At 43.0% G+C, this 72,089-nt stretch overlaps 1 pseudogene; it reads left to right on the plus strand.

The window, feature by feature from the left end:
- The first annotated feature begins 32,404 nt into the window (after positions 1 to 32,404).
- Positions 32,405 to 32,523, plus strand: LOC134939028 (5S ribosomal RNA; annotated as a pseudogene).
- Positions 32,524 to 72,089: the final 39,566 nt, after the last annotated feature.

Raw genomic sequence — 72,089 nt, forward strand, 5'->3', positions numbered from 1 at the left:
TGTGCAGGACAATGGAGGTCATTCCGAGTCGTTCGCTCGGAAAATTTCTTCGCATCGCAGCGTTTTTCCGCTTAGTGCGCATGCGCAATGTCCGCACTGCGACTGCGCCAAGTAAATTTGCTATGAAGTTTGGATTTTTACTCACAGCTTTTTCTTTGCTCAGGCGATCGTAGTGTGATTGACAGGAAATGGGTGTTACTGGGCGGAAACAGGCCGTTTTATGGGCATGTGGGAAAAAACGCTGCCGTTTCGGGAAATAACGCGGGAGTGGCTGAAGAAACGGAGGAGTGTCTGGGCGAACGCTGGGTGTGTTTGTGACGTCAAACCAGGAACGACAAGCACTGAACTGATCGCAGATGCCGAGTAAGTCTGAAGCTACTCTGAAACTGCTAAGAAGTTTGTAATCGCAATATTGCGAATACGTCGTTCGCAATTTTAAGAAGCTAAGATTCACTCCCAGTAGGCGGCGGCTTAGCGTGAGCAACTCTGCTAAAATCGCCTTGCGAGCGAACAACTCGGAATGACCTCCAATGTGCTTGCACCTCTTTCACCAACTGCCTCTCTCTGTAAACCACTGCATCTCCCTGTCACCCACTGCCTCCTCCTGCCTTCCACTGTCACCCTTTGTTTCTCTTTGTTTTCCTATGTCACCCTCTGCTTCTCTATGTGAACCTCTGTCTCCACCTACCTTATGCTGTCACTCTCTGCGTCTCCCCCATCACCCACTGATAGGTAGCATATTGTGAACTTGGGCTGGGGTGGAGAAGGAGTGGCCCAAATAATATTCTTAAACCTGGGCCCATCACTGAAAAGTTCTACATCTGTATATATTAAGACTTTTTTATATTTTTACATTACTGTGGCGCATAATGAGATCTCTTATTTTATATATTATTGTTTTAATAAATGTTTGTTGTTATACCTTGAACTGTCCATCATATACTGTTTATCTTCCAAAATAAATTCCATGGTAGGCATCTGTCTGTTTCTTTATGCCAAGTATTGAGTATCTGTATTTGTTGAAGAAGGATTAGGGGGGGGGTGATTCAGACCTGATCGCTGCTGCGCATTTTCGCACAGCAGGCGATCAAGTCATAACGGTGTATGCATATGCACCGCAATGCGCATGCATGTCGGACAACAACAACGGACATCGCTGGTCAGTGATAAGATGGTGCAAAAATTCCGATTGCACGGGCGTTCGCAAGGTGATTGACAGGAAGAGGCCATTTGGAGGTGGTAACTGACCATTTACTGGGAGTATCAGGAAAAATGCAGGTGTGCCCAAGCGTTTTCAGGGAGGGTGTTTGACGTCAGCTATGGCCCTGAATGGCCTCTTCTGTTCACACTGTAGGAGTAAGTCCTTGGCTGCGCAGAGACTGCGCATAGTTGATTTTTGCAGCTCAGCGTATACATGGGTTTGCACACTTGCACAGTGAATTTACACTCCCCCTGGGGGGCGGCAACTATCTGAATGTAGGACAGCAAAGTTAGCAGCCCAGCGATCAGGTCTGAATCCCCCCTAGGGGTATTAAACTTTAATTGATAACTAAAGGTAGCCAAGCAGTGATAATTTTAATAGGAGTAAATTTGCTGATGGCAAAGTGAAAAACACATTGTAACTACAAGAGGTCAGTATTACAGTCTACTGACAAAAGCACATTGCTAAATAACATACAAAATAAATCCATGTTACTAGAAATGCCACCAACAAAATGAGACTAAATTACGATCTCTTCATCTGTACATAGTATAAAATTCAGGGGTCCATTTGCTGCTTATTTTGGGGGTTAACCACAAATACACAGTTGAATTACATTATTATGACCACCAGCTACTAGCCGGAGTAATCGCTTAAAGTCCTCATAAGCAGCAGGTTTCCCTGAACTGTCATTTTAGACACATACACACAAAAAAAATCAGTGGGCACTAGTGTACTGGCTATGAGACAATTATTCTACAATACTTATCACTGACTGCAGCTTCACAATTTGAGGCACTGAACCTCAAAAAAAAACATAAATAGTAAAAAACACAGAGAAGCACTGTCATAAAAAGTATTAATACGATTTATTAAAACCAATTAATTTAAAAAAGATGTATAATCAGCATAATTATAAATCAACCAAATATCCTGATACTTTAAGAAGTGACTGATGTTATAATCTCTTTGATAGAAACAATTGTAGCTTAAATTTATATTTGCAACAAATAAATGACACCCTAGGACATTCCTTTAAACATTGTATCCAGCTTTGTTTTATATTGTAAGGCTCTTGGATTTAAGAGGAACTCAATGAAGCAGGCTCCACATGTGGGTTATTTTGACATGTGGACTTAATTGAACGTTTAAAAGTTTTGTAGTCCATCCATATCAAGGATATAATAAAAAGTTCAGCATTGAAATAACCACTGCAATAGCTTTATGTATGTATGGCATTTGCACCCTTTTAAAGCTCCCAAATCATCCAGTATTTAAGAGGCTTTGCTAGGGTCACGTTTAAAGCACAGTTCAAAGCACTAAACAATGCGTGACAGTGTAACACTGTGAAGCAGTCTTAAAAAGCACAGTGCTTACCCCAGCCTCTATTAGTGTACAGGTGATCGATGATTCTCTGGTAATCGCGGGCGCCGGCTGCCCGCTCGGTTAGCTGTAATGACGGAGAAGCTGTCCGGAGCTGTGTGGGTGACGGATGGCGGGGCTCAAGTTGTGCAGTAGTCAGAAAGGCATGCGCCTGAGCAGGGCCGGTGCTAGGGTGTTCGGCGCCCTCCTGCAAACTATACATTTTGCGCCCTACTACTGCCGCTTGATAGTCATTGGCCCAAATTTAGTAGGCCTTAAAAGGTGGTAATGTGAAGATGGATAAATTACCAGCCAATCAGCTCCTAACTGACATGTTACAGGATGTGTTTGAAAAATGACAGTTACAGTAGGAGCTGGTTGGCTGGTACTTTATCCCTATTTATCCGTCTCCACTTAATCACTTTTAAGGCTTACTACAGGGAGGGGTGGGGAGGTGGCAATGAGAGGTAGAGAGTGACCAGCAGAGGGTGAAAAGAGGATGACAGGGAGAGGGTAAGATCATATTAACATGTAAGACAAAGTTTTGACTATATAAAGTATATGAAAAATACAAATAAGATTAAGATATATCTTTTTGTACTATTCTAATAATTTTTATAGTCAAAACTCTGAAGTAAAAAGTGTGTGAAAGTTACGAAAGTGCCGCCCCTGACTATCTTTTCCGCACATCTCTGATCAAAACTCACCAGATTTCCAGCAGTATATACTGCTGCACCTGTGTATAATGCCCACATAAACTCTAGGGCTCATATATTGTGTAAATCTGGCTCTGGTACTAGATAGTGCCACCTGAGCCATTTACCTCACCGCATGTCCACCTGCAGGTGGCAGATTTTACAGGCCGTACTGCAACCCCTAGTTAAATCCGTCTACTTGCCTGGGACAAAACGCCAGAGCTTCGCATTCCCCATCCACTACAAAGAGCCAAATTTGGAGCAGGAGTAGGGGAGCAGCAGATCCTACAAATCCCTCGCCAGGTAAATTTTGTGAAATGTAGCCCACAGGCTACAATAACTATTGCTATCTAAAGGTGGCGTCAGCTACTGGGGCCATATAACTCCTGAAAACATTGGTCAATTGCTACAAATACTTCCATATCCTTTACTATTATCATCATTTACTTGCATGGCACAACAAAGGGTTTGCACTACCTTACAAAGTTAATAAACAGGAACAGCATAAACAGAACAAGAAAAAAGTGACTTACAGTACAAATCATAAGCAGTCATCATAACTAAATAAGCAGTGGGACGGCAGAACCATTGAAAGCAGTAGGGAGAAGATGATGGTGTAATAGGCCCTACACACTGGGCGATATAAGTAAAAGATATGAGCGATCTCGTTCATTAATGAAAGAGATACCGTTCATATCTTTCAGTGTGGAGGCACCAGCGATGAACGATGCGTGGCCCCGCGCTCGTTCATTGCTGGTGCCCCGTCGCTTGTACATGCAGGCCAATATGGACGATCTCGTCCATATTTGCCTGCTGTGCCATGGAGCCGGGTGACGGAGGAAGTGAAGAAACCTCACTCCCCTCGTCACTGCCCCCCCCGCCGCCGTGACGCCCGTCGGCCGTATCCGCCGTCGGGCAGCTCGGCGGCGGATCGTTAATTGTGTAGGGCCCTTAAGTGTGTATGGTGTGTAAAGTATACACAGTAACTATTGGGAGAGTTCTACGATGTCCAAACTCTATATGTTTCATGTCTAACTGATTTGGGACATCCCATACAATCAGGAATGCCTTCAAGCCAGTTTTTCATAAAAATCTATATCTTAAGGAAAAATGGTCGGAATTGTTATGAACTGCTGTGGTAACCCTCCCAATGACTAATTAAGCAATTGGAATTTTCTAATTAGCTTATTTAGTCTTTAAATACTCACCTTCCGCAGCACTGCCTCTCCTGCAGTTCTCTTCTTCTTCAGCGTCATAGAGCAATTTTCCAGGGACATATCGGGCACAGGACAGGTACATACTATACCTCCTCCTCCACCACGCACAATACACTGCATCCAATACCCTGAACCTCCCTCCCCACACACTACACTACCGCTGCTACCCTGCACCCCTCTCCATACACACACTACATTACACTACCGCTGCTACCCAGCACCCCTCTCCACACACACACACTACCGCTGCTACCCTGCACACCTCTCCCCACACACACTACATTACACTACCGCTGCTACCCTGCACACCTCTCCACACACACACACTACACTACACTACCGCTGCTACCCAGCACCCCTCTCCACACACACATTACATTACACTACCGCTGCTACCCTGCACACCTCTCCACAAACACACTACATTACACTACCGCTGCTACCCTGCACACCTCTCCACACACACACACTACACTAAACTACCGCTGCTACCCAGCACCCCTCTCCACACACACATTACATTACACTACCGCTGCTACCCTGCACCCCTCTCCATACACACACTACATTACACTACCGCAGCTACCCTGCACCCCTCTCCACACACACACACTACCGCAGCTACCCTGCACCCCTCTCCATACACACACTACATTACACTTCCGCTGCTACCCAGCACCCCTCTCCACACACACACTACATTACATTACACTACCGCTGCTACCCTGCACCCCTCTCCCCACACACTACACTACCGCTGCTACCCTGCACCCCTCTCCCCACACACTACACTACCGATGCTACCCTGCACCCCTCTCCCCACACACTACACTACCGCTGCTACCCTGCACCCCTCACCCCACACACTACACTACCGCTGCTACCCTGCACCCCCTCTCCCCGCACACAGTACATTACACTATTGCTGCTACCCTGCACCCCTCTCCACACACACACATTACACTACCGCTGCTGCCCTGCACCCCCTCTCCACGCACACAGTACATTACACTATTTCTGCTACCCTGCACCCCTCTCCACACACACATTACACTACCGCTGCTACCCTGCACCCCCTCTCCCCGCACACAGTACATTACACTATTGCTGCTACCCTGCACCCCTCTCCTCACACACTACACTACCGCTGCTACCCTGCACCCCTCTCCCCACACACTACACTACCGCTGCTACCCTGCACCCCTCTCCCCACACACACTACATTACACTACCGCTGCTACCCTGCACCCCTCTCCACACACACACACACATTGTACTACCGCTGCTACCCTGCACCCCTCTCCCCACACACTACACTACCGCTGCTACCCTGCACCCCTTCTCCCCGCACACAGTACATTACACTATTGCTGCTACCCTGCACCCCTCTCCCCACACACTACACTACCGCTGCTACCCTGCACCCCTCTCCCCACACACACTACATTACACTACCACTGCTACCCTGCACCCCCTCTCCCCGCACACAGTACATTACACTACCGCTACTACCCTGCACCCCCTCTCCCCGCACACAGTACATTACACTACCGCTGCTACCCTGCACCCCCTCTCCCCGCACACAGTACATTACACTACCGCTGCTACCCTGCACCCCTCACCCCACACACACTACATTACACTACCGCTGCTACCCTGCACCCCCTCTCCCGCACACAGTACATTACACTATTGCTGCTACCCTGCACCCCTCTCCACTCACACTACACTACCGCCGCTACCCTGCACCCCGTCTCCCCACACACTACACTACCACCACTCCCAGCACACCTCTCCCCACACACACTACCACCGCTACCCTGCACCCCCTCTCCAGGCACACACACTACCGCCGCTACCCTGCACCCCCCTTCCTGCACACACATTACTGCCGCTACCCTGCACCCCCTCTCCACGCACACAAACTACCACTGCTACCCTGCACCCCACACATGACACTGCCACTACCCTGCACCCTCTTTGTCCGCACACACTACACATGCTGGAGCTGGCCCAACGGTCAGAGAGCGCAGCAGCGGGGAACAGATGACAGCAGAGCGCCAATGCAGACTAACATTTCCCTTTTTCTTACCTCGCACCGCTGAGTTTTCAAAGCAGAAAACCCAGCCCACAACATACTGTAAATATGCCACTTCTGCCCCCTCCCCCACCCGCAGCACACACACTTTATTTGCCACACCCCAGCACAAATTAATATGACACCCCACTTCCCCAGCACACATGAATTTGATACTACCCCCCCTCCCTGGCACACACGAATAGGATACTGTCCCCCTTCCCTGGCACATGCATACATGAATATAATACTACCCCCCTCCCCAGACACATGAATAGGATGCAACTACCCCCCCCCTCCCCAGACTCATGAATAGGATGCAACTACCCCTCCTCCCCAGACACATGAATAGGATGCAACTACCCCCCCCTCCCAGACACATGTATAGGATGCAACTACCCCTCCTCCCCAGACACATAAATAGGATGCAACTACCCACCCTCCCCAGACACATGAAGAGGATGCAACTACCCCCCCTCCCCAGACACATGAAGAGGATGCAACAACCCCCCCCCCCCCTCCCCAGACACATGAAGAAGATGCAACTACCCCCCCTCCCCAGACACATGAAGAGGATGCAACTAACCCCCCCCCCCCCTCCCCAGACACATGAATAGGATGCACAGGTGCTGCGGCAGCCAGAAGCAACACGGCGCATCAGCAAAGCAGCAGAGCGGGGAGAGCGCCTCTCCATCCTGGCGCCTCCCTGCTTTGCGGACCTTGCTGAGCGGGTTGCGCCGGCTCTGCGCCTGAGCCGTGGTCCACTCGTTCCCGTAAATGCAGTGGAAGCCGCCAATTGGATCCTGATGAGTGTCAGTGGTAACTCTCTAATGAGTATCAGTAACACTGAGCGGGGTACTTGACGCGTTTCTCAGCCTCAGGTCCGGGGCTATTTCCTTAAATACTGGATGATCTGGGTACTTTAAAAGGGTGCAAAGTCCATACATACATAAAGCTATTGCAGTGGTTATTTCAATGCTGAACTTTTTATTATATCCTTGATATGGATGAACTACAAAACTTTTAAACGTTCAATTAAGTCCACATGTCAAAATAACCCACACGTGGAGCCTGCTTCATTGAGTTCCTCTTAAATCCAAGAGCCTTACAATATAAAACAAAGCTGGATACAATGTTTAAAGGAATGTCCTAGGGTATCATTTATTTGTTGCAAATATAAATTTAAGCTACAATTATTTCTATCATAGAGATTATAACATCAGTCTCTTCTTAAAGTATCAGGATATTTGGTTGATTTATAATTATGCTGATTATACATCTCGGTTTTTACTATTTTAGACACATGTCTGCCCCAGGTTCATTTTGACAGTGAGCTGCTACACTGTAGAGTGTTGGTCGGCCCTCACTCACATTCATAGCTGACGTTAACCTCTCAAATCAATGGCACATGGTGCACCGCAAGTTTCCACGACAATTATTCGCAATGGTGCCATTTGTCCAGTCACATTACACCTTCACCACAGCAGCACGTAAACAGTTCACAAACTGCGCTGTTCCAGAAATACTGCCACCATTGGCCCGAAAGCCAATAATCATCCCTTTTTGCAACTCAGAAAAATCTCCCCTTTTACCCATGACAGCAATGAGTGATATGTGTGGAGACGGCCTATTGCACACTTTATATACCCACCAAGACAGCACACAACACTTGACATACTTTATGGACTACACGCTGCCAATGTTAATTGTAGAAGATGGTCATAATAATTTGACCATGTATGAAGTATTCCCTGAATGTAAGACAGTGGGACAACAGTAGATATCTTCGATACCTGCTGTGATCCCTCCATTCCCGCCAGCAACCTCAGCCCCATAAGTTTCTATGGGGATGAGATGCTTCCAGATTTACCAATTTCCAAAATGCAAAGCATTCTGGAGATTGGCCCTCGCAGCTACCACCATGTGAAGATGGTGGTAGCACACTGTAGCCTATAGGCTACACACCACTTTCTTTACTGGCAGACTGCCCCCACAGAACCTTTACCTGTCTTCAAGTAAGCTGTATCCTTTGTAAGAAGCTATTACAGTGGCTATGCCTGTCAGCCAGAAATAAAGCTTACTTGTTTGCAATACCTCTGCCTCCATTGGTTGTCTTGAACTTACCTGCTACACTTACACACAACAATTTTTGTTATAATGAGAAAGTCTACATCCAAAAGAGGATGATGGTGGCGGGATTTACATTTGCACCATCCTTTGCAAATTTATTCTTATTGGAGTGGGTGAATTTAAACATATGGAACAATAACCATTCCCTACTAAACCTTGTACTGTAAGGTGAGCCCAACATATCAATGACGTCATCATCATCATCATCATATGGGATGGAAAGAAGACGGCATTGGAAAAAGTCATACAACATATAAATAATAACAAAGAGAACCTACAGTTCACAAGTGACATCACTGATGTGCGTAAACTATCTGGACCTAACCATCTTTATAAAGGACAGTAGAATTGAGACAAAAACTTTTATTAAATCTGTGGACTATAACAGTTACCTGGATGCAAGAAGTAGCTATCATCAACAATGTCTCTCAAATATACAAAGGAGAGTTGAGAAAAATAAGATGAAACTGCTCCTGGAAAGAGGAACCAATCTGAGACCCTCATGTTCCAGTTCAGTGATAAGAATTATAGGACAAGTGAGATGATTAAAGATAAACAAGCAGTACAATATCTAGTGAGAGAATCACTACTCCACTACAACCAGAAAAAAAGAAAATAAACAACTATATGTATTATTCCTCACAAACTATTCTGGACAAAGTAAACTACTGGAAAACAGCCTTAATAAACACAACTCTGGCATATCCTGATTCATGATGAAGAAATAAAATCCATTTTGCCAAAAAAGCCCAAGATAATTTTTAGAAGACCTCTGACTTTAAGGAACAGATTACTGAAGAGCCATTTGAAAATAGCAAAGGAAAATACAAATACTTAGTTGGACCATACAACACTAAGGGGCACATGTACTAAGCAGTGATAAAAGTGGGGAATTGAGGCAGTGGATAAGTTGCCCATGGCAACTACTCAGAAGTGACATAACATTTATAATTTGCATATTATAAAAGTATACAGAGCAGCTGATTGGTTGCTTTGGGCACTTCTCCACCTGCTCACTTCTCCATTTTTATCACTGCTTAGTACATGTCCCCCTAAGCTTGTATAAGTGTGGAAACTGTACGGCATATAAGAAAACAAAGAATGGCACTATGAAACCAATTAAAAGCATTATCTTGAACACCATCAAAAAAGAACACAAAATCAAATATAAAATAATTTGCCACTCAAAAGGAGTTATATATCTGCTTTATCGTCCATGTGGCCTTCAATATGTAAGCAAAACCATTCGGAACCTACATACAAGAATAAGCAAACATCTGAACAACATCAAGAATGGTAAATATATCCACAGTATACTGAAGCACTTCAAAGAAATTCATAGGAATGATACAACAGTACTTGGCTATGTAGGTGTAAAACAGATCAAAACTCCACAGAGTGGAGATGTACAATGAGGGGTAAATTTACTATGGTGGGAGTTCTATTTAAGATGGGATGTTCCCTGTAGCAACCAATCAGATTCCAGGTATTATATTCTAGAAGGTGCTAGATAAATAATAAGTAGAATCTTATTGGTTGCTATGGGCAACATCCCATCTTAAATAGAACTTCCGTCTTAGTAAATGTATCCATGAGAGTCTGAATATTGACTTTGAGTTGCACCTCATCCTCAATGGGCAATCTATAAATGATCTGCCCTTCTTAAATCTATCCACTAAGACACATTCTATATATTTTAGCAGATCTGTACACAATCTGAACAGAAAGGAGCTCTCTGCTACAATTAGTAGAAACAGAATACTTCTAAGAAGAGAAAGAGAAGAGAAAAAGGGATAGTAAATATAGGGTGGTATTCAGAGTCCTTAGCAGTTTTTGCAAATCGCATGCTGGGGCCACCCAGCACAGGGCAAGGCCACCCAGCATGCATGGCGCTGCCCCATGATGTGATTGCAATTCAATTGAGATCGCATCGTAGAACCCTGAAATAGAGGTAGACATCCTGCATACGCAGCAAGGTTTACCATCACAGCAAACGCAGGCGACATCATTGGACTGCCCAGCAAAAAGCCATGACAAGCTCCACTTCCCCCCAACGCCATGTCACCGATCCCAAATGTCCACCACCTGTCAATCATAATGTGATTGCATTCTTATGGTACGCAATTAGATTATAAGAGTTTGTGCACGCGCACACCAAAAAATGGTCCGTTTGCGATTTTCGGCTATCTGCATCCATCTCTGTATAGCCCCAAAGACCAGTCTACAATTTCCCAAGATTAAAATAATAGAAAAGGTTTATATATACTGTAAACTGGTTCCGGTATGAATGGTCGACCATGTTATGGTCGACAGTCATTAGGTCGACCACTATTGGTCGACATTGACATGGTCGACATGGACACATGGTCGACACATGAAAATGGTCGACACGTGAAAGGTCGACATATGAAAAGGTCGACATGAGTTTTTTAACTTTTTTTGGTGTCGTTTTTTGCGTAAAGTGACTGGGAACCCCAATTAGTGCACCGCGTCCCCTTGCATGGCTCGCTTCGCTCGCCATGCTTTGGACATGGTGCCTTCGCCCTGCTACCGCTTCTATCGGCACACTTTACCATTCCAATCGTAGTCCATGTGGATCGTAAAGTATGGAAAAGTTCCCCAAAATAAATAAAAAAAAAACCCTCATGTCGACCTTTTCATGTGTCGACCATTTTCATGTGTCGACCATGTGTCCATGTCGACCATGTCAATGTCGACTAATAGTGGTCGACCTAATGACTGTCGACCATAACATGGTCGACCATGTGAACGGATACCCTGTAAACTACGTGCCCTCAGTAAACTAAGTGCCCTCCTTTCATCGTATGTATATATATATATATATATATATATATATATATATATATATATTGGAAAAGCAGGCACTCACCAATAAATTCCAACAGGTATTTTTAATGATAACTCACAACAGCAAATTGATGGTGTGTCGACGTTTTGTTCATAACATGACCTTCTTCAGGACATCATACAAGAACAACAGAAGGACAACTGTCCAGTGCAACACCATATGGCCCTTGGGCCTTTGTGGAGCACCGCATCGCTGTTCTTATCTAAGCTTGGAGTGTGGACTTAACCAAATGTTTATATATATATATATATATATATATATATATATGTTAATCACTCATAATTCAAATATACAGTGAAATGTAGCTTAGTATTGGTTTTTATGGGTGTGGATTATTAGATCTGCACTAAAAAGGTCTACAGTCAATAGGTCTACCACTAATGGCAGACATGTATTCGGTTGACGGAGTTAAAAGGTTGACCTAGATTAGGCAGACAGTAAGAAAGGTCGACAGGGTCAAAAGGTTGAGAGGGTAAAAAGGTTGACATGGAATTGGTAGACAGAACAAAGGTAGACACATTTTTTTTTTTGGGGGGGGGGGGGGGTGTTTTCTTATTATTCGGCCACAAACAAGCCCCATTAGTGTACTGCATCCCCTCACTTCACTCGCCATGCTTCGGGCAACCTGCCATGACCACTATGCTTGGTACAGGTTACTATTCCCAATTGTAGTCCACGTGGATGGAAACATATGAAAAAGTTGAAAAAAAAGTAAAAAAAATCTGGGGGAAAATTTACTAAAATGGGAGTTCTATTTAAGATGAGATGTTGCCCATAGCAACCAATCAGATTATACTTCTCATTTATCTAGCACCTTCTAGAAGATAATAACTGGAATCTGATTGGTTGCTATGGGCAACATACCATCTTAAATAGATCTCCCATCTTAGTAAATGTACCCCCTTGTGTCTACCATATTGTCAACATGTTGAACTGTCTACCTTTTACATGTCAACCTTTTGACCCTTTTGACCTAATGCATGTCTACTATGAGTGGTAGACCTATTGCCTGTAGTCCTTTTTAGTGTAGATCTATAGTCTAGATACCTGTTGTTATATAAGGAATTTTCAAGGAAGGAAGAGGGGTCGCACAGACATTTATTTTAATTAAATTGTGTTCATGTATTATTTTACGTCCTTTCCCTTTATTCAATAATACAGGTATGTACCTTTTATATTGGGAGGTGCTCCAGGGATATCATAACTATAGAAGGTCAAAAAAAGAAGAAAAAAGGATTCCCTATATTGGGCACACTCGGACTATATTATTGTCATAAAGTCAAATATCTATCATGATAGATGACCACAAATCTAAAATATAACTTTTATTGGGATCTTTAAAACATAAGCGAAATATAGTGCTGCTATAGTGCTGCTGCTCTCTATTCATGTATAGAGAGCAGCAGCACAAGGAATTCTCTTAGGAGCAGCAAATTCCTAATAACAGGAGGCACTTAAAGAATGGTCTACCACCCAAGTATGATTAGTCAGTGATGCGCACACTGCAAATATGGAATAAAAATTTTAATAGTGGTGGCATAATGAAATTATAATAGGAGCATTTCACTCCTAGATACAAAGGTATCATTATCAGACATAAGGCAACTAGCATTGCTACAGATATTGCAACATTGTTTAGATACTGGAGTCAGTGAAGAAACACAATAATTACAGTGACTAAGCTTTTTAATTCACTTTATTATGTTTTCACAATTTATTCACATGCACTATATTTCGCTTATGTTATATAAGGAATGTATGAACGGGTGAAAATGGGTAACTCCTCACTTGCTTCAATGTTGATGAGGCATACTTCCCATATATACAAGTCTGTATGTTTACAGAGATGGCTACAAATATATAATACATATAAAACTATTCTTTATAATGACTTATACCTGTAACATATGGAAATACAGCAATCTATGGTAACACAGTATAACTAGTGACGGATTCTGTGGTGGGGCTGCTGCACAGTCCAAAACTCAAACTGCCACCCCAAACACTGTCAAACATCACCAACCAGGATTCACTGGCACCCCTGGACTCAACTGCAGCATCCTACGACCAGAAGTTCTGTGCAGTGCAGCTATAGGAACTGTCATCTCAGCAAAGAAATGGTGAGTAACGCCTACGGGTGACCTCACTCCACCAACATCATCACCTGGTCACCACATATTGTATGACTTTGTGAATATGAATGTTGCATGTTACAAGTAGGTACACAAGTACTACAACAAAGATACACAGTGACCATTTATTTTGAAGCAAACAAACTTTTGGAACGGGATGCATTCAATTTGCTGATAGTCAGGATTGACGTTCAGGATACAGGCTCCGAAATCCCGCCAGCCGACAATGCCGCCACCCAGACTCCCAGCACACCAGGGCTAATCCAACTCTTGGGTGTCCACAACACCCATGAAGTGGGAATAGATCCTGTGGCCAGCACAACGAGCCCCCGAGCCCGCAAGAGGACTCTTAGCACTTGCCCCACACCCAGGATTCTGGTGGGCAGGATGCCGCTGTTGTGATATGGACAGCTGGCATCCAGTACACTGGTAATACATACCGAACTCTTTGGAACGTGTGTGTAGTGTTTTGCAAACTTGCTGTGGACATCCTAATTCTGTGAGGGAGAGTAATCTGCCACCAATGTATCAACTCACATTTACTACTATTCTCCTAAAAGAGAAGGACTACAAACTATTCATTACATTTTATTTGTTACATGTTTGTATTGTGTCTGTCTGTGTATACCAGTATTAGATATGTAGATTTCCTATTTTATGCTGATTTTCTTAAATTAAATAATGATATTAAATCCTATACATACATATTTTTACTACAATAATTGTGTGACTTATGTTTTTCATTGTGGTCATCAAACAATCACTGGCATTTACTATTTCACCCATATTACTGTAACAGGGAAGGTGGATCTCTGACCTCATTAGCAGCTGCTCAAAGACCAGCCTTTCCTAACATAATTTTCACTTGGATGTAATCAGTCAATTACAGTTTTCACTTACTGTTCCACTCTGCAATCCCTTTCTTTAATTGAGCTGTCAACTGTCAGAGGTAAATATACCACTTAAATGTCACTTAATGTCAAGAGCTTGAATATGCCCCAAAAATGCTCCCATCTTTTTCTGAACCTTAAACATTTTTCTTCAGACAGCTCATTTGAAAAGGATTCTTACCCTACGCAATCCTCTAAAAGTTTCCTTACAATATATTACTACCATCCACACTTCAAAGCGTAATGGAGTAGTCATTCTCCTTAAGTGTTCCATTTTGTTCCAGATTTTGAATTCTAAATATGATAATGAAGGCAAATACCTTTTGTTGATGGATAAGATGGGATTTGAGTAGGTCACTCTTGCTAACCTACATGCACCGAATGCTAGCCAGTCTCAGCTGTATTTCTGATTCTTTCATGAGATTTACCACTTTTGACAGGGGTAAACTTTGGTAAGGGGGGACTTTAATACCATTCTCACCATACTTTTGGAAAAATTGGAGCAGTCTTCACAAATCATCACAGTTGATGGGTTCTTCTGCCAACCTTAATGTCCATGACTATACATTTTACTACAACCTCCATGATGTTTATACTTGTATAAAAAAATTTTTATGTTGTGCATCCCTGTCACAGACTCCTGTATCCTCCAGAACACTCCATTCTAGAGGTTTCGTTTGGGTCATTAGAAGCGTCTGTTGTATGCCTTCTTGCAGACTGAATGGTACTTTACTTAATATTCCACAATTCCAAGATTTGATTAAAACTAAACTTCAGTGTTATTTTTTTATTAACACCCAAGGGGAGTGTAGTTTGTTTACAGTCTGGTAGGCACATAAGGGGGTTAACCAAGGGGATATCATTCAGTAGGCTTGCCACCATAAGAAGGTAGAGGACAAGTGCATTGCTTCGCTGAATGCCAGTGTTGCTAACTTAGACAGGGAACACATTTATTTATTAACAGTTTCTTATAACATTCTTATTAACACATAAGCATGCACTCCAAAAAAGTGCTTGACTAGTTATCCCAGAAATATGCTGACATACAGCCCCTCATGGCTAAACGTATTGAAAGAAATTGAGAAAAGTAATAACGCTCATACCATGTTAGATAACAAGCTTCGAGCCAAACCTGCCTCACAGACCATCTACTCCATTAGGAATGCCAAAGGGCATCTGATTTACAACCCCAAACAAATTAATAATATCATACCTCCCAGCTATCCCTATCCTAGCAGGACAGTCCCGCTATTTGGACACTGTCCCGCTATCCCAACTGTGTGTGTGTGGGGGGTGTTTGTGTGAAGTTAGGAGCCTGTCAGCATAGCTGCTCTGTGAGTGATCCCTGAATAGATGCTATGTGCATTTGCATGGGATCTAAACAGTGCAGGAAGTTGAGCCGGGGACTTCCCAGCTGCTTCGCGAGCACTGGGCACACCTCCAAATGATGAAAATGGGTGACGGGCTGCGAGGCAAGGACAACCTACTAGACACCACACCCCCTTTTCAGGTGCAGGGGTCCCAATTTCAACTAATCAAATATTGGGAGGTATGTAATGTGTTTACTCATTATTAAAAGGTATTATATAATTTGGACTCCCCATCTGACCCTTACAACCATATAAGGGAGATTCACCAGTATTTGGTATCTTGTGCCCTGCCGATGGTCAATGTGACATCTTTCCATCTCTTAAATGTTTATACAGTACTTTGGAAGAAGAAACAGAAATAGCAGTTAAGTCTCAGAACTTCTTTAAGGCACTGGGCCACATGCTGACCAGTTTCGTCATAAGATTAGCTGAAGGCTGCATAAGCCTGAGGCAATATAAGAGCCCATTTTTTGTGATTGGTTGTCTATGACTAAGCAGTTGCTAGGTAGTTTATGGTTTTATGTTGGATTTTTCCTATAGGATTAGTGGGCTGTCCGTCAAGGTGTTTAGGGGCTGATAGTATATAATCCAGAGTCACGTGCCTCAGACTTCCTCTTGCCATTTTGTATGGTCCAGGAAGGCTGAGTACTGCTTAATTCACCTAGAGTCTGTATAATTTGTGTTATTCCATTCGTTTAGTGCTTGTTTTTTCATTTATCTGCCCTCCTCTCCTCTCCTCTTGCTCCCCCTTGCTAGATAACTATCTAGGCTCTTGCTAACCCTTTGCACTCCCAGGATCATTTGCTTTACCCCCCCCCTTAAACATGCCACGTCACCACAGGTCCGCTCCCCCCTCCCGTCGCCTTTCAGAGGCCGCAGGCGCCCCGCGCTCCCGTTCGCGGAGCGCTGCTTCCCCCGCCCTGCTCCCCGCGTCTGAACGTTCACGGCGGGGTCGGGCCGCTGCGGCCCGCGCTGCTGAGGTTGCTGCTCGTTCGGTCGGCGGGCGCGCTGCCCCAGCCAAGGCGGATTGTGGCTCAGCCAGGCCGGGGTCGCGGGAGGCACCCCCAGCTGCTGGAGCTCCCCTGGCGGCTCTCTCACCTGGGGTGGCGGCTTACGGCACGTCCCCCGTCTCCCTCCCGCTGGCGGCGCTGGCGCCAGGGGTCGGACTGCGGGGGGGAGGGGGGGCGGCAGCTGTCTGTGGTCTCTGCTGTAGTGAGTCAACAGGGGTTTACTGTGCCCCCAATTATAATGTCCAGGACTGGGGATGCTGGGCTCCCCCTTGCGGGGGGGCCTGGTTTGGTGGCTTCTTCTGCTTTAGCAGTTGGTGGGGTGGGTCCCCGAGATTTAGGGGGTGTTTTCAGGCAAGGTGGTGTCGGGACGCAGGCCCCACGTGCGGCTCCTGTGCTGGGGTCCCCGGCTGGGGTGCTCTCAGTGGAATCGCTCATGCATGACCCCCTTTCCCCCGTGGGGTCTTTGCGCCCTGCGTCGTCCCCTTTCCTCGGGCTACATGCGCCGCCTTCTGGGCCGGTGGGGACTGTGTAGATGGTGGCGACGCAGTCGTCCGTTGCTGCAGCGTTCCTCCTGCCTGCCCCTCCTCCGCCGCTGGCGGCGTCCGGTGGGTTTACCGGGGTTCAGTCTTTCCCCGGTGGACTCCCCTGGCCCATTTCGCAGGCGTTTCCCACGTCCTCCTTGGCGCCTTATCCGGGTCTCGCAGTGTCCTCGGCCCTGCAATTTTCACCGTATTTCGCCAGCTCGGCCGCCGGGGCCCAGCCCACATGGTCAGTCAGCGGCCCTCAGGTGGCGATTCCCCCTCCAGCGTTTGCGGGCTCGTACCTCGGGTCTTCTCCCGCTGCTTCGGCCCCGTAAGCGCAGTGTTGGCATTCATCTCCCGCTCAGTTCCCTCCCGTTTCGTCGGTTTTCCCCTGGTCGGCTGGGATTCTTCCCCCGCCCGCGTGGCTGCCGGCCTACACCATTGGCAGCGTGCCTTTGGTTGGGTCGGCCCTTCCCCTCTATGGGTTGGTTTCCTCCACGGGGTGTCCCCTCCGCCGCTGCCCTCTGGCCTCCCGCCATCCTGCATGGGCGCTTTGCCCCCTCTCCTGCCTGTTCCCCCGTTGTAGTTGATGCGCAGGTTTCTCCTGCACCTGTTGTCCCTTCTGTTTCCTCCTCTCAGGTGCTGGCAAGTCCAGGGACATCGGCGGCTTCGACGAGGAGGAGTCGGAGATCGAGGAGAGCCGCGGCGGCGGCGCCGCTAGAAGACGTTCCGCCCTGACCGGTGGTGGGTGAAGCGACTGACGCCGTTTCGGGTCCTTCGGGCGTTGGTGAGCATGCTGTTCCTTCTCCCTGTTCTTCCAGCACTTCTTCTACCTCTTCTAGTAGTGTCTCTTCAGGTTCTCCTCGGCGCCCGCGTAAGCTGGCTAGGCTCATTGTGTGATGCGTGGCTAAGGAATCTAGGAAGGTGGTGGCACCTGCAGCTGCGGTTCCCTCGTTTTACTGAGATGGTGCATTGCGCCAATACGGCCATTACCCGGGGGGTTCACAAGAGGATGAGGGAGAAATTCAGGAAGGGGAAGTATGTATACATTTTCACCCTTATGGATGAGATGCGGCAGGCTTTTGACGCGGCCAAGAAAACGGGGGGCATTGGGGAGAATGCTTTCCGTAATTTCCATCAGTGGCTGCGAGGTTTCTTAGTTTTTACGGCTTGTTACAACGAATAGCGGCCTGCGGAGTATCCCAACTTGGTTAAATACCTGTTTCTGGTGCATGACATGTACTTGAAGTCCAAGGGCAGCGCTTGGCGAGATTATGACGAGAAATTCCGTCGTAATCAGGATGGTAATGCCATCCTGCCCGCGGGTTTCAAAGACGTGGAAGTGTGGTTGGAGGTCACCCAGCAGGTTAAGCCCCCTGGGGAGGCCCCGGGCAAGAAGCCTCTTGTGGTTGGCACTTCCGGTTCACGCTCATTAGGAAAGGGTAGGTGTTTTGCTAACAATGAGGGTAAGTGCACCAGGGGAGTGAATTGTCATTTTCGCCACTCGTGCAAGGTATGTGGGGCCGGTCACCCATCCAAGGACTGCCCCTCGGCCACAAGCAGTAAGCCCTCAGCTCCAGCCGAGGCCGCGGGAGGTGGTAAGTAAGGCTCATTCCCCTGTTCGGGTTCCCGAACTGCGGCGCTGGCTTGGTTTGTACCCCGACAGGTCAGCCACGCGTTTCCTCTTGGAGGGTTTTAGTCACGGTTTCCGCCTGCCCATTTTGGATTCGGTGCATGTAGTGTCGCATCGGAATTTGACGTCGGCTCGCGAGTTCCCGCATGAGGTTCGGCGTAAGGTGGACGTGGAGATCGTCTTGGGGCGCATGTGTGGGCCCTACGCCATTCCCCCTCTTCCCGCCTTGTGCATCTTCCCCGTTGGGGTGGTGCCCAAGAAGGCCCCAGGTAAGTTCCGTCTGATTCAGCACTTGTCGCATCCTCATGGTGGTTCAGTTAATGACTCCATTCCCAAGGCCATGTGCAAAGTGCGTTATCAGTCTTTTGACGAGGCTCTGCGCTTGGTTCGGGACTGTGGTCCGGGTGCCCTGTTGGCAAAGTTGGACGTGGAGTCGGCTTTTCGGCTTCTTCCCCTGCAAACTGATTCCCTGCGGTTTCTTGGTTTCAAACTAGGAGCCGAGATAGGTGTCTCCCCATGGGCTGTTCGGTCTCCTGCGCCTATTTGAGAGATTTAGCACTTTTTTGCATTGGTGCATCCAGGCCGCCTCCGGTCACCCAGGGGTTGCCCATTACCTGGACAATTTTCTCTTTATGGGTCCGGGAGGCAGTTCGGTCTGTTGCGATATCTTAGCGGTATCCAGGTCCTTGTTTGAGGGGTTGGGGGTTCCCGTTGCGCCAGAAAAGTGCAAGGGCCCCACTAGTTGTCTGAGCTATCTGGGGATTGAGATAGACACCGTGGCGGGTTGCTGTTGCCTCCCTGCTGATAAAGTACGGAAGCTTGAAGGGTTAATTGATGACTGTTTGGGGAAGCACAGGGTACGACTTAAGCAGGTTCAGTCGTTGCTTGGCTCTTTCAACTTTGCATGCAGGATTATTCCCATGGGTAGGGTTTTCTGCCGGAAACTTGAACGAGCCACTGCGTGGACGGTCAGGGAGCATCACGCAGTGTACCTCTCCCACGAGATCAGGGATGATTTGCGGGTTTGGTCTTCTTTCCTTGTGTCCTTCAACAGGGAGGTTTTGTGGCCCCCCCTCGTTGTTCCAACTAATGTCTGCAGTTGTTCATGGATGCCTCGGGCAGTCACGGTTTTGGGGCCTTTTTAGCCGGTTCCTGGTGCGCTGCTGCCTGGCCGTCTTCTTGGTTCGCGTGGGGTTTTTACTAGGAACCTCTTGTTGCTGAAATTGTTCCCGATCATTGTTGCCCTGGAATTGTGGGCCTGTCAGTTTTCGGATCAGAACATTTTGTTCCATTGCGTCAACTTGAGGATGGTGCACGCTATTAATAATCAGCGTTCTTCTTCTCCCCAGGCTTTACGGCTGTTGTGACATCTTGTGCTTGTCTGCTTGCGGCGCAGGATTAATTTCAGGGCCCATCACATTCCCGGAACTGACAACGGGGTTGCAGATGCTTTGTCTCGGTTTCAGTTTGATAGGTTCCGTGAGTTGGTTCCGGGAGTGGCGGCGGAGGATTTACCGTGCCCGCCTTCTGTCTGGCAGATTGTCGAGTCAGGTTAGCTGCTCTGGCCAGGTATGCATTAGCTCCTTCCACGCTTAAGGCGTATGATGCAGCCTGGCGTGATTGGTCGGCTTTTCAAAGTAGGTACAGTATGGCAGGTGAGTTCCCAGTAGATGTTTTGATGGCTTTTGTTTGGGAGCATTATCAAGGGGGTAGGTCCAAAGCGGCCATATCTTCTGCCCTTGCAGGCATTTCTTTTCACTCTTGGCTCCACGGGATGACGGAGCTCTTAAGGGATGGGCTAGGGTGCGACCCACGGCTGCTGAATCCCGTAGGCCCGTGACTTTACAGCTTCTAACGGAGTTGCTGGGTGTGCTGCCTCAAATTGTGGACTCAGAGTTCGAGGCGGCTCTTTTTAGGTTTGGGATAAAGTTTAAGTGCGCCTGTTGCGCTAACCCAAAAACTTGTTTACCCGTCGGTTTTTGAATGAGTAGCATTCAGAAATCGAGGGTGTGAAGTGATTTTTAAAATTTTCCTCCGAGGGGGCCTAATTTCAATTGGCTATACTCTAAGGTCCAAGGGAGGTTTTTTGAGTTTTCTCCTTCACTTGGGTTATTTCTGTTCCTTGTCATTTGTTTTCTATGTATGGTATTTCAGTGTTTCTGATGTTAGGATGTTCTTCTTTTTCAGCCGTCGTCGATTTTGGGGAACAGGTGTGGCTGGTTGGCCACTCTTACATTTTTTGGGCGGCAAGGCATCCCATGGCACATAGGTCGGCTGACGTTTTTGGTCCCGGGTGTTTCGTTGGTTAGGTGTGCGTGGTCTGCTTTGGGGTGATTTGTTGCAGCTCCTTTTTCACCGTGAGCGCCGTTGGGGTCGCCCCAGCTGTATTGTCCTGCATTTGGGCAGTAACGATTTGGGTCGAGTCAAAGGCATCGACCTTATTTTGTCTATTAAGGCTGATTTGGTGGTGATTCGTTGTCACTGGCCGGGAGTCCATATTGTGTGGTCGGAAATAGTCCCACGTTTTCATTGGAGGGGGCGGTGCGTTTCTCGGCTCTTGAGAAGGCCCGCAAGAAGGTAAATTCGGCAGTGTCGCTGTTTGTTACGGCTTTAGGTGGGGTGGCTGTCAGGCATCCTTTGCGTGTGCTGCGTAATCGGCAGTTCTACAAGGAGGATGGGGTTCACCTTTCTCCGGCCGGATTTCAGGTTTTCCTAAATTATGTTTTTGGTCCTTTTCGTTATGGGTCTTTTGGTTTTTTCTTTGTTTTGTTGTTTGGATGGTGGTGGCGGTTTGTTAAACCTTTATGGCGGGAAGTCGCTACCAACCAGCAGTCAGATAGGCATAAGTGGTCATTGTGGGGCACCCACTTTAGAAGGACGGCAGGTGTGTCCTTCCCTTGCGGGTGGACATTTAGACGTTCCCCTGCGGGAACAGAACGTTTGCCAGAGATAAGAGTGGTGAGGCCAGCACAATGCAGGTTATGCAGGTAGGAGGCGGTGTTGTTGGTTAGTCCCCTCCTTGGTTTTTGGATTTCATCTAAGTGACTGGAGCTCGTGTCTGGTAGCGGCTTTTCCTTTGTCATCCTCCAATCTAAAATTAATTTCACAATCTAAAATTAATTTCAATTACAATTATAGTTTAAAGAGTTGGTCAGCGATCAATAAATATTGTCTGACCTTTAACTCCAGCTACCGTGTCCGTGTCTTTATTTTAGTGTGTGTCGTTTATTTTAGTGGTAAGCTATCTTAAAGAAGTGTTTATGTTAATCGCAATAAAATTATGGGCGCCTTAGATTAGCTGAGGGCTGCATAAGCCTGAGGCCATATAAGAGCCCAATTTTTTGTGTTTGGTTGTCTATGATTAAGCAGTTGCTAGGTAGTTTATGGTTTTTTGTTGGATTTTTCCTATAGGATTAGTGGGCTGTCCGTCAAGGTGTTTAGGGGCTGGTTTTAGGATAATGTGCCTCAGACTTCCTCTTGCCATTTTGTATGCCCTCCCGCCCTCCCTGATTCTTTTTCCTTTGTTCTTGTCCTCTCCAGTTGGCTCTTGACAGCCAGATTGGCGGGAAGTCGCTACCAACCAGCAGTCAGATAGGCATAAGTGGTCATTGTGGGGCACTCTCTTTAGAAGAACGGCAGGTGTGTCCTTCCCTTGTGGGTGGACATTTAGACGTTCCCCTGCGGGAACAGAACGTTTGCCAGAGATAAGAGTGGTGAGGCCAGCACAATGCAGGTTATGCAGGTAATAGGCGGTGTTGTTGGTTAGTCTCCTCCTTGGTTTTTGGATTTCATCTAAGTGACTGGAGCTGGTGTCTGGTAGCGGCTTTTCCTTTGCCATCCTCCAATCTAAAATTAATTTCACAATCTAAAATTAATTTCAATTACAATTATAGTTTAAAGAGTTGGTCATCGATCAATAAATATAGTCTGACCTTTAACTCCAGCTACCGTGTCCGTGTCTTTATTTTAGTGTGTGTCGTTTATTTTAGTGGTAAGCTAGCTTAAAGAAGTGTTTATGTTAATCACAATACAATTATGGGCGCCTTATACAGCTACCTCCCAGATAATAGTCCTATTGAAACCAATCAAAGACTCCTCATTTTGTGCAAATTATATGCCATTGTCATTGATGAACACTGACCTCAAACTGTTTGCTAACATTTTTGCAAATAAACTGAATTGAATATTGGGGGTAATTCTGAGTTGATCGCAGCAGCAAATTGTTTAGCAGTTGGGAAAAACCATGTGCACTGCAGGTGTGGCAAGTATAGCATTTGCAGAGAGAATTACTTGGATGGGTTATTTTGTTTCTGTGTAGGGTAAATAATATCTGCTTTATTTTTACACTGCAATTTAGATTTCAGTTTGAAGACACCACACCCAAATCTAACTCTCTCTGCACTTTATATCTGCCCCCCCATCCTGCAGTGTACATGAGGGGTCATTCCGAGTTGATAGCTCACTAGCTGTTTTTAGCAGCCATGCGAATGCATAGTCGCCGCCCACAGGGGAATGTATTTTAGTTTTGCAAGTGTACGAACTCCTGTGCAGCCGAGCAGTACAAAAACAGTTTGTGCAGTCTCTGAGTAGCCCAGGACTTACTCAGCCACTGCGATCACTTCAGCCTGTCCGGTCTCGGAATTTACATCAGACACCCGCCCTGCAAACACTTGGACATGCCTGTGTTTTCTCAACCACTCCCTGAAAACGGTCGGTTGACACCCATGAACGCCTTCTTCCTGTCAATCTTCTTGCGATCGGCTGTGCGAATGGATTCTTCATTAAATCCATCGCCAAGAAATGATCCGCTTTATACCCGTACAACGTGCCTGCACATTGCGGCGCATACACATGCGCAGTAGTGACCTGATCACTGCGCTGCGAAAAACGGCAGCATGCGATCGGATCGGAATGACCCCCATGGTTTTGCACAACTGCTAACAAATTTGCTGCTGCGATCAACTCTGAATTAGGTCCATTGTCCTCACTGATTGCCCCTGGCCAAGTGGGCTTTATTCTCTGTCACAACATGCCTTGGGTAACACAAGACACACCATTGACTTAATGTATTACTTTAATTCTACTAAGACTCCCTCAGTATTCAAAGCCTTGGATGCTGAAAAAGCATTCAATCACATTTCCTAGCCTTTCATTTTCCTTATAATGTTCACTTTTGGCTTTTGGGGTAACATCCTAAAATCCCTTTATTCTCACCCCTCGTCCTTGGTAATCTTAAATAGCTTGAGCTCTCCATGATTTAGACTAAGTAATCTCCCTAAGAAAGTGTGTTCACTTTCACCACTGATATTTGTCTTATGTATTAAACCACTGGCAGCCTGTATTACAGCCAATACAGACATAGTGGGCATCACTGTAGGGCATAATCATTTTATGGCACCTTATCAGGCTACAGAGTGGACCACACCAAATCCGAGGCCCTGACCTTGTATGACTTATCACAAATGAAGTTGGAACACTCCTCTAATTGTCCCTTTCCCTGGAGACCCTCAGCAGTACATTGGGTTTCTATTACCAAATCTTACTCCTCCCTATACCAGACCAATTACATCCCCATATTCAAATCCCTAAAGGAAGACCTCAAAAGAAGGAATCAAATGTATAGTGTATCAAGGTTTGGCAGAATCTATGCAATTAAAATTAGGGATGAGCGGGTTCGGTTCTCAGATAACCGAACCGTACCGGACTTCACAATTCGAGCCCGGACCCAAGTCAGGCTCGGGTTTTCCCACCAGAACGAGGCAAAACGTCATCATCCCGCTGTCGGATTCTCGCAGGGTTTGGATTCCATATAAGGAGCCGCGCGTCCCCGCCATTTTCACTCCGGCATTGGAGAGTATAGAGAGAGGACGTGTCTCCATTCTCTCAGTGTCCATGTCTTGTGCTGTATTTGTCCAGTCACAGTGGATGTGTCCTCTTGCTGCCATATGTCCATTGCTGCTGTGTTGTGCTGCATCAGTTCAGTGGTGGTGTATTGTGCTGCATCAGTCCAGTGGTAGTGCCCTGTGCATCAGCCATCAGTCATTCCAGTGACCAGGCAGTCACAGTGTCCTCTTGTGTCCTCTTGTGTCCTCTTGCTGCCATATGTCCATAGCTGCTTTGTTGTGTTGCATCAGTTCAGTGGTGGTGTATTGTGCTGCATCAGACCAGTGGTAGTGTCCTGTGCATCAGCCATCAGTCATTCCAGTGACCAGGCAGTCACAGTGGTATACTCTGCTGCCATATGTCCAGTGCTGCCATATAATAATAATAACAAGTCCCTTACAGTGTTGCTGTGTTGTCCTGCATCAGACCAGTGGTAGTGTCCTGTGCATGAGCCATCAGTCATTCCAGTGACCAGGCAGTCACAGTGGTATCCTCTATGTCCAGTACTCCTGTGCCGCATATTGTGTTATGTAACTCCAGAAAAATAGTGGAGAACAAATATTTGGAGGATAAAATAGGGAAAGATAAAGAACCACTTCCTCCTAGTGCTGAAGATGCTGCCACTAGCCATGACATAGACAATGAAATGCCATCAACGTCGTCTGCCAAGGCTGATGCCCAATGTGATAGTAGAGGGGATGTAAAATCCAAAAAGCCAAAGTTCAGTAAAAAGACCCAAAAAAAGAAATTGAAATGGTCTGAGGAGAAACATAAACATGCCAATATGCCATTTACGACACGGAGTGGCCAGGAATGGCTAAGGCCCTGGCCTATGTTCATGACTAGTGGCTCAGCTTCACATGACGATGGAAGCCCTCAACCTCCATTTTGCCATTTAATTCCAGTGAATTGGACGTATAATTCCAGTGATTTTGCATTATAATTCCAGTGATTTTGCAGCACAATTCCAGTGATTTTGCAGTACAATTCCAGTGAATTGGACGTATAATTCCAGTGATTTTGCAGTATAATTCCAGTGATTTTGCAGTATAATTCCAGTGATTTTGCCATACAAATCTAGTGATTTGGACGTATAATTCCAGTGATTTTGCAGTATAATTCCAGTGATTTTGCCATTTAATTCCAGTGATTTGGACGTATAATTCCAGTGATTTTGCCATTTAATTCCAGTGATTTGGACATATAATTCTAGTGATTTTGCAGTATAATTCCAGTGATTTGGATGTATAATTCCAGTGATTTGGACGTATAATTCCAGTGATTTTGCAGTATAATTCCAGTGATATTGCAATATAATTCCAGTGATTTGGACGTATAATTCCAGTGAAATTTGCCATTTAATTCCAGTGATTTGGATGTATAATTCCAGTGATTTGGAGGTATAACTCCAGTGGGAATTGTTTGTGTCGCTTGGCTTAGTCATACAGCTACCTCATTGCACCTCTTCTATATCTTTGCATGAGGTGCTGTTTGGGGCCTAGTTTTTGAAAAGTGCCATCCTGTCTGACACTGCAGTGCCACTCCTAGATGGGCCAGGTATGTGTGTCTTACACTTGTGTCACTTGGCTTAGTCATACAGCAGCCTTGGTGCACCTCTTTTTCTTGTTTGCATCATGTGCTGTTTGGGGCCTTTTTATATCTGCCCTCCTGCCTGACACACAGTGCCACTCCTAGATGGGCCAGGTGTTTTTACCACACACTTGTGTCGTTTAACTTAGTCATACAGCCATCTCGGTGCAACCTTTTGGCCTAAAAACAATATCGTGAGGTGTTCAGAATAGACTGGAAATGAGTGGAAATGAATGTTATTGGGGTTAATAATACCGGAGGATCAAAATTACCCCCAAATTCAGTGATTTTAGCCATTTTTATGGGTTTTTTTTCAAAATCATCCAGATCCAAAACCAAAACACGAAAGGGTGGTTTTGTCAAAACCAAGCCAAAACCAAAACATGAAAGTTTAATTAGAACCAAAACTAAAACACAAAACATGAAAAGTGCCAGCCGCACATCTCTAAAAATCTCCTCTGTCACTTATTGTATCTATTTCAGATCCTCACAGTTGAGGTACTTGTGCCAGCTTTTATGTCTATACAAAATAATGTATAATAACTTTGCTCGGGCTGGTCATAAACCCCACCTTCAAAAGTCTATAGTTGCTAAGTCTATCACCTTAGGATTTAGGACATCCTATCCTCCAGCTGGGTATTAATATGTTGGTAAACATTAAAAACTCCTCTTTTCAAGGTGGGAGAGTTGGCACACTTAATTGGCTGCCGATTACTGCAGACCAGCCTCAATATATTCAGTCCCAACACTCACATTTACTATGCAGCTGCTTCAAGCCACCCTTGCCCCTTCCTACTACCCATTTCATCTAACTCCACTGTGGAATCAGCCATTGTTCCCTCTCTGCATTGCTTCTTTCTGTTGAATTAAGCAAATTCACTCATGTAAAGGGGAGTTTTTCCACCCTTTATTTGCTGATTTTCAGGTATATTTTGACTATTCCTTCAATCACAAGTTGAATCCCAAAATTTATGTTAAAGCAGTATATCAGCTATAGGGGGTCATTCAGACCTGATCACTCTCTAGGGGTTTTTTGCACTGCTGCGAGCAGATAGTCACCACCCATAGTGGAGTGTATTTCTGCTTTGCAAGTGTGCGAACGCATGTGCAGCCGAGCAGTACAAAAAAGATTTGTGCCGTATCTGAGTAGCCCAGGACTCAATCAGCTGCTGCGATCACTTCAGCCTGTCCGGGACCAGAATTGACGTCAGACACCTGCCCTGCAAACGCTTGGACACACCTGCGTTTTTCCAACCACTCCCAGAAAATGGTCAGTTGACACCCACAAACGCCTTCTTCCTGTCAATCTCCTTGCGATCAAATCCATCCTCTAGCAACAATCCGCTTTGTAGCCGTTCGACGCACCTGCGCATTGCGGTGCATACTTATGCGCAGTTCTGACCTGATCACAGCGCAATGAAAAATCCTAGCGTGTGATCAGGTCTGAATGACCCCCCATATATAACTCCTGACATTCTGCACTGTGAACATCACAAATTAGCCTGGGAGGCTGTTTCACTGTCTTTGGACAATTAACAGGAAGATGCTATAAGAATATGCACAGCAAAAGCATCCAATACTATTGCAATTAGAGAAACATGTTACAAAGTGTATACTCAATCATGCCTACAGTAGTACCAACCAAGCTCCATGCTATTTGTCTGCAACATCCAGCTCCTGTTGGAGGTTCTGTTGAGAGGAGGGCATTATTCTCCATACATGGTGGATGTGCCCCATTCGCCAACCTTTCTGGAGCTACATCCATTTTCTGGTTAGCCGTACTCTTGGATCACGGACCCTGTTGCAACACTGTTAAATTCTCCATTTCAAAATTCAGATTAAAGCAGTCTTCCATAGAAACATAGAATTTGTCGGCAGATAAGAACCACTTGGCCCATCTAGTCTGCCCCTTTTTTTTTTTTTTTACATTATTTTTATCTCTTACCTTATTTGATCCTTATTTCTTTGTAAGGATATCCTTATGTCTATCCCATGCATGTTTAAATTGCTCTACTGTCTTAGCCTCTACCACCTCTGATGGGAGGCTATTCCACTTGTCCACTACCCTTTCTGTGAAATAATTTTTCCGCAAATTTCCCCTGAACCTCCCCCCTCCAGCCTCAGTGCATGTCCTTGTGTCTTATTGCTTCTCTTCATTTGGAGAATGTTTCCCTCCTGGACTTTGTTAAAACCCTTGATATATTTGAAAGTTTCTATCATGTCCCCCCTTTCCCTTCTCTGCTCCAAACTATACATATTGAGATTTCTTAGTCTTTCTGGGTATGTTTTGTGATGTAGGCCATGCACCATTAAAGTTGCCCTCCTTTGTACAGTTTCTAATGTATTAATATCCTTTTGAAGATATGGCCTCCAGAACTGAATACAGTATTCTAGATGAGGCCACTTATCTCCTTGTCTGATTTTGATGAAATTGTATATGCCAAGTAGGTCCACTCTTGTAAATATCTTTGAACCTTTAATTCTGCTAAGGTCTAAGCCCTCCATCCTTTTTCTTATCAAAGATGAACGCTTTCTGTAGGAGAGTGTGATTTCTCAATACATCCATATTCAATAATAATTTGAAATAATTAGCAATTTAAAAAGTTAAGATGTTATGCCCTAAACTTTACTTTAGTTGAACTTATTTTTTTTGCCTGCTCTGCTATCTTTGACTAAACATATTTTAGAGAAATCCCTGAAGTGCTCGGTGCTGGTGAAATTTTCTCTACCATTTTATTTTGATCTTTTTGTTTTTGTAGGAACTAAAACCTGCCACTAGGTGGTATGACTTCTTAGTTTGGTAGAGGTCCAAAGAACAGGACACCATGCATTAGAGATGTCATAGAAAAGTTTCTATAGGAGATAATGACTTAAAAACAGCTGTCCACTTTTGTAGCCTCTATGCATGAAGTGTTAAGGTTAGCTTAAGCAATCAATACCTTCTTCAAAGATACTGTAGTGCTGGAGCATTATGAACACACTGATAAAGAAAACACTTTATTTACATAAATAGAGTACAATGCTTAGTTACAAAAATAATAACAATGAAAAATCTACAATTTAAAAGACAATGCAGTATATGTTTAGCAAATTAAAATAAAAACATCTGATAGCTGAAGATAGCAAATTGAATTGCCCACCTATGTATGACCCAGCAGAAGCCGTTGCAATACTTAATAAACCTATACCACACCTCCCTTGATGTCCCGGCCATTGCTAGGCGACCTGGATGTCATTTCTTTATAAAAAAAAGTGTGGTGTCCTGCGCTCCCTAATATTATTGTGGAAAAAGGGTGTTTATAGGTAGTGTAGGGTTGTATAGTGCAGCCTAGGATCTAAATGGAAACCTCTAATGATGTTCTGCAGAGTCTAGGTAATTGAGTGTAAAATAAGCCCAGGGCGCAACAGGGTAAATTTATATGTAGGTATTTATTACGTATGATGTTGGTGTTAATGTATATATTGGGAGGGAGAGCATCACTTCTGCCTGGCAGTCCCCACCAGTCGCTAGGCAACAGGATGCCGGGCAGCCACAGGGAATCCTGGGGCTGCTCTCACTCTTAGCCAGCAGCGTGTGAGACATGCAGCGCTGCAGCTGCACAGACTTTTCTCATTATGTTCTCCTCCTCTGGTGCTGCTGATTGGTCCCAGGACCTCTTATTAGTCAGTCAGACCAGCCATGCCTTGCCAATTATAGTTTTTGTTAACGTATAAACTACTGGTCCATGTTCCAGGTGCCTGCACCCTGTGATTATCCAGTGGATACTCTGCTGTATTCTCTTCCTGTCGGAAATCTAGCCTTCACTGTGCCTGAACCCTAGTCTTGATTGATTCAGTATTCATCTGTCTCCTGTGTTTCCTCAGTGTTGCCCACACTCAGCAGGCAGAGGGGGTAATTCAGACCTGATCGCTGCTGTGTATTTTTACACAGCGTGCAATCAGATCTGAATTGCATATACACCACAACTCACTGGCGTGTTGAACAACTGCACTGGCCATTGGTGCCAAACGCCGAGTTGGTGTGAAAAAAGCAATCGCACGGGCGATCACAAGGTGATTGACAGGAAGTGGCCATTTGTGGGTGGCAACTGACCATTTTACAGGAGTGTCCGGAGAAATGCATGAGGGACCAGGCATTTTGAGGGACGTCAACTCTGGCCCCGATCAGCAGCATTACATCGCAGTGGCTGAGTAAGTCCTGGGCAGTGCAGAGACTGCACAAACTGATGTATGTGCAGGTCTCCTACAAAAGCGTTCGCTCACTTGCACAGCAAATTAACCCTCCCCCTGTAAGCGGCAACTATCTGATTGCAGGGCAGCAAAAAACACAGGCCAGCATTCAGGTCTGAATTACCCCCAGAATTGTACCAACTACACGGTGCACTCATCTCAGTGTGTCACTGCTGCCCTAACTAGGAGCCCTCTCCTTCCCAGACCTTACCCCTTGTACTCCAATGTTGTATGTCTATCTTGGCGGCTCTAGGAGTCTTATGCAATTGGGTTGGAGTTCCCTAACAATTAGCCTCTGGTCAGGTGTGATATGATAACCCAGCGGTCAGGATGTCCGCGGTCAAAAAACTAACCATAGCATTCTGATAGAGACAATCCTGAAAGGGGCTAGTTAAGTATACTTCCCCTCCCCCAATGCCCCCTAACCCTCCCTTCTCACAGCCTAGCCCTAACTCCCCCCTCCTTCCGCCGCCAAACCTTAATCTTCCCCAGGGGTGCCTAATCCTAACCACCCACTCCCCAGCATACTTACACTCAGGATTCCAGTGGTCAGGATTCTGGCTTTGGCATTCTGTCTGTGTTGAAGTTCCGGCATCAGCATTATGGCTGCATGTCGGTATTGTGGTGACGGGATTTCAACTGCAGGATTTCGACTGCAGGCATCCTGACCGCATCCCCTCTGATCCACTTTCAAGATGCCTCATGCCAAAACCTACCAGTCTCACAGCCCCTATTATTATCTCAAGTATGCTATTTAGATCATTATAAGTCTTCTACTGTATCAACTTATCAAACCTTATATTGACCTCCTCCATCACTATTCTGTGCTGTTAACAACATTTTGTGGTTTACTACATATTTAACTATTACAGTCATTTCAACTTTGTTTACATATTATTATTATTTATTATTTATTTATTAACAGTTTCTCATATAGCGCAGCAAATTCCGTTGCGCTTTACAATTTAAAATAACAATAACAATAACAAACTGGGTGATAACAGTCATAGAGGTAGGAAGGCCCTGCTCGCAAGCTTACAATCTATAGAAAGGCTGTGCTGCAAAAATATATACAGTATGCCATTATTAACATTGTAATGCTCTGATTAGCTACAGGATGAACCGGATCATTGGATAGCTTGCTCAACTGTAAATAGTATAGGCTTAGTGGGGTTGGACACTGCACTGGATTTCTGTTTGCGGAGGGTTTTGCATATGCCTTCGCAGAGACCAACAAACTATTGTCTGGAAAAAGGTGACAGTTTTACCACACATTTCTGGCAAAAAAGGTTATGATGTTTACAAACCACATGGTAGAAATATCTGTCATAGATTTCTATTAAAAATTTTCTCTCATCACCCCATCTCTCTCATCTAATGTCCTCTGTAACCGTATATGACATTGGATAGCAGAAGTAGGGGTGCACCCTCTCTATCCCTACTTATTTGAGAACTCTCTCAACCATTGCCAGACATCAAGTTTTCTGCAATGCACACTGTAACAGGGCCTTGGGGCAAACTAGCGGGACAGCAGAAGTTCTCACTTTTGGTATACATGCCAAAACCATACACTCTCTCATTTGTTGGGTCACAATACTACTGCCACACTTCACTGGCCACGCCCAAATCCATCTGATCTTGGAAGCAAAGCAGTGACAGGCCTGATTAGTACAAGGTTAGGTGACTACCTTGGAATATCAGGTGCAGTAGAACTATTTTCCAGCAAACAGCAGAAGTGGTGGTGGAAACATTGGCTTTACCTCTATATCTACATCCTCTTGTTAGGAATAGAAATCTAATGACACATATTCAAATACCAACAAATGTAACTTTGCTCAGCTGATTACCCACAGCACCAAGGGAGCAATTATCAAGGAGTTTACACGATATTCATTTAATTTTAAATAGTGATGTGCACTGGAAATTTTTCGGGTTTTGTGTCTTGGTTTTGGATTCGGTTCCGTGGCCGTGTTTTGGATTCGGACGCGTTTTGGCAAAACCGCCCAGAAATTTTTTTGTCGGATTCGGGTGTGTTTTGGATTCGGGTGTTTTTTTACAAAAAAACCCTCAAAAACAGCTTAAATCATAGAATTTGGGGGTAATTTTGATCCCATAGTATTACTAACCTCAATAACCATAATTTCCACTCATTTTCAGTCTATTCTGAACACCTCACACCTCACAATATTATTTTTAGTCCTAAAATTTGCAGGTCGCTGGATGACTAAGCGACCCAAGTGGCCGACACAAACACCTAGCCCATCTTGGAGTGGCATTGCAGTGTCAGACAGGATGGCACTTCAAAAAAATAGTCCCCTAACAGCACATGATGCAAAGAAAAAAAGAGGCGCAATGAGGTAGCTGTGTGACTAAGCTAAGTGACACAAGTGGCCGACACAAACACCTGGCCCGTTTAGGAGTGGCACTGCAGTGTCAGACAGGATGGCACTTCAAAAAAATAGTCCCCAAAACAGCACATGATGCAAAGAAAAAAAGAGGCGCAATGAGGTAGCTGTGTGACTAAGCTAAGCGACCCAAGTGGCCGACACAAACACCTGGCCCATCTAGGAGTGGCACTGCAGTGTCAGACAGGATGGCAGATTTAAAAAATAGTCCCCAAACAGCACATGATGCAAAGAAAAAAAGAGGTGCACCAAGGACGCTGGATGGCTAAGCTAAGCGACCCAAGTGGCCGACACAAACACCTGGCCCATCTAGGAGTGGCACTGCAGTGTCAGACAGGATGGCAGATTTAAAAAATAGTCCCCAAACAGCACATAATGCAAAGAAAAAAAGAGGTGCACCAAGGTCGCTGGATGGCTAAGCTAAGTGACCCAAGTGGCTGACACAAACACCTGGCCCATCTAGGAGTGTCACTGCAGTGTCAGACAGGATGGCAGATTTAAAAAATAGTCCCCAAACAGCACATGATGCAAAGAAAAAAAGAGGTGCACCAAGGTCGCTGGATGGCTAAACTAAGCAACTTAAGTGGCCGACACAAACACCTGGCCCATCTAGGAGTGGCACTGCAGTGTCAGACAGGATGGCAGATTAAAAAAATAGTCCTCAAACAGCACATGATGCAAAGAAAAAAAGAGGTGCAAGATGGAAGCTGTGTGACTAAGCTAAGCAACACAAGTGGCCGACACAAACACCTGGCTCATCGAGGAGTGGCACTGCAGTGTCAGACAGGATGGCACTTCAAAAAAATAGTCCCCAAACAGCACATGATGCAAAGAAAAAAAGAGGCGCAATGAGGTAGCTGTGTGACTAAGCTAAGCGACCCAAGTGGCCGACACAAACACCTGGCCCATCTTGGAGTGGCACTGCTGTGTCAGACAGGATGGCACTTAAAAAAAATAGTCCCCAAACAGCACATGATGCAAAGAAAAAAAGAGGCGCAATGAGGTAGGTGTGTGACTAAGCTAAGCAACACAAGTGGCCGACACAAACACCTGGCCCATCTAGGAGTTGCAATGCAGTGTCAGACAGGATGGCACTTCAAAAAAATAGTCCCCAAACAGCACATGATGCAAAGAAAAAAAGAGGCGCAATGAGGTAGCTGTGTGACTAAGCTAAGCAACCCAAGTGGCCGACACAAACACCTGGCCCATCTAGGAGTGGCACTGCAGTGTCAGACAGGATGGCACTTACAAAAATAGTCCCCAAACAGCACATGATGCAAAGAAAAATGAAAGAAAAAAGAGGTGCAGGCATCGCAACCGACACAATTGGACTCTATTTGGGGATTTGTGATTTAGAAGAACGCAGAGTTCTTTGCTGTGCTTTTGCCATCTTAACTCTTTTAAGTTTTCAAGCAGGAGGATGAGTGCTTCCATCCTCATGAGAAGCTGAACCACTAGCCATGAACATAGGCCAGGCCCTCAGCCGTTCCTTGCCACTCTGTGTCGTAAATGGCACATTGGCAAATTTACGCTTCTCCTCAGACGATTTTGATTTTGATTTTTGGGTAATTTTACTGAGCTTTATTTTTTTTTTTTTACATGCTCTCTACTTTGACATTGGGCATCGGCCTTGGCAGACGACGTTGATGGCATTTCATCATCTCGGCCATGACTAGTGGCAGCAGCTTCAGCACGAGGTGGAAGTGGATCTTGATCTTTCCCTATTTTACCCTCCACATTTTTGTTCTCCATTTTTTAATGTGTGGAATTATATGCCAGTAATATATCAATAGCAATGGCCTACTACTATATATACTGCGCACAACTGAAATGCACCACATGTATGGATGCATAGTATACTTGACGACACAGAGGTAGGTAGAGCAGTGGCCTACTGTACCGTACTGCTATATAGTATATACTGGTGGTCAGCAAACTGTGCAAAACTGAAATGCACCACAGGTATGGATGGATAGTATACTTGACGACACAGAGGTAGGTAGAGCAGTGGACTACTGAACCGTACTGCTATAGTATATACTGGTGGTCAGCAAACTGTGCAAAACTGAAATGCACCACAGGTATGGATGGATAGTATACTTGACGACACAGAGGTAGGTAGAGCAGTGGCCTACTGTACCGTACTGCTATATATCATATACTGGTGGTCAGCAAACTGTGCAAAACTGAATGCACCACAGGTATGGATGGATAGTATACTTGACGACACAGAGGTAGGTAGAGCAGTGGCCTACTGTACCGTACTGCTATATAGTATATACTGGTGGTCAGCAAACTGTGCAAAACTGAAATGCACCACAGGTATGGATGGATAGTATACTTGACGACACAGAGGTAGGTAGAGCAGTGGACTACTGAACCGTACTGCTATATAGTATATACTGGTGGTCTGCAAACTGTGCAAAACTGAAATGCACCACAGGTATGGATGGATAGTATACTTGACGACACAGAGGTAGATAGAGCAGTGGCCTACTGTACCGTACTGCTATATATCATATACTGGTGGTCAGCAAATTGTGCAAAACTGAATGCACCACAGGTATGGATGGATAGTATACTTGACGACACAGAGGTAGGTAGAGCAGTGGCCTACTGTACCGTACTGCTATATAGTATATACTGGTGGTCAGCAAACTGTGCAAAACTGAAATGCACCACAGGTATGGATGGATAGTATACTTGACGACACAGAGGTAGGTAGAGCAGTGGCCTTCCGTACCGTACTGCTATATAGTGTATACTGGTGGTCAGCAAACTGTGCAAAACTGAAATGCACCACAGGTATGGATGGATAGTATACTTGACGACACAGAGGTAGGTAGAACAGTGGCCTACTGTACCGTACTGCTATATATTATATACTGGTGGTCAGCAAACTGTGCAAAACTGAAATGCACCCCAGGTATGGATGGATAGTATACTTGACGACACAGAGGTAGGTAGAGCAGTGGCCTACTGTGCTGTACTGCTATATAGTATATACTGGTGGTCAGCAAACTGTGCAAAACTGAAATGCACCACAGGTATGGATGGATAGTATACTTGACGACACAGAGGTAGGTAGAGCAGTGGCCTTCCGTACCGTACTGCTATATAGTGTATACTGGTGGTCAGCAAACTGTGCAAAACTGAAATGCACCACAGGTATGGATGGATAGTATACTTGATGACACAGAGGTAGGTAGAGCAGTGGACTAATGTACCGTACTGCTATATATATATATAGTTATACTGGTGGTCAGCAAAATTCTGCACTGTCCTCCTACTATATACTACAATGCAGCACAGATATGGAGCGTTTTTCAGGCAGAGAACGTATAATACTGGTGGTCACTGGTCAGCAAAACTCTGCACTGTCCTCCTACTATATAATACTGCTGGTCCCCAGTCCCCACAATAAAGCAATTAGCACACTGAGCACAGATATTTGCAGCACACTGAGCACAGTCAGATATGGAGCGTTTTTCAGGCAGAGAACGTAGATATTTGCACTTGCAGCACACTGAGCACAGATATTTGCAGCACACTGAGCACAGATATTTGCAGCACAATTTGCAGCCCACTGAACATAGAAACTGAGAGGACGCCAGCCACGTCCTCTCACGATCATCTCCAATGCACGAGTGAAAAATGTCGGCGACGTGCGGCTCCTTATATAGAATACGAATCTCGCGAGAATCCGACAGCGGGATGATGATGTTCGGGCGCGCTCGGGTTAACCGAGCAAGGCGGGAGGATCCGAGTTTGCCTCGGACCCGTGTAAAATGGGTGAAGTTTGGGGGGGTTCGGATCCCGAGGATCCGAACCCGCTCATCACTAATTTTAAAACAGTAGTAAATGTACTCCTGATACACTTAGATATCATATATATCACTGTTTTAAAATATTTTTAACCTTAGGCGTAAATCTTAAATTGACACTGTCCACTATGGAATATGATTAGTAGGTTGATTAGGTTGAATATGATTAGGGTATTTTAACCCTAATATTTACATAATTTAAGTATCCAATAGGTGTTTGTTTTTATACTGAAGTCTATGTCGATCCTTTTTCTTATGATTAACTTTAATAAACGTTAAGTTTTAACATATTTTATATTTCCAAAGTGTGCCCCAACACAGAGTCGTTCTTTTTCCTTCCAGAACTATCAACTGGAAATAGGTCAAGTGATGTTGGTAAAATGTATGGAATTAGTTTGATTGGCTAAGTGCACACTCCTAGCACTAAGAACACTGATAGTAACAATAATTTAAATAAACCCTCTCAATTAATATGGAGTATAATTGAAGTTCTTAGCACACATTTGCGCAAATATGCGGGCCCATGTACCGCGAACAGGTGACTTCGTCACGTGGGTCCCTAACATTCCTAATACTATCACATAATATAAATGTATCCAGGACTTACCTCTAAATAGTGACCTTATCAATGTCTGATCTGAAATGCAGGAACCCAGCTAATTGAAACACCTGAGGGCCTTTCAGTGTACAATATATACACAAATATAGATGGGAACAAAAGGGAGGGGGGGACTGGACTGCACACCCTATTACTAAATAACTCACTTTGTCTTGAGGTCCATTGGTGTATTCCTTTCTAACTAATTTGGCCTTAACTGATTTAGTCATCTATGATATAAGAACATGTTTTTGCATTATATAATTAGATAAAATCTTGATTAGTTCTTAGGAATTATTTTGCTCCTGCCACATGCCATATGCCTTCATAATTTTCTCAGCTGTAGAAAACTTGGCTCTGTAAATGTTAAAACAAAATATACCCTGCTAATTATTTCTTGGAATATGATGCATTTTTGCTTAGATCTGTGTGAATGCCAGTTATGTTGAGATGGAGTTCTAAAATGATTAATTACTGTATATTTCAAACAACATTGGAGATGAGAAAAAAATAATTACTGCAGTATTACTATAACAATATGGATATGACAAATGTTAACCAAAACACCTTATCGAATATGATGGTATAGTTTGCATCATGCATAGATGTAAGATGAATTGCATTTGTTTCTATTATCTGAGATAATAGTGCTAACACTTCACTTGATGTTTAAAGTTATTTTCTAATGTTTTTACAAAAAGCAGTGAAAATAGTTAAACCCAAGGTTGCAACTTTCAGTTCTACAGCTACTGCACCTGTAAGAATGTTTTGTGCTTCAGAAAAATGATACAAATAGACTTGCATCTATAGTCCATACTGAATGCCAATTAACAACATAAGTTGAACTGTAATGCAAAAATATTTATTATTTTGGACTTCATCCAAAGATTAAAATAAGCATTGCAACATGAGTGATGTTATATTTACTTCTATAACATCACTACTTTAGTGTCTACTAAAATTGAGGAGTGTCGCAACCATTTCGGAGGCATGTTGGAGCCAGCAACTGTTTCTTTAGCCACAATTCCACTGGCCCTGGGGGCTTACTTGTGAGAGCATTCTGAGCAAACAAAGGGTTGCTTAGAGGTCTCATGGTGCTACCAATGTGCATTTGATGACGAGTCTTTGGACCTAATTCAGAGTTGATCGCAGCAGCAAATTTGTTAGCATTTTGGCAAAAGCATGGGGCTAATTCAGACCTGATTGCTGCTGTGCGTCTTCGCACAGCAGCAATCAGGTCTGAACTGCACATGTGCCGGCGCCGACGGCTGTCTTAGCCCTGCGATTGCCTCTACCTGATTGACAGGCAGAGGCGGTCGCTGGGTGCTGGCCCGCTGTGAGAAGCTTTTGTACTTGTGCGACGGGGCAGGGCCTGACATGCGGGACAAACTAGCCCTGTGCTAGGCGTCCCCCTGCATGTCAGGGACGCTGATCATAGATGTGCTAGATTTAGCACATCTATGATCAGGTCTGAATCACCCCCCATGTGCACTGCAGGGGGGGGCAGATATAACATGTGCAGAGGGAGTTAGATTTGGGTGGGGTGTGTTTAAACTGAAATCTAAATTGCAGTGTAAAAATAAAGCAGCCAGTATTTACCCTGCACAGAATCAAAATAACCCACCCAAATCTAACTCTCTCCGCACATGTTATATCTGCCCCATCTGCATGCAGGTGGATTTTTGCACTGCTGCGACCAGGTAATCACCACCTGCAGGGGAAGGGGTAAACGCTGTGCAGGGAAGCGATCGCTTGTGCAGAGAGCTGCATAAACAAAAGTTTGTGCAGTCTCTGCACAGCTCAGGACTTACTCAGGCACTGCGATGATCCTTGCTGGAGCTGACTTTAGGATTCCTCCCTGGAAACAGCCGGGCACGCCTGCGTTCGGCCGGACACTCCCAGGAAACGGTGAGTTGACACCCCAGCTGGCCTCTTCCTGTCAATCCTTTCTTTGTCATTTTAATCACTGCCAGTGACGTGCCTGCGCATTGACGCCCACACGCATGCGCTGTTGAGACCCGATCGCGTGGCTGCAAAAAACTGCAGCATGCGATCGGGTCATAATAACCCCCGCAGTTTTGCCCAACTGCTAACAAATGTGCTGCTGCGATCAACTCTGAATTACCCTCTTTGTTGGGTGTCATTTTTATTTCCACAGACCTTTATCACATTTACATTAGTTTATATTCACGACTAACTGCGGAATCTCTTTTTTTCTGGATATTGAAGATAAGGTACTTATTGCACGGTTCCTCAACTATCTGGACTCCTAAAACACCTGAGGGCCTTCCAGTGTACAATATATACACAAACACTGGTAAGTTCTTCATCACTGGCAATGGAGGCTATTCAGAGTTGGTCGCAGATTTTGCTCTTGCAGAAAATCTGCGAACATATACTCACATGCTGGGGTCTGGCAAGCAGAGGGCATGGCTGTCCAGCATGTGTGAGGATGCCCCGCAATGCAATCGTAAATCAATTGCGATCACATCAAATAGAGGTTGACCCCTGCCTGGCCGTGTAGGCAGGGGTCCCGCCACCATTTTCCTATTGCAGGAAACACAGGTGGTGACATCGACCAGCCATGAAAATGGCCATGATATGCCTCTCTCCTCACCCCAATGCCGGTTTGAGGCCCCAGGATGCCTATTGCCTGTCAATCACCATGCGATCGTATCCTTTGGGATGCGATCATATAGTGAAGGGTTGTGCACACGCACTATGGCCGGTTCGTTTGCGCGGACCCTATGGAAGCATCCACTGTATGTGAATGCAACGGATGTGTCCATTTCTGAATAAGGCCTAATGTACAGTATTATACTTTTCTATATGTGTATAAGCACATTTTTTTTTTTAGTATTTGAGACGGAGTTGTTTCTGCTGTACTAGACAGATTTTAGCAGTTTCAGTTTCAGTGATGCCAATATGAAATACATTAGTTGAAAATAAAATATATGTTTAAACATAGACAAAAGTGGTATGTAAGTGTATGTTTAAACTAGTGTTGCCAAATGGCCCACATCTTCTAGTTTCCGATTAAATTATTTATTTTGATTGTCTTTTCATAGAAGCATTATTAATTATGAAGTATAATGTAAAATGCCAAAACTAATATTTGTTTAATTGTAAGAAATCTCTAGCAATGGGGCTTCTTCTACCTATAATCAAATGTTTGTCAAATATTATTTCAGGTGAATCATTTTGGGATGATAAATGGGAGTGTGTAAGGTCAGAATCAAGGCATTTGGATCCCAGCAGAATACTGATGCCGGAATGCCCACACTACTGGGATCCTGACATGGATCACAATGCCAGTGCTGGGATCCCGAACGTAAGTATGCTAGGAATACTGATAGGTAGGCCACGGGAAAGGAGGGGGTGTTTTAGTCTGCAAGGGAAAGGTCAGGGTTAGGCACCGCTGGAGAGGGTTAGTGTTAGGGTAAGCTGCAATGGAGGTTTGGGGGGATTCTCAAAATCGGGATGCTGGCATCCCCACCATCTGCATTTTGAAGCCAAACCCAGTAACATTGTCTGAGGAAGAAAGTGTTTTTTTGAAAATGCATAAAATGTTTGCCCTAATAATGGGGAACAACATAGTGTTTCATGATGGACTGCAGTTATGATCAGTAAGTGTGATTCATTTGTTTTACCATAACTAAAATCATGCTTCAGCTGTTCACTTTCACTAGCACTGGTCATTGCAAAACATGTGAATTCCTACTCTGCTTCATGGCCAGCCTTATGACCAGTTAATCACAAGTGGCCAGGATGCTTTTGATTGGCTACCACCAAAAAGTGGTTCCACATACAACTAGAGATGAGCGGGTTCGGTTCCTCTGAATCCGAACCCGCCCGAACTTCAGGTTTTTTACACGGGTCCGAGCAGGCTCGGATCTTCCCGCCTTGCTCGGCTAACCCGAGCGCGCCCGAACGTCATCATCACGCTGTCGGATTCTCGCGAGGCTCGGATTCTATCGCGAGACTCGGATTCTATATAAGGAGCCGCGCGTCGCCGCCATTTTCACACGTGCATTGAGAGTCATAGGGAGAGGATGTGGCTGGCGTCCTCTCCGTTTAGAGAAGAGAGAGACACAGTATTTTCGGGGAGCATTATTAGGAGGAGTACTACTGTATACTACTATACTACTTGCTGAAGTGATATTTATAGATTAGATAGTGTGACTGTAAGTGTATTATCTGACTTGTGGGGGAGACACTGACAGTGGGGAGCAGTTAGAGTCTGAGAGCAGGACTCAGGAGTACATATAACGTACAGTGCACACTTTTGCTGCCAGAGTCAGTGCCACACTGCCATTGTTGTGACCACACTGACCACCAGTATAATAATATATTTTGTGATTGTCTGCTTAGGCCTCGGAGTACTAGTTGCAAGTTGCAACGTGACCTGTCCTGAAGTGACCACCAGTTTAATAATCAATCACCACCAGTTTAATATATATATATATATATATATAATTGTATATAATATATATATATATATAATATTGTATACCACCTACCCGTGGTTTTTTTTTTTTCATTCTTCTTTATACATACTACTATAGTAGCTTACTGTAGCAGTCTGCGGTGCTGTGCTGACCTGACAGTGTCCAGCAGGTCCGTCATCAGTCATTACATAATAAATATATATAGTACCTGTCCGGCTGCAGTACTAGTGATATTATATTGATTTCATCTCATTATCAATAATTTATCATCCAGTCTAGACTCTATATTAGCAGCAGACACAGTACGTTAGTCCACGGCTGTAGCTACCTCTGTGTCGGCACTCGGCAGTCCATCCATAATTGTATACCACCTACCCGTGGTTTTTTTTTTTTCTTTCTTCTTTGTACATACTACTATAGAGTATAGTAGCTTACTGTAGCAGTCTGCGGTGCTGCTGAGCTGACAGTGTCCAGCAGGTCCGTCATCAGTCATCATTACCTAATAAATATATTATCTACCTGTCCGGCTGCAGTACTAGTGATATTATATATACATACATATATATATTGATTTCATCTCATTATCAATCATCCAGTCTATATAAGCAGCAGACACAGTACGTTAGTCCATGGCTGTAGCTACCTCTGTGTCGGCACTCAGCAGTCCATCCATAATTGTATACCACCTACCCGTGGTTTTTTTTTTCTTTCTTCTTTGTACATACTACTATAGTATAGTAGCTTACTGTAGCAGTCTGCGGTGCTGCTGAGCTGACAGTGTCCAGCAGGTCCGTCATCAGTCATCATTACCTAATAAATATATTATCTACCTGTCCGGCTGCAGTACTAGTGATAGTATATATACATACATATATATATTGATTTCATCTCATTATCAATCATCCAGTCTATATTAGCAGCAGACACAGTACGTTAGTCCACGGCTGTAGCTACCTCTGTGTCGGCACTCAGCAGTCCATCCATAATTGTATACCACCTACCCGTGGTTTTTTTTTTTTTTTTTTCTTTGTACATACTACTATAGTATAGTAGCTTACTGTAGCAGTCTGCGGTGCTGCTGAGCTGACAGTGTCCAGCAGGTCCGTCATCAGTCATCATTACCTAATAAATATATTATCTACCTGTCCGGCTGCAGTACTAGTGATATTATATATACATACATATATATATATTGATTTCATCTAATTATCAATCATCCAGTCTATATTAGCAGCAGACACAATACGTTAGTCCACGGCTGTAGCTACCTCTGTGTCGGCACTCGGCAGTCCATCCATAATTGTATACCACCTACCCGTGTTTTTTTTTTTCTTTCTTCTTTGTACATACTACTATAGTATAGTAGCTTACTGTAGCAGTCTGCGGTGCTGCTGAGCTGACAGTGTCCAGCAGGTCCGTCATCAGTCATCATTACCTAATAAATATATTATCTACCTGTCCGGTTGCAGTACTAGTGATATTATATATACATACATATATATATTGATTTCATCTCATTATCAATCATCCAGTCTATATTAGCAGCAGACACAGTACGTTAGTCCACGGCTGTAGCTACCTCTGTGTCGGCACTCGGCAGTCCATCCATAATTGTATACCACCTACCCGTGGTTTTTTTTTTCTTTCTTCTTTGTACATACTACTATAGTATAGTAGCAGTCTGCGGTGCTGCTGAGCTGACAGTGTCCAGCAGGTCCGTCATCAGTCATCATTACCTAATAAATATATTATCTACCTGTCCGGCTGCAGTACTAGTGATATTATATATACATACATATATATATTGATTTCATCTCATTATCAATCATCCAGTCTATATTAGCAGCAGACACAGTACGTTAGTCCACGGCTGTAGCTACCTCTGTGTCGGCACTCGGCAGTCCATCCATAATTGTATACCACCTACCCGTGGTTTTTTTTTTCTTTCTTCTTTGTACATACTACTATAGTATAGTCGCTTACTGTAGCAGTCTGCGGTGCTGCTGAGCTGACAGTGTCCAGCAGGTCCGTCATCAGTCATCATTACCTAATAAATATATTATCTACCTGTCCGGCTGCAGTACTAGTGATATTATATATACATACATATATATATTGATTTCATCTCATTATCAATCATCCAGTCTATATTAGCAGCAGACACAGTACGTTAGTCCACGGCTGTAGCTACCTCTGTGTCGGCACTCGGCAGTCCATCCATAATTGTATACCACCTACCCGTGTTTTTTTTTTTTTCTTTCTTCTTTGTACATACTACTATAGTATAGTAGCTTACTGTAGCAGTCTGCGGTGCTGCTGAGCTGACAGTGTCCAGCAGGTCCGTCATCAGTCATCATTACCTAATAAATATATTATCTACCTGTCCGGCTGCAGTACTAGTGATATTATATATACATACATATATATATATTGATTTCATCTCATTATCATCCAGTCTATATTAGCAGCAGACACAGTACGGTAGTCCACGGCTGTAGCTACCTCTGTGTCGGCACTCGGCAGTCCATCCATAAGTATACTAGTATCATTCCATCTCCATTGTTTACCTGAGGTGCCTTTTAGTTGTGCCTATTAAAATATGGAGAACAAAAATGTTGAGGTTCCAAAATTAGGGAAAGATCAAGATCCACTTCCACCTCGTGCTGAAGCTGCTGCCACTAGTCATGGCCGAGACGATGAAATGCCAGCAACGTCGTCTGCCAAGGCCGATGCCCAATGTCATAGTACAGAGCATGTCAAATCCAAAACACCAAATATCAGTAAAAAAAGGACTTCAAAACCTAAAATAAAATTGTCGGAGGAGAAGCGTAAACTTGCCAATATGCCATTTACCACACGGAGTGGCAAGGAACGGCTGAGGCCCTGGCCTATGTTCATGGCTAGTGGTTCAGCTTCACATGAGGATGGAAGCACTCAGCCTCTCGCTAGAAAACTGAAAAGACTCAAGCTGGCAAAAGCACAGCAAAGAACTGTGCGTTCTTCGAAATCACAAATCCACAAGGAGAGTCCAATTGTGTCGGTTGCGATGCCTGACCTTCCCAACACTGGACGTGAAGAGCATGCGCCTTCCACCATTTGCACGCCCCCTGCAAGTGCTGGAAGGAGCACCCGCAGTCCAGTTCCTGATAGTCAGATTGAAGATGTCAGTGTTGAAGTACACCAGGATGAGGAGGATATGGGTGTTGCTGGCGCTGGGGAGGAAATTGACCAGGAGGATTCTGATGGTGAGGTGGTTTGTTTAAGTCAGGCACCCGGGGAGACACCTGTTGTCCGTGGGAGGAATATGGCCGTTGACATGCCTGGTGAAAATACCAAAAAAATCAGCTCTTCAGTCTGGAGGTATTTCAACAGAAAAGCGGACAACAGGTGTCAAGCCGTGTGTTGCCTTTGTCAAGCTGTAATAAGTAGGGGTAAGGACGTTAACCACCTCGGAACATCCTCCCTTATACGTCACCTGCAGCGCATTCATAATAAGTCAGTGACAAGTTCAAAAACTTTGGGCGACAGCGGAAGCAGTCCACTGACCAGTAAATCCCTTCCTCTTGTAACCAAGCTCACGCAAACCACCCCACCAACTGTCAATTTCCTCCTTCCCCAGGAATGCCAATAGTCCTGCAGGCCATGTCACTGGCAATTCTGACGAGTCCTCTCCTGCCTGGGATTCCTCCGATGCATCCTTGCGTGTAACGCCTACTGCTGCTGGCGCTGCTGTTGTTGCTGCTGGGAGTCGATGGTCATCCCAGAGGGGAAGTCGTAAGCCCACTTGTACTACTTCCAGTAAGCAATTGACTGTCCAACAGTCCTTTGCGAGGAAGATGAAATATCACAGCAGTCATCCTGCTGCAAAGCGGATAACTGAGGCCTTGACAACTATGTTGGTGTTAGACGTGCGTCCGGTATCCGCCGTTAGTTCACAGGGAACTAGACAATTTATTGAGGCAGTGTGCCCCCATTACCAAATACCATCTAGGTTCCACTTCTCTAGGCAGGCGATACCGAGAATGTACACGGACGTCAGAAAAAGACTCACCAGTGTCCTAAAAAATGCAGTTGTACCCAATGTCCACTTAACCACGGACATGTGGACAAGTGGAGCAGGGCAGGGTCAGGACTATATGACTGTGACAGCCCACTGGGTAGATGTATGGACTCCCGCCGCAAGAACAGCAGCGGCGGCACCAGTAGCAGCATCTCGCAAACGCCAACTCTTTCCTAGGCAGGCTACGCTTTGTATCACCGCTTTCCAGAATACGCACACAGCTGAAAACCTCTTACGGCAACTGAGGAAGATCATCGCGGAATGGCTTACCCCAATTGGACTCTCCTGTGGATTTGTGGCATCGGACAACGCATCGGACAACGCCAGCAATATTGTGTGTGCATTAAATATGGGCAAATTCCAGCACGTCCCATGTTTTGCACATACCTTGAATTTGGTGGTGCAGAATTTTTTAAAAAACGACAGGGGCGTGCAAGAGATGCTGTCGGTGGCCAGAAGAATTGCGGGACACTTACGGCGTACAGGCACCACGTACAGAAGACTGGAGCACCACCAAAAACTACTGAACCTGCCCTGCCATCATCTGAAGCAAGAAGTGGTAACGAGGTGGAATTCAACCCTCTATATACTTCAGAGGTTGGAGGAGCAGCAAAAGGCCATTCAAGCATATACAATTGAGCACGATATAGGAGGTGGAATGCACCTGTCTCAAGCGCAGTGGAGAATGATTTCAACGTTGTGCAAGGTTCTGATGCCCTTTGAACTTGCCACACGTGAAGTCAGTTCAGACACTGCCAGCCTGAGTCAGGTCATTCCCCTCATCAGGCTTTTGCAGAAGAAGCTGGAGACATTGAAGGAGGAGCTAACACGGAGCGATTCCGCTAGGCATGTGGGACTTGTGGATGGAGCCCTTAATTCGCTTAACAAGGATTCACGGGTGGTCAATCTGTTGAAATCAGAGCACTACATTTTGGCCACCGTGCTCGATCCTAGATTTAAAGCCTACCTTGGATCTCTCTTTCCGGCTGACACAAGTCTGCTGGGGTTGAAAGACCTGCTGGTGAGAAAATTGTCAAGTCAAGCGGAACGCGACCTGTCAACATCTCCTCCTTCACATTCTCCCGCAACTGGGGGTGCGAGGAAAAGGCTCAGAATTCCGAGCACACCCGCTGGCGGTGATGCAGGGCAGTCTGGAGCGACTGCTGATGCTGACATCTGGTCCGGACTGAAGGACCTGACAACGATTACGGACATGTCGTCTACTGTCACTGCATATGATTCTCTCACCATTGAAAGAATGGTGGAGGATTATATGAGTGACCGCATCCAAGTAGGCACGTCACACAGTCCGTACTTATACTGGCAGGAAAAAGAGTCAATTTGGAGGCCCTTGCACAAACTGGCTTTATTCTACCTAAGTTGCCCTCCCACAAGTGTGTACTCCGAAAGAGTGTTTAGTGCCGCCGCTCACCTTGTCAGCAATCGGCGTACGAGGTTACATCCAGAAAATGTGGAGAAGATGATGTTCATTAAAATGAATTATAATCAATTCCTCCGTGGAGACATTGACCAGCAGCAATTGCCTCCACAAAGTACACAGGGAGCTGAGATGGTGGATTCCAGTGGGGACGAATTGATAATCTGTGAGGAGGGGGATGTACACGGTGATATATCGGAGGATGATGATGAGGTGGACATCTTGCCTCTGTAGAGCCAGTTTGTGCAAGGAGAGATTAATTGCTTCTTTTTTGGTGGGGGTCCAAACCAACCCGTCATTTCAGTCACAGTCGTGTGGCAGACCCTGTCACTGAAATGATGGGTTGGTTAAAGTGTGCATGTCCTGTTTATACAACATAAGGGTGGGTGGGAGGGCCCAAGGACAATTCCATCTTGCACCTCTTTTTTCTTTAATTTTTCTTTGCGTCATGTGCTGTTTGGGGAGGGTTTTTTGGAAGGGACATCCTGCGTGACACTGCAGTGACACTCCTAGATGGGCCCGGTGTTTGTGTCGGCCACTAGGGTCGCTTATCTTACTCACACAGCTACCTCATTGCGCCTCTTTTTTTCTTTGCGTCATGTGCTGTTTGGGGAGGGTTTTTTGGAAGGGACATCCTGCGTGACACTGCAGTGACACTCCTAGATGGGCCCGGTGTTTGTGTCGGCCACTAGGGTCGCTTATCTTACTCACACAGCTACCTCATTGCGCCTCTTTTTTTCTTTGCGTCATGTGCTGTTTGGGGAGGGTTTTTTGGAAGGGACATCCTGCGTGACACTGCAGTGACACTCCTAGATGGGCCCGGTGTTTGTGTCGGCCACTAGGGTCGCTTATCTTACTCACACAGCTACCTCATTGCGCCTCTTTTTTTCTTTGCGTCATGTGCTGTTTGGGGAGGGTTTTTTGGAAGGGACATCCTGCGTGACACTGCAGTGACACTCCTAGATGGGCCCGGTGTTTGTGTCGGCCACTAGGGTCGCTTATCTTACTCACACAGCTACCTCATTGCGCCTCTTTTTTTCTTTGCGTCATGTGCTGTTTGGGGAGGGTTTTTTGGAAGGGACATCCTGCGTGACACTGCAGTGACACTCCTAGATGGGCCCGGTGTTTGTGTCGGCCACTAGGGTCGCTTATCTTACTCACACAGCTACCTCATTGCGCCTCTTTTTTTCTTTGCGTCATGTGCTGTTTGGGGAGGGTTTTTTGGAAGGGACATCCTGCGTGACACTGCAGTGACACTCCTAGATGGGCCCGGTGTTTGTGTCGGCCACTAGGGTCGCTTATCTTACTCACACAGCTACCTCATTGCGCCTCTTTTTTTCTTTGCGTCATGTGCTGTTTGGGGAGGGTTTTTTGGAAGGGACATCCTGCGTGACACTGCAGTGACACTCCTAGATGGGCCCGGTGTTTGTGTCGGCCACTAGGGTCGCTTATCTTACTCACACAGCTACCTCATTGCGCCTCTTTTTTTCTTTGCGTCATGTGCTGTTTGGGGAGGGTTTTTTGGAAGGGACATCCTGCGTGACACTGCAGTGACACTCCTAGATGGGCCCGGTGTTTGTGTCGGCCACTAGGGTCGCTTATCTTACTCACACAGCTACCTCATTGCGCCTCTTTTTTTCTTTGCGTCATGTGCTGTTTGGGGAGGGTTTTTTGGAAGGGACATCCTGCGTGACACTCCTAGATGGGCCCGGTGTTTGTGTCGGCCACTAGGGTCGCTTATCTTACTCGCACAGCTACCTCATTGCGCCTCTTTTTTTCTTTGCGTCATGTGCTGTTTGGGGAGGGTTTTTTGGAAGGGACATCCTGCGTGACACTGCAGTGACACTCCTAGATGGGCCCGGTGTTTGTGTCGGCCACTAGGGTCGCTTAGCTTAGTCATCCAGCGACCTAGGTGCAAATTTTAGGACTAAAAATAATATTGTGAGGTGTGAGGTATTCAGAATAGACTGAAAATGAGTGTAAATTATGGTTTTTGAGGTTAATAATACTTTGGGATCAAAATGACCCCCAAATTCTATGATTTAAGCTGTTTTTTAGTGTTTTTTGAAAAAAACACCCGAATCCAAAACACACCCGAATCCGACAAAAAAAATTCGGTGAGGTTTTGCCAAAACGCGGTCGAACCCAAAACACGGCCGCGGAACCGAACCCAAAACCAAAACACAAAACCCGAAAAATTTCCGGCGCTCATCTCTACATACATCATTTCATCATTTAGCAAAGGTATAATTAGTTGTTTTTTTCCCATTTTGAAAAAGACATTCCATTTAACTAGGAACAATAATTAACATATATATATATATATATGTGTATATATCTTATTTAATACAGTGATGAACAAAGGGTTTGTGGGAGTCTTTTTTAATATATACACTCAGTGGCACTGAGAGAGGAGTACTAATTACCAATGTGAAGGGGTGTGGCCAGTCTCCACAGAGGTTTGGATAACCATTAGAGAGTGCGTGGTCTGGGTGCCTTCATAAATACAGTATATATAGTAAATACTGCTAGTGCATGCATGATAATGTACCAGATTAATAACACCAATGCACTGTAGAAAATACACCATAGTCCAGTGCAGCATAAGGTCACATATGTAATTCAAATGCACAGCCTGGATCCTGATCCTTAGAGGAGGGTGTGGGCCTCCAGGCAGTGGAGCCCATCGGGGGTTTCCCCTGTACCCCTGTGGGCCAGTCCAACCCTGGATATGGCTATGCCTCCTATATTTGGTCATGCCCCTTTCAGTGCTCAGGCCTAAAAATTACTAATGCTCAAGGTCATTGAGGATTTGTGTGGCAAAGCTGCCAATTTTATATATTCTTTTATTTATTGCAAGAGCTTTTCCAATTATTATAAATGGATGCAGTGATTTTAGTACTTGTTTATAAATAAAAGTGTTTTTTTAGTATCAATGAATTTAAACTAATTTTGAGTTTCTGAACCAGTGAAAACATTTTTGTCATTTTTAGCAAAAAATAACAAAACTGATTTTTAAAAACATTCCCTACTATTTTATTGCAATGTCCCATCATATTTTTGGAGGGAGTGGAGGTTTTACAAGTCGATTTGCATTTATTTCATTCAGTGATGGATAGTGACCTGCAAATCATTAAACAGAAATATAAAAATTCAAATGACAATTGTAAATGACAATTTCTGTAAATGTACAGTATCTTTAGTAAATTACACTATTTCCAAAGATACAGTAAATACACTACCACTAAAAAGTAATAGAACACACCCATTTTCCAGATATTATTGAAATATACACTGTTTAATATCTAAATATATTGTGAAATAAAAGCGTAGAACAAACAAAAAATTGATGTAAAACTTGGTCTAGAAGCCAAACGATATTTTTTTTTTATAACAAACTTGAATCTAAATTTGTGACTCCTCTCAACACTGTTGCAGAAGTTCCCACAATGTGTTGCCACTACTCGGTTGCTTTGCTTTAATACTTACTAGCTGGAGTACCCGGCATTGCCCGGTATTTTAAGAATGTCTGTTTACAAAAATAAATTTAAATATTAAACACACAGTATAAATAACATTGTAGATAGCTGAATACCCGTGCTTTGCTACGGGATGAGGGTGGTAAATTAGAATGATAGTTGTTCATTAATTTACGTTGGTTGGAGTTCTAGTATATATCCATATCTTGCTTTCCTGACACACTTTCTGTAGTGGACGGACCCCTTTTTTGGTCCCCCAAGGGACCCTGCTCTTCCCACTATACAACTCTCAGTCTATGGCTTCCTGCTGCCTCCATTCCCCTCCTCACATCATGTCAGTGCCCCTGTGAAATTATTGATGTATTTACAGTTTCTTATATAGCATAGCACATTATGTATCTCCTTATATATTCTGTGCTGCTGGGGGATTGTGCTACTTCCACTATATAACTCTCAGTGTGTGGGTTCCTGCTACCTCCATTCCCCTCCTCACATAATGTCACTAGCCCTGTCACATGCAGCCCTGTCATCACTGTCATATCATGCATGTCCTGATATAGTCTGTGCTGCTGGCCGATCCCTAGGGGTGCTAGTGGTGTGTTACCCCCACAGTGTTTGTTCCCAGAGTGTAAGTCATATGTGTAGCAAGTTTGGTGTAAATTTCTCCAGGCATTCCAGAGTTATGCTATCTGCTGAAATACTCTGTGCTGCCTCACCCCTAGGAGGCTAGGGGTGTTGAACCTCCACAGTGTTTGTTCCCAACTTGTAAGTCATATGTGTACCAAGTTTGTTGTAAATTGATCCAGGCATTCGAGAGTTGTGCTGTCTTCTGAAATATTCTGTGCTGCTGTCCCACCCCTAGGGGTGCTAGGGGTGTCTAACCCCACAAAGTTTGTACCCAGATTGTAAGTCAGATGTGTACCAAGTTTGGTGTAAATAGCTCCAGACCTTCCCCAGTTATGCTGTCTGCTGACATACTCTGTGCTGCTGTCCCACCTCTACCAAGTTTTGAGTACATTGCTCCAGCAATTCCGGATTTATGCTGTCTCCTGATGTACTCTGTACTGCTGTATCCACCACTAGGGGTGCTAGGGATTTGTAATTGTTTTAGTTGCCTCTGTCGTGTTTTAATACGCTTGTATGTAAAATTTCACGATCTTCGCTTGTAAACTGTGTATTTGTATAGATAGACAGAAGGACGGATTTTTTTATATAGTAGATGTTCAGTTCATCCCCAATCCGCGCAATGAGGATAAATCAGCTCAATGAAATTTAAGTCCCGAACGGTTATGTCATGGTGCTAAAAATGCTATTGTGGCTCTTTTGGTTTGGGGTGTCAGTCACTTTGTAAAAGACAATCAAGCTTCTTCCTCTATATTTGACAGTTGGTGTCACACACTGAGGAACCATTATTTCTTCTAACCAATGGCATACAAAAACCCTCCATAATGAGCCAAATATATTAAATCTTGATTCATTGGACAATAATACCTTCTTCCAGCCTTCAATAGACTACTGTTGATACTTTGTGGCCCCGGTAAGCTTCTTTTTCTTATTTCTGCCAATTTCCGGTAAGCTTCTTTTTCTTATTTTAGCCAATTTCCGTTAAGCTTCTTTTTCTTATTTTTGCCAACCTAGCAATGGAATTTTTTTGCTGCCGACCTGTCAAACCTGCAGTTCGAAATCTTCTCTTCACATTAAAAACTGAGACTTATGTACAGAATGTGTCCTCAAACATCCAGCCTCAATACGTTATGCACCGAGAGATGTCTGGTGTGAGTGGGACGCCATGTCCTGTACAACTCTGCTAATGTCAGGCATCTTTTCTTGCCAAAAATGTGACTTATTCACAATGCAATGTGGCTAGGATGCATGGGGAGACTGTGCTGATTACTTTCATTTATGACACGTGAACAGATGTAGCCACGCTCAGCTTTGTCAGCATGCGTCCAAGTCATGGCAAAGCTGGTGCGGCTAGGCTATTGTGCCTGCACATGCGCGTACATAAGAATGCATGGGGCAGCAAATAGTCGCAGCCGGCATAGTAAGTCATGACCCACGGCATGTGTGTCAGTGCTGCAGGATAGATGAGTATAGCTATATCTGTGTATTATGTGTGAGTAACTCTGCATTTGAAGCAGATTAGACTTGTAACGGAAAAAAGCTGTGGCTGCTTCTTTGTAACACTTTATATGCAAGTACAGAGACTAACTCGCACACACAGATATACAAGTGCAATATGTCAAACTAATCAGCTCAGTCTCCCTGTGCGTCCTAGTCACATTGCCTTGTGAATAAGATGCATTTTAGCAAAACAGATGCCAGAAGGTAGAATATTCTCATGCAACCTGGCGTGCCAAGATGGGCTGTTTGGCGTGACTGCAGCAAAGATATATGAGGACACATTTGTACCTTAATTACTGTTAAATTATGCTTGAAGCTCTTGTCCTGTGAACCAGTTATTACTGTATGTAAGCTGTTGACTCTAAAAAACCTGTCTTCTCATTCTGTTGTGGCTTTGAATCTGCCAGATCTCTTCCTGACAGAGTTTCCCCCCTTCCAATTGCCTTTTGATGGTATAGAAATTGTACTGTACTCACTGACACATCAGCTTTCTTTGCCATATCTCTAACAGAAAGGTATATTTATTGTCTGCATAAACTAGCTATGTTTATTTGTAACCATAGTTACATGTTACTACGTCTTAATCTTCATTCCATTGTTTACCCTCTCACTAATAGGAAAATGGGAATTTGAATCAGAGGTATTTAGTTTCTGCTTTACATTTTAATTTAATAATGCTCTTAATATAAAAATCAATCTTTTATATGATTTTAGATTTTATGACCCACTACAAGTTATTCTTTATCATCAAATACCTATCACGTTCCATATACTATAGGAAATGGAGATGTGTCAAACCCTCAAAAGACGACAAGAGAAGTTTTAGGAAGACATGTTATTGAATGTACTAGATAAAGAATAGCTAGAAGCTGATTGTCCTCCTGTCCTTTTTAGAAGGTTTGAAGTTTATGTTTCTAAGCCTGTTTGTAAAATACAATTTAGAAGCGTTACTTGAATTATCCTCCATTTGTGTTCCTATATGATAACTTTTTTAGTTTGTTAAGTTTGAGCACTGAACAGTAAGTTTGAGGTAAATGTAATAGGGTTCCAGGTTAGCCATATATCAGATAGGATGCATATGGTATCCCGGCAGATGGGATACCGGCTGTCACTATACCGACAGTGGCATCCCGTCCAACAGAATACCAGCAGTGAGTCACCACACAGGCTCGCTGCACTTGCCACGCATCGAGACCAGTGGCGAGCTTTGCTCGCCACAGGTTCTATTCCCACTCAGTTGATGGCATGGATCCACCAACCGAGTGGGAAATCTCAGTGTGTATCTGGATTCTATTTGTCAGCATTTCACTGCCTGTCGGGACTCCAGCAATGTACACAATATCTCTATACCCAAACCCGGGATGTACGGAGAAGAGTCCTTGTGCTATTGGCACTAGGGCTTGTTGTACACTAGAGGTACTTTTTCCAGGACCCATTTCCCTGGAACAACTATCCCTTGTGCCAGATAGTCTAGGGTTGGTCTCCCCTCTATGGTTTGACTAGATATGAATGGTCAAGCATAGTGCTGGTAAAGGAAAGATTTTTGTAAGCAGACATGCTAGTGCTGGTTATGCTTATAGAGGGGGAAACTATGCTTTATCTCCTTTCGATTATTAGTGCATTTCCATGAAACATGCTGGAATGACAACAAGTGTGGCTTCATAACCCACCACACATCACCAGAAGGATGCAATGTCTGTCTGAAACTGGCAACCTAATACATTTGGTGAGTTGCTATGCAAACTCACAGGAAACTCACAGTAGGCTACAGTAAGATTTTTCTTGGCAGAATATTGATACATATTTCATTTCCACCATGGTTTGTTTTCGATTCTGTTATTATAGACATTTATTTAGTATCACTCTACCCTCATATGTCCATTCATTTTAAACTTAACTTGGTGCGGCACAGTTGGTTTAATGAATAATATTACAGACTCACAGTTCTAAAGTTTGATTGCCAACAATACATTATTTGTGTTGAGTGTATATGTACTCTCCATATTTGTGTATGTTTCCTCCAGATACATGGTTTATTCCCATGTTCCAAAAAACATAGTGGTAGGTTAATAGAATGTAAGCTCTTCTAGGGAAGACACTAATCTGCAAGCGCTGTGGAATATTGTTTATAAATAATAAACTTCTTTGACATTAAATACAGGACTCTCCCTTTTGGGACATACTGTAAATACTATTATTATTTACTCCCACGGCAACAAGGGATTATTTTCAGATTTCAAAATCAATATATCTTAGCTATTCTTATGTACAGGTATTTTTAATTGTATGTCCCTATATGTAAGGTTATGGACATGTTTGTTTAAAACAAAATAATATATGAAAACAGTTAGCGGATTGTCAATGATATTATGTAAACAAACTGTCTATATATGTAAACTGACTGAGGATATTATTACATTACATTGGCTCTATTGGGAAGAGATGTCAGTTGACTTCATAAAGTGACTCCTTCACGGATGGTCAACAGAGGAAAAATATCACTGTGAACTCATGATTTTATTCTGAAGACAATCTTATGACAAAAAAAAAAGATATATAAGCCAAAAAAAATAAGTTTAAATAATATGAAAGGGTTTACTATGCCTGGTGATCATGCTGATAATAATTGCTATTACAGCACTTATTTTGAAATACAGGTCTTTCATCTTTCAAATGAGGATGTCCCACTGTTTAAAATGGAAATATGGGGAGATATTGAGAATTAAAGTCCTTATATCGCCCCTATAATGCTTGACAACAGCACTTTCTGATTGACTCCCTGCCCATCTTAAGTCCTTACCTATCACCTGGACCAGTATGGAAGGAAATTGTTTTTTGACCATCATCAGCAGTTTTAAAATATATGCAGATGACAACTTCCATTCTTCATTCGTAGTAGTAGGTTTAAGACTACTTTCTGATAGAAAGAACTGGACTTTCAATTTATTGGAAGAATTAATTAATGTATATATTTATTTATTTATTTAGTACCAGTTATTTGTATAGCACTCACATATTTCAGAGGCTTGCATAGAAGGCTTTTCATTACGCATAATGAAAGTTTTGTTCTAAATCAATTATTATCAACCTCTACCCTCAAGTTTTTCCAACAGGTCATGTTTTGATGATGTCTTTCTGTAGAAGCAGGTGGGATAATTACTGACCCAATTAAAAAGATTCACTCACCAGTGCATGATTAAAAAAAAATCCACAAATCATGACCTGTTGGTGGTACTTGAAGACTGGAGTTGAGAACTAATATATCCCACATTAAGAAACTGAATTCTATTACTTTCTGGACTCTTGTTACACTTTTAAAACACATTTCTTTTGGCACTTTTTCTTCTATTTTGAATTATGACAGGACTTAAACAGGGGTCTCTTTGATTTTATCAATAAACTTTGCTCTTTACATATATATTTGAAGCTTTTCTAAGTACCATATAGGACACTGATTTGTCTTGTTCAGTTAATAAAGTGAGAGAATGGTGACACTTTTATGGCCAGATTCAATTAGGCTTCATACTTATTGTGCAAGGGAAAGTACTTGTAGGACTTCATGCCCAGAATTATTCAATTGCTAAAGCATATTAACCCATAGATTATCAGATAAGTGCTCAGAGCTAATGGTTAACACTTTTGTAGTGGCGTGATAAGGACAGAAAACCCTATTTACCACAGATTTCTGCTGGTCATCCTGAGGATTAAACAGAATCCACGTTAAGTGTAGCCTGCAAGAGTAATGTTGGCAGCCGCAGGCTGCAACTGAATAGACCAGGTCTTTGCTGCAAACCCACAGTAAATATTGTGACAAATTGAAACCAGCACTTTCTGTAAGCAGGCAATATCCTAGGTGCACTTTTTGAGTTACCCTTATATGTGACATTGCACCTCTTTTAATATTTATTTCTCTTACATTCCAACCTAACAGTCAAAATATCTTGCTACATAGTTTTCTAACCTTCAAGTCACCTGATAGAGTCACTGTCAGATCCCTTTCTTCATCAATAGTTCTCAATTCTCATGCTGTTAATATTATATTCTGCCTTTTTTGGATTTTGTTCCGAATACCAAAGATAAATTTACATTTACAGTAGTGAAAGGATTGCAATAGTTCTACTGATGACAATAGTTTATTGCAGTACTTTAAATCTACACTGCCTGCAGTAATGCTACGTTAAAAGTAAATTAACATCTATAAATTATTTTTTCTTTCAAATTTTGCCCATTTTATCTTTGTATAATTCACTTAAAATTGAAAGTTCCTTATTTGTGGATGTTCCTTACAAAGAATTAAGGTTCAAAAAGGGTTGAGATTACCTAAAGGATAAAAAAGGGGCAGACTAGATGGGCCAAGTGGTTCTTATCTGCTGTCAAATTCTATGTTTCTATGGGGGTAATTTCGAGTTGATCGCAGCATCAAATTTGTTAGCAGTTGGGCAAAACCATTTGCACTGCAGGTGTGGCAGATATAACATTTGCAGAGAGAGTTAGATTTGGGTGGGGTGTGTTCAAACTGAAATTTAAATTACAGTGTAAAAATAAAGCAGCCAGTATTTACCCTGCACAGAAACAAAATAACCCACCCAAATCTAACTCTCTCTGCAAATGTTATATCTGCCCCCCACTGCAGTGCACATGGTTTTACCCAACTGCTAACAAATTTCATGCTGCGATCAACTCGGAATTACCCCCTATGTTTCTACCAAAAACAGCCACAGTACGTAAAAGTACTAGGGCACACAGAATAGTTAAAAAATTATCCTCATTTTACAGTACCAACACAAAGCAAAGCTGTGGTGAAATGTATTCTGTTATGAAACAGCTTTAGTCAAAAAGGGTTAAAAGAACTTCATTGAAAAGTCATTGAAAAGCTTTTTTCACATGGTATCCTCATAATTTATTTTCTATAACACTATGTTGCTATTTCAGAATGTTCAACCATAAAAATACTGAAATAGCATCATAAATGTAACACTGATTTTAGAGTTTAAATGGTATGAAAAACAACATGCTATATGTTTACGCACAATTTCTGAGTAATTATGCATAAAATTATAATGTTAAAATCATAAAATTTCCATAGATCAAGGTTTTTTTTTTTTATTAAGACCAAGGAGAAATTTACTAACCAGCAATCATTTTTAGTGGTTTTCCAACCACCACAAACTGCCAGTTTTTACTTTCAAGTCAGGATTTACTAACCAGTAGCATACAAGGGGAAAACACAATACATTAATTATTATGGATATCAAAATGTATTTATTAATGGGAAAATACAGTATAATCAGTGCTATTTTTCAGCAGGAACCAGCAGGAACTCAGTTCCTGAACCTCTCATTAAATATAGGTTCGTGAACCTGTCCTTGGCCAAAATATATTTTCCATAAGATAAGTTTTATTTTAAAATCCATTTTGAGTGCCTTCTTTTATAAAAACTATGGGGCAGATGTAAGAACGTGTGCTATGTGCTTTTTGCACATAGCGCATGCTAACTCCCGCTGTTCCCGAATCATAGCTATGTATGATGCGGCTCACAGAGGGAGTTTAAGGCAATCGCTATATGCATGGGGCCGCTTCGTCGAGTGCGCTGTGCCTATCTGAAGGTGAAGGCTGCCAGATGTATTACGGCTGGGGCAGTGGCTTACCGTTCGGTAAGCCCTCTCTATCCTTTCGGCTGGTTGGGGCTGGTGGTGCTGTTCTGCTGCTGGTTCGCTACAGGGTATGTTTGTTTTATGTCCATCAAATTAACTTTATTGCTCTCCGCCACACACATCTCCACAGTGGCATCTGACATCACCCCACACGTCTCCCCGCATCTCCTCAATGCCCAGCGCCGCATGGTGTCCTCACAGCATATCCGCGTATGTGCCAGCTCACTCCACAGGGCTCACTGGGAGCTGAGGTGACGCACTAGTACAGCCAGCGGTGATATCAGTCTGGCCAATGTGGGAGGACGCATATCACGGGAATGTGACATAGCGCCCTCCCACATCGGCAGTTGTGGCGGATGGACAGGGCGTATCACCACGACAATGTGGTGATACAACAGCAGGCATATAACGTTTGTTAGAACATTTTTCATACATCTGCCTCCAAAACTTTTTTAATAGCTAAACCCCCAGACCCCTATTTCTTTAACCTATATTTCCAGAAAAATAGCACTGAGTATAATTATTTATTATCATATGGAGCCAAATTATTTTATGCATTTATTACAGAATCAAAGTTAATTTATGATTATTTTAATATGATAATATTACTTTAACATTATATTTAGGGATAAATATTGATATAATTATATTATTTGGTAATATGTTTTGATTGCTAATGGAGAAAATAATAATTTATTTATGATGGGACAACACTTAAAGTGCACACTTGTGGCTAATCATTTTGGCATTAGTATTGCCTTGTCATAAATAATTTATTATTCCACCCATTAGCTATAAGACAGTATTACCTCCATATTCTAATTTTAACTTAATATTGACCCCTTATTATAATGTTAAAATAATATCACCTTAGTAACCTAATCAAACATGAATTTTACACCCCTAATCCGTTCATAAAATTATTTTGCACCCATAAGATAAATATTACTTTTTCAGCATAAAGATCATAGTCCAAATAGTTGAGGAACCTTGCAATAAGTGCTTTATCTTCAATATCTAAAAAAAAAGAGATTCCTCAGTTAGACATGAATACAAACTAATGTAAATGTGATAAAAGTCTGTGGAAATTAAAATGACACCCAACAAACCGGGTAATTCAGAGTTGATCACAGCAGCAAATTTGTTAGCAGTTGGGAAAAACCGCGGGGGTTATTACAACCTCTCTCTGCACATGTGATATCTGCCCCCCCCCCTGCAGTGCACATGGGGGGTAATTCCAAGTTGATCGCAGCAGGAAATTTTTTAGCAGCTGGGCAAGACCATGTGTACTGCAGGGGGGGGGCAGATATAACATTTGCAAAGAGAGTTAGATTTGGGTGAGTTATTTTGTTTCTGTGCAGGGTAAATACTGGCCGCTTTATTTTTACACTGCAATTTAGATTGCAGATTGAACTCACCACACCCAAATCTATCTCTCTCTGCACATGTTATATCTGCCCCCCCTGCAGTGACAATGGTTTTGCCCAACTGCTAAAAAATGTCCTGCTGCGATCAACTTGGAATTACCCCCATGGTTTTGTCCAACTGCTAACAAATTTGCTGCTGCGATCAACTCTGAATTAGGCCCAATAAATGGGATGGCTTCAAGTTTTCAAAATGTCCTGTTTGTATTACATAAAGTGAAGGAGTTCTTCCATGTAATAGATCACAAAGAAACACTCATAAGTGAAAAAAATATTAAATATGACCATCTGATAACTTACACCATAAGTCATGTTCCAGAACCTTTCTATTCAAGAGAAATTCTGTAGTCACTGTGTTTTAAAATCTTACTACCTGTAATCATACTACCTAAATGGGAATACTCCCTCAACCATTCACTGATATTTTCTTCACAAAAACCCAGACTCATTGAATTGTGTCTGCCTATTTAGTACTGCATTACACTAATGTCAATTATTTCCTCTATTGCATTCATTGAATAACTGATGAATGCTAAAACTATTGGGGTGAACTTAAAGGGAAGTTCCTCTCTTCATCGTGATTTATTTTTACTAGAGATGTGCAAAAGAGCATTTTTCCTGGTTTTGGTATTGGTTTTAATTTGTCTTCCGGATATTGTTTTGGATTTCGGCTGTGATTGGTTTTGAATGTTTCAAAAATTTTTACAAAAAAGCTAAAATTACATAATTTGTTTCTTGAGTCTTATTAACCTCAAAAGCATTCATTTCCAGTTATTTCCACTCAATTTTGATCACCTCACAGCTCACAATATTGGTGGTCATTCCGTGTTGATCGCACACTGCAACTTTTTGCAGCCCGTGCGATCAACTAGACGCCGTCTATGGAGGAGTATATTTTTGCATAGCAAGGCTGTGATCACTTGTGCAGCCCTGGTATGCAAAAAAAGTTTTGTGTAGAACAAGACCAGGGTAAGAGTTACTTACCCTGTGTGATGAATCCAGTGTTGCAGGTCCTGGAATTGACGTCAGACATCCACCCTCCAAACGCCTGGACACGCCTGCGTTCGCCGCACCACTCCCAGAAAATGGTAAGTTGACACCCACAAACACCTCTTCCTGTCACTCTCCTTGCGATCGGCTGTGCGAATGGATTCTTCATTAAATCCATCGCTCAGCAACGATCCGCTTTGTAGCTGTATGACGAGCCTGCGCATTGTGGTGCATATCCATGTGCCGTAGTAACCTGTTTGCTGCGCTGCGAAAAATGGCAGCGAGTGATCAACTCAGAATGACCCCCATTGCTCACCAACATAAGCCAAAGGCTGGCTTGCTAAACAACAATAGAGCAACGGAATAAACACAGCAGTTATTGCTGTTTAAAAATGTTTTGCAAATTAGTAATTTATTAGCAATAACCAATCGACTCAACTTGCAAGTATTTTCAAGAGAAAACAATCCAAGACATACATTTATTAAGAACTGTGTATGGAATATCATTGCTCAAAAGCAGTAGTAGTTAACAAACAGCAAAGAAAAAGAAAACTAAACTAAACCATGTGTAAAATAGCAACAGAAGATATGGATGCCCCTATACAAGTGCACATGCCACCAGCACATGCCTATTCTCAGTGCTCAATCCCTCTTGAGGGCCATGGGCCACTGATGACTGGCACTTTGTGCCCATCCAAAGCCCTGATGAATCCGCCTTTTTGTTGAGCAGTTCCCCAAAATCTCCCCAACCATAAAAACAGCAGTCCATACCTGCGGGTTAGATACAATGCAGGTTACAGTGCGGGTCGGATACAGTGTATTCATCCCACACTGTATCCAAACCACAAAGCATCTGACCTGCACTGTATCCAAATCATACTGTATCCTTCACTGTATCCAACCTGCACTTTATACAACCCACACTGTATCCAACCTGCACTATAATCAAACCACACTGTATCCGACCCACACTGTAATCGACCCACACTGTATCCGACCCACACTGTAATAGACCCACACTGTATCCGACCCGCACTGTAACCTGCACTGTATCTAACCCGCAGGTATGGACTGCTGTTTTTATGGTCGGATACAGTGTGGGTCTATTACAGTGTGGGTCGAATACAGTGTTGGTCGATTACAGTGTGGGTCGGATACAGTGTGGTTTGATTATAGTGCAGGTTGGATACAGTGTGGGTTGTATAAAGTGCAGGTTGGATACAGTGTAGGATACAGTGCAGGATACAGTGTGAATTGGATACAGTGCAGGTCAGATGCTTTGTGGTTTGGATACAGTGTGGGATGAATACAGTGTAGGTTGGATAACGTATGGGTTAAATACAGTGCGAGAAACTATGTGGCTCGGATGCAGGGTGGAATAAATTGCATGTAGGGTACAGTGTGCAATAATGTGTGGGCTGGATACAGTGCAGGTCAGATACAATGCAGGGATACAGTGCAGGTTGGATACACCAATAGTGCACTTGTTGTGACAGGGGGTGCCGTTTGTGTAGGTACTGTTGGGGTGCCATTGGTGTCCTCAGTGGGGGGGGGGGTGCCGGCAGTGTCAACAGTGCATGAGTTCCAGTAGTACCTTCAGTGCGGGGTTGAGGGCAGTGTCGACAGTGCAGGGGTGCCGGTAGTGAGATTTTGCCTCAGATAGGAATCTGGGGTAGAAAGGATCCCTGAAGTTCTGGTGGGTTAGTATTTCTTAAAATCCGGTCTGCTCATCTCTAATTTTTACTCTATTCTGTTATATATCTTTGAGATTTTGAGTGAATTGAGGGTTCCACACTACTTTCTATTTCCTCTAAAATAGATGGTATCGCATACAGATGTGTCTTCACAGCAACTGGGTGCCAGTTTGCCCTGTGCAGCCACCACCTGAGCACATTCCTGCATAAGTCTGTACACATCAGTGGGTGGCAGGGGCTGGCTGGCAAGTTTCAGCCTGGGGGACAGACACAAGCAAGTGGCCTGGCTTTTCTACCAGCAAATGTAAAAATGGGTGTAGCAATGTTGGGGGCTTGGTTTATTTAATGTTGGTGTGGTTTAAATAGCTAATGAAATATATAGTAACAAACTTATATTGGTGTAATAAATACTAGTTCATCATTATCACCAGCCTTATGCATTAAAAATCAGACTCCAGAACTTACCCACCACCACCACCTTCATTAAAAATTAGATCCTAGATCTGATCCGTTCCTGCTTCAATGAAAATTATATCAAATATGACTTCCCAACACACCTTGTTAAAACTACCCCATATTAAATAAAAATGAACAAAGATGAATCTACGAATGGAAAATACAAAAAGAGAGTGACAAAAACAGGGCATGCTGCGTTCCGTTTTGAATATTTTATTCTTCATCAGGGTACCAAATACATATTATATGCACTTACCTTAAATACCCTATAACCCCTAGAGCAGATCCCACCATGCCACCCGACGGGCACCAGCAACAACGTCAATTTCCAGCTAACCCAGAAGTAGTGCAGCACACAGTTGCCAGCTGCACATACCCCTCAGCTGCAACTGAATGTGGCTCTCATTCTGAGGGAAGCAGTTGCCATAGATGTAATACAGTTTACAATAAAAACAATGCAAAAATACCATTAAGAATCAAAGCTCTCATAAATGCACAGTAAAAATATGAAGTTAATATTAAAAAAGAACAAGGCACCCATAAACCCAAGGAAGCACATATAAACTGAAATAAAAACAAAACATAATTAACTAGACGCAAATCTAGACGTGATCAAAATATTATTAATATTATTATTATCCTTTATTTATATGATGTCACAAGGGATCCACAGCACCCATTACAGAGTACACAAACAAATGAGCCCACAACAAATAGTATTTATGGTTCAAGACAATAGAAATCAAGCATGGAAAATCAGAGGTTAAGTGCCATCAAAGGGAATATGGAGTATAAGATAGTGTAAATAAGAAAAGGAAGGGCACATGAGGGGAGAAGGCCCTGCTCTAGTGAGCTTAAAATCTAAAAGATACTCAATGATTCACAATTCATGTATTACAAAGAGCTACGATACTATATATAATATTGTATACAAGCCCCCCCCCCACCCCCCACCCACTCCACTCTCCTGATTTCTGAATGGGTGAAGAGACAAAGCTGGCACTCCTCCACTCTGGAGCACTCTTCATCTCTTTTTTATTCCTCCCTAGGTGCATAAGATGCCCTGTCTCTTTTTCAGCTCCTCTTCTTTTCATGATCCCCCAATAAGCCACTCTCCCTTTTCCCACACTTTAGCCACTGGGGTTCCATTGGTAGACGGTGGCCATCTTTTTGTAGTCTGCTGTTGTGGCTGACATTTTCTGTTAGCACATTGTGCTTAGCTAGATCTCTCTAACTGAGCTGCAGTTGTGGAGCAGGAGCATCCTCTATCGGCCTCCGGCAGCCGTCATTACTTTTTTTCAACATAAAGTTGAAAGCACAAATATGGCAAAAGACTCTGAAGCAGCCCCTTAGTGTACAATGTCAACATTGTTTTCCTAGCAAATGTAAATTTTAATTGTACATCCAACTTTCCTGCAGTAAACATAATTTTTAGTAACCATAATAAATACATTACAGATAAATATACAATACGTTTTCAAATATTTGTTACTGTTAAAACAAGAAAGTGGAAACGTTGATCAACATCCACTTTTCTTTAAGTCTTTTGTTTTATTTTTTTTGTTAGTGGTTTACTGAAAAACTCAACCATTTTTTTGTTTAGAGCCTTCATTTATCAACTACATCGTGAAAAGAGACTTGGGAAAAGTGGAATGTTGCATACAAATCAGTTCAATCCATTAGCAAAAAAATGTTCTTCATATTTCCACTGAACAAAGGCCCTTAAGTGTAAGAATGATGATATTAAGTTATTTATTTGTTTATTCTGTATTTTTCTTTTATTTAGTTTTAAAGGCATTTCTAAAAGTTGTAACATAAAAAAATACAATCACACTTTTACAAGTGTTGTTTTATAACAAAATACATACAGTATTAACCCTGAGGGATACATTTACAAAGAATCTGTTTTTCTATCTATAGGAATCCACTGTACATTTCAGGCAGATTGCTGTCTAAAAATACAGTATTTACTATCAGATTTCAGTGTCCATCGATCCCCAATAACCTTTTGGAAAAACCCATTTGCTATGCTAGAATCAGCCATAAATCTGTAGTGGACTTACAGCACTGCACAGATCACTACGAATGGTTAAATATTAAAAACAAATGTTCAGGTCCTTTCCCAAATCCATACCCAGCCCTGCACCTGGAATTAGGGTAAAAATGTGCGTACACTAAACTTGCGGTAATCACAATCACTCTGTTCTACTGACTAGTTTTTGACTCACCACTGATTGTGTTACATTGACACTCCCAATGTACTGTAAATTGATAGATTAGAGCTTTTTTTTATTAATGAACATATTATAAAATAGGTGCTATCACATTAAGTCATTCTACAATTATGTTATCTCTCTTAATTTATCATATGGTTAAATAGCTTTTTTTTATCAGGATAAAATTTCTCGCTAATAACTTACATACGAGTTCTATAGTAAATCTCAAATTCAAATTAACCTAATGCTTGTAGATTGTTCTGCAGATTTCAATATACATACATCAATTTTATTATTTGTATAGCCATTTATTAATAAGGATACAAATAAAACTAGTATTTATAATATGCCATCACCAGGTTTATTATTTCCAAATAGTTTTATATTACTCTTTTACAAAATTAGTGACACAAAGACCAGTAATAGGAATTAAGCCATATATGCATATTAACTTTAATATATGTCATCCTGAAATCATGGCAGAAAGTAATTAGTGTGATATATCTTGTTATGTAAATTACCACTTTCCTTTTTAACAGTGTAGAATATACAGAGTGGATGGATTGCATCATTACAAAACTGTATGTTTTATTTTTAAATAGTGTTCACCACAGTTAATTATAAATTAGTGACAGTGAGATGACATTTTACAAATAATGTATGTGATGCTGAGTAAATTAAGTTAAATCCCTATTCTCACTAAATAATTCTAAACTAATTATAAAATAATGATTATAAAGTGAGACTTCTAATATTACATTTACTTTGTATACTGTTGTACACAGTAAATGTTGCTCCAGCAACCGCTATTCACCTTCGTAGATTAACACCTCATCTCTGGCATTCCAAATGCATCACATATCTGCAAAAATTTTCACCTACTGCCAAGTGACAATGGAGGAAATCGTGCTCTAAAGTGGACTTTAAGTGGACAAATTTATGTTCTCATACTACACTAATGCCCTTTCCATCTGTACTCAGTCATACACAAAGAACCTCATCTTCTCCCATTTTTCGAACCCCTAGCATCTCTTTGCCACTGTCAACTCCATCCTCTGCCCACCACCACAACCTCCACCCTCTTTTCACTCGATATCCTTGACTTTGCTACCTACTTCACATACAACCTGCCCCATCCTTTCCCTATCACCCCTCTCCATTCATATAATTAACCAGTTGCTAGAGATGAAGTAAAGGGCCTCATCCGGTCCTCCTCCCAACTACCATCCCACCATCTCCGCTACTTCTCTCTTTCTGCCTGTTCCTATCTTGCCCACATCCTCAATCTCTCACTTTGGTCAGGCACTGGGGGTCATTAAGATCTGATTACTGGGCTGCAAATTTTGCTGTCCTGTGTTCAGATAGTCACCGCTTCCAGGGGAAGTGTATATTCGCCGTCCAAGTGTGCAATCCTACTGTATGTGTACACTGAGCTGCAAATAAACACTTTGTGCAGACTCTGCGCAACCCAGGACTTACTCCTACAGTGGGATCACATCAAGCTGATTGGGGCCTGGAGTTGACGTCAGACACACTCCCTGAAAACGCTTGGGAACGCCTGCATTTTTCCAGACACTCCCAGTAAACCGTCAGTAGCCACCCAAAAATGGCTTCTCCTGTCAATCACCTTGCAAACGCCCGTGTGATTGGATTTTTCGCACCATACCGTCATTGACTAGCAATGCCCTTTGTTGTTGTTCGACGCATGTGCACATTGCAGTGCATACACATGGACAGTTAGTACCTAATCACCCACTGTGCAAAAATGCACAGCAGCGATCATAGCTGAATGACCCCCACTGTTCCATGCCCTTGTTTCCCTTATTCTTAAAAAACCTACCCTTGAACCTAACACTCTCTCCAACTATCAACCCATCTCTCTCCTCCCTTTTGCCTCCAAACTCCTCGAGTCTACAACTGCCTTACTGCCTTTCTTTCCTCTCACTTCCTGCTTGACCCATTTCAGTATGGCTTTCACACTCTCCTCTCCAATGAAACTGCTATCACGAGAGTCCGCAATGACTTCCATGCTGCCAAATCCAAGGGCCACTATTCTCTGATTATTCTCCTTGAACTCTCTGCTGCTTTTGACACTGTGGAACACCCTCTCCTCCTGCAATTACTTCACTCGATTGGTCTGCATGATTCTGCCCTCTCCTGGCTGTCCTCATACCTCTCTGACCACTCCTTTTCTGTCTGTTCTTATGACTCTACCTCTCCCACTCTTTCCCTAACAGTAGGTGTCCCCCAAGGTTCTGTTCTTAGACCTCTCCTTTTTGTTCTCTATACACTTTTTTAGGTGAGCTCATTCGCACTTTTGACTTCCAATATCATCTCTATGCTGATGACATTCAAATATACATTTCCTCCCCTGACCTCTTCCCTTCTCTCTTAATTCCGATCTCCAGCTGTCTCTCTACTATCTCTTCTTGGACATCCCAGCACTTTCTTAAACTTTACATTTCTAAGAATGAGCTGATTTTCCCACCCTCCCACATGACCTCTCCTCCCACAATTTCTATTAATGCACAACTATCTCCTCCAACCCTCAAGTACACTATCTTGGAGTTATCCTTGATTCCTCCATCTCATTCAAACCACACTTTCAGCACCTCTCACAGTCCTGCCATTTCCATCTCAAAAATATTTCCATTGATCATCTCCAGATTGGAATACTGTAATATTCTCCTATCTGACCTAGCTGACAAATGTCTCTCTCTACTCCAATCTATGCTCAGTGCTGCTGCCCATCCTTTTCAAGCATACTACATCCATTTCCCCTCTCTTACAAGCCCTACACTGGCTCCCCTTCTGAATCCAATTCTAGATTCTCACACTAACTTACAAAGCTCTCACCAATTCCTATCCCATTAACATATCTGACTATATCTTCCTTTTTACTCTCTCTTCACTCCACAAATTCATAACGCCTCTCCTGCCAACTCATTACTTTCTCCCGATCCTGCCTCCAAGATTTTGGTTGTGCTGCATGCTACCTTGGGAAATTTCTACCTCTCTCTATCAGACTCTCCACCTGTCTACATTAAATAGGCCTTCAAGACCCACTTCTTCATTAAATGTAGCCATCTCTGTTCCTAACCCTCTGTTACATGTTCACTTCTGCCCTATCTCTCATCCTAACCGTCTGTTACATGGCTCACTTCTACCCAATTTTTGTAACCCCTGTCTGTCTACCCCTCCCCTTCAGAATGTAAGCTCTCACAAGCAGGGCCTTCTCCCCTCATGTGCTTTTCCCTCTTTTAGACTGTTTTGTACTCCCTTCAATGGTACCTAACCCTCGGTTTCTTCCACCTTGATGTTTCAGTGTCATGTCAACTGATGCAGCGATGTTAATATGCCATGTATGTAGAACTGTAGAACCCCTGTGGTGCCATATAAATAAATAATAAAAATAACACACTAAATTAGACTTTGTTCTAGATACAAATATGTGTTTTGAATATATATTTGGTAAAATGTGCAAATAAAATATTATGATTTTTAGCAAAAAATAAAAATATACAAATGTGTTAAAACTAGAATTTATTATGGGTTGCACAGTCAAACTATATATTGTTTAGGGAAAATATATGTTATAACATAACTCCTGAGGGGGGGGGGTACCCAATTAACTACAGTTTGGATTGCCCGGGGGCTATCCAATTATCCCCTGACCTCCAGCAATTATTGGGGATTAGGCTTTACAGAATCCCCAATAAACAGCCTCCAGCGATTCATTTTTATGCAATAATGCATGGGATCGGGAACTTATCCCGGTTGCTAAGTGTTATCACCCAAAAACGTGTAATTTACCACATGGTAACAATGGGATATAATTGACTAGCCTAATAATACTAACAAACTATTGTAGCCTATTTCTGTTGTGCGGTAAATTAAAGCTTGCAATTGGATACCCCCTTATGTTTAGTTTATGCAGCCCAACTTTAATCATTATATATATTTTTTTTATTTAGAGGGCAATGAGATTATTCATACTGTTATATCACCAAAGTAATTTTTTAAGAAGTTCTACTTATCCATATATATATGAGGTGTCTAGAAAATTCCAAAATGATTGAACTATTTTTCACCCAATCAGGGTTATACAATGTTCATTCTGGTTTCTGCTACCCTATAAAAGCATGTGCCCTACTTTGAATGGGCTAAATCTAGATTATGTAAAATTTCCCAGTTATAATTTGGCCAGACCAAAATGTGAAATCAGGTGTTTGTTATTACAGTAATTTACTCAAAGATTCACATGACTGTTTTCCCTTGTTTTAGTTCTTTGTTTTTCATTTATTTGTTTACTTTTACATAAAATTAAGGCAATCATGGTTGTCAATTTTTCAAAAATAGCATGCACCTTTCTGACTCATGTACTTTATTATGGGTATTGTCTTGGACAGTGCAATAAAATCCTGTAGGCTATGCAAAGCCGGTAAGCTGTGCATTTATTATCAAAGTGAGATAAAACTGACACATAACAGCAGCTTTTCACCAGCGTTCATTTATCTTCAGCCGATATCAATTGTGAATTGACATCTCTTCTCTTCTTGTCATCTACAGGTAATTTGACATCTCCCAACATTTTCTGCTGCATTATACTTCTATAGGCCAGCCTGAAACTGCTATTTTTTTTATAATATTTTTATTAAATGGTTTTTGAAGCATACATGAAATACAAAAGTATATAATGTATACACAATTCAAAGCAGCAAAATAGCAAATAACACAAGAAATTCACCGCAACTCCATGTACATCCGAAGATTTAGCAACCAGCAATACTGAAATGCTGTCAACGGTGCTTGTACACATTATCAACAGTAAAGCAATACAATAAAATAGCAATACAGTACTCTAAAATAAAATACAAACTATTGGAAAGGACAATGGACAGACAGTGAGGAAAGAAAGTAAGGGGGAGGGAGGTGTTCAGCTAGTCCACTAATCAGTTATATCAATCAATATATTCTATAAAATCATTGTATAAAATAGAACATTTAATGATCAACATTAGGGCATAATTGTGACTAAGAATGTTCAAACACAGTTAAAATATGCATTTTAGTATGCGCATCAAGAACATTGATGAATAAAGTCCATTTTTGATAGAATTTACATGCTCCAGAGTGTAAATCTAATCTAGCATATTTTCTCTCAAAGTATAGTGTTTGTAAGAGTTTCCGTTTCACCTCTAGTAACTGTGGAGCCATTTTTTTAGTCCAGTGTATCAAAACACATTTCCTTGCTACTGTAAGAATTGTAATAAGAAGGGAAAATGTACATTTCTTGATGTTATTCAGTGTCCACATATGAAAATTAAGCCCCATACAGGCTAATGGGTCTGGGGTAAACTTAGTATTGAACATTGTGTTAATAAAAATAACTACTTTACACTAGAATTGTCTCAATTTAAAGCAAGTCCACATGCAGTGTGAGAAGTTAGCTTTCATCATGCCACATTTAAGACATTGGCCCTTTTCTTCTGAATTCATATGTTTTCATTGATGAAGGGTATTGTAAGCCCTGTGAAGAGTCCTAATATACACCTCCAGAAAATAGACAGAATTTAAAGCTTTCATTGAAAGGGAGTGAAGGCAAATAATATCATCTAGCTATGTTATGGTTGGAATATCACATTTCCATTTTTCTAACATCAAGTTTCATTGTGGATGATCTGTATAACACACTTTCATAACCAATAAATATTGGTATTTCACTTTATATGGTCTGAATAGTAAGTACTTAAACAGCATAGGAATGACGTAACTTGTGATAAAGTGATGGGAGTAATGTTAATGAATGGTCTAGAGGCTTTTATAAAGGTCAAGTAGTGTCTCATTTGAAAGTACATGAACCTATGTGTGCTGGCTAGTAAAAAACAGTGTGAAAGGTCTAGAAATGTAGAAATAGACTCGCCTGGGTCAAAGACCTTGTTTTAAGAATCTAAACCTTTAGATTTCCACATGTTAAATAAGGAGTTAGTCAGCAATGGGGGGAAGGATGGGTTACCCCAAAGAGGGATAAACTGAGATATATAAGGATTTCTACTGCAACATTTATAAACCTGGATCCAAGCTGCGTCTATATTCTCAAATAAAATGTGAGATTTTACCTCTTTGGGAATATTAGAAAGTTTAGTCAGGATTAAAGCTCCAGGGGCACATGGGAAAAAATGGCATGCTCTAGAGAAAGGTCTGTTTAAAAAGACTTGTTTAGCATCCAATTGCTAACATACCTAAAAAAAAAATACAGCTGAGGAATATGCTACCAAGTCAGGACAACCTAAACCTCCCTCAACTTTAGGGGTCTTAAGTTTGGCCTAAGCATTTCTTGGGAGTCTGTTTTGCCAAATAAATTTAGAGAACAATGTATCTAACTGTGCAATATTTGATTTATGTAAGGCAATTGACAGCATCTGCATGCAATAAAAAATCTTTGGGAAGATAATAGATTGGATAATCG

This window comes from Pseudophryne corroboree, chromosome 6 (assembly GCF_028390025.1).
Source record: "Pseudophryne corroboree isolate aPseCor3 chromosome 6, aPseCor3.hap2, whole genome shotgun sequence".
In the NCBI taxonomy this organism is placed as follows: domain Eukaryota; kingdom Metazoa; phylum Chordata; class Amphibia; order Anura; family Myobatrachidae; genus Pseudophryne; species Pseudophryne corroboree.